General features: G+C 47.8%; 2 protein-coding genes across 3 annotated transcripts; one reads left to right on the top strand and one right to left on the bottom strand.

The window, feature by feature from the left end:
* Positions 1 to 13,599: 13,599 nt before the first annotated feature.
* On the bottom strand, positions 13,600 to 28,477 carry LOC135810088 (uncharacterized). Its single transcript, XM_065323553.1, has 8 exons — positions 28,165 to 28,477; positions 23,022 to 23,137; positions 22,162 to 22,228; positions 18,530 to 18,600; positions 17,562 to 17,667; positions 15,710 to 15,834; positions 15,140 to 15,264; positions 13,600 to 14,575 (listed from the first exon to the last, which is right to left on the bottom strand). The coding sequence occupies exons 1-8, from the start codon at positions 28,223 to 28,225 to the stop codon at positions 14,452 to 14,454; spliced, it is 795 nt and encodes a 264-aa protein (XP_065179625.1). The 5' UTR covers positions 28,226 to 28,477; the 3' UTR covers positions 13,600 to 14,451.
* Positions 28,478 to 28,798: 321 nt separating this feature from the next.
* On the top strand, positions 28,799 to 49,149 carry LOC135810085 (proline-, glutamic acid- and leucine-rich protein 1-like). Of its 2 annotated transcripts, XM_065323551.1 has the most exons (21): positions 28,799 to 29,091; positions 30,755 to 30,828; positions 31,578 to 31,683; positions 32,023 to 32,091; positions 33,110 to 33,184; positions 34,813 to 34,884; positions 35,290 to 35,349; positions 36,015 to 36,195; positions 37,587 to 37,737; positions 40,006 to 40,093; positions 40,616 to 40,710; positions 41,016 to 41,120; positions 41,550 to 41,697; positions 42,771 to 42,879; positions 43,259 to 43,314; positions 43,664 to 43,912; positions 44,284 to 44,499; positions 45,470 to 45,578; positions 45,627 to 45,637; positions 46,124 to 46,627; positions 48,069 to 49,149. In XM_065323551.1, the coding sequence occupies exons 1-21, from the start codon at positions 28,987 to 28,989 to the stop codon at positions 48,195 to 48,197; spliced, it is 2,712 nt and encodes a 903-aa protein (XP_065179623.1). In that variant the 5' UTR covers positions 28,799 to 28,986; the 3' UTR covers positions 48,198 to 49,149. The 2 variants fall into 2 exon arrangements, with proteins under 2 accessions (XP_065179623.1, XP_065179622.1); XM_065323550.1 differs by having other exon boundaries at positions 45,470 to 45,637.
* The last annotated feature ends 22,650 nt before the right edge of the window (positions 49,150 to 71,799 follow it).

Raw genomic sequence — 71,799 nt, 5'->3', positions numbered from 1 at the left:
GTACGGGCGCCTTGGAACGGACATTCTCCAATCAGCTACGGGAAGGGCAGATCTCGGACCTGAGCGAGCTGGTGAGACGGTTTTCAACGCCGGACTTCTCGTCAGCGTTGCCCTCGACCAAATCAGCCAGCCCCAATGACGAGGAGGAGATAGGCCTTGAAGTGAGCAGGGAGACTGGAGACAGGGATGACAAGTCGGAGAGTGAGCTGGAACAAGATGATGATCGCACGCCGGCGGTCAGTGCCGATGAGTCTTGCATCAGTCCGCCGGAGAGCACCCTGGAGCGCCGTCGCACTGACAACCGCAATGAGACACGTCGAGTACAGCAGCGTGCATCACCATCCGTCAGGCCTACCTCTCGGACTAGCGAGATTAGCCTGTCGGACTCGTCTGATGACAATCTCTCAATGAGTGAGGAGCGAACTATCCGTGCTTTGAAGCGACGGTTAACTAGACACAGCAAGGTAAGGCTATCATTTATCACTTTCAAGTTTTGAGCCTCGAGTCCATGCAGTAATATTCTCCAAAGAGAGTTGATGAGCTCCCTCTCCCCTCTTAAACGTACAAGTACATCTCGCATGCCTAAACATGCGATGACTATAGCCACAGATCACTGCTAGGCGTTGCATCTGCCACCCTGGTGCAATCAGGCATGGTGATGGCCTGGCACAAGCAAAACTTCTCTAGGCCGGTTGTGTTTCTCAACACAATTGTATAGGTGGTGGTAACGCAAATGTGCGGACGTTACCTACTTATCAGCAGATTGGCGACTTGCCATCATTGCTGGTCCAGTTGGAAGTCGTAAATTGTTTTCTGATGGGAAACCGCCATAACGTCCTTTACAATCTTTGTCAATAGTAAAGGTCTGTACTAAATAGCCTGGCTACATTAGAACAGAGAGTGTCTGTGTTGTCCCGTACAGAAAAAGCCGGCGTCAAAGTCGTTCTACATCTCTCAGGAACTGCGCGACACAGAGCGGTCTTACGTTGCCGATCTGGACATGCTGAATGTGGTGAGTTTGCAAGTTTGGCAAGCTGTATTTACGTCTTGTGACCGTACTCGGGCAAGATGGTACATGCCGGGTGCTGTTGGATTTGTATTTATCTCCAGGCCGGCTCCACGGGTCGTACGTTGATTACATAACACACTGATCAGCCAACACTGGTGCAGTTCAGACCTTGATTGAAGACAGCAGATTGTCACGGTAGACTATGCGGGGATTGCATGGCTAGGTGGAGAGCACCCACTGTGCTTGCTCATGCTTTCATGTTCCTGGTCTTGGCGTTTTACTAGAAATTCCGCAATGCTATTCAGACGGCCGGCGCTCTGTCTGAGGAGAAGACGAACGAGCTGTTTGAGCAGCTGGATGATCTCTATGCCTTTCACATTGAGCTGTTGGTGGAGCTGGAAAACCGCATGGCCTTTTGGTGAGTAGACTAGAGCCGTGTGGTTATGAGATGTATTGAGGTGCTGGCAGATGTTCAGCATTTGATAATGTTGGTCTGTAAGCAGTATTGCAGTATATGAGTTAGTCTCTATTACCAAGGGTTGTTACTGAAGAGTGCAGTACGGTAGCACTCATGCTGCTTTCCTGGTGCTGGCGACTGGTCTGCAAATGGTGGCTCACTCTGGATGTGTGTGTTCACATGGCAGGGTTCTAGTCAGGCGCAGTGCCCCCCCCCCCCTACTCATTTTCCGATTTTCGTGTTTTTCATGCAATTCAACGAAAATGCCGCCGAAAGTCACTATTAGATGGTTCATAAAGGCACATTTGTCTGGGGCGAAGTCGGGGATTCGCCCCATACGTTGCATTTAGCGTGGCGAGACAATATTGGAAAGTGGAAAAATGGGATACCGGGTAACTGTTTCGCATGCCCCCCTCCCCCCCCCCACTATTTTTACCTGGCTAGAACCCTGCATGGGCATGTATATTATATTATATTATGTGTGTGTGTGTGTGTGTGTTTGTGTGCGTGTGTGTGTGTGCGTGTGTGTGTGTGTGTGTGTGTGTGTGTGTGTGTGTGCATGCCTGTGCATTACATTTACATTACATGATACATGGTATGCTCCAGGGAAGGAAGATCGCCCGATCATGATCCGACACACTACGGATACATCGGCGATATCATGGCAAAGAGGATGTCTGGCATGCGTGTAAGACATAACACACACACACACGAATGCATGCGTGTAAGGCATAACACACGCATCAATACAGCACAATACAGCACACATCCTCCTCCTGATATTTGTGGCAGCTGGGGAATGAATCACCTGCTGTTCACAATAATTTGAAGAAATGATCTGAGTCTAGTCATTGCCACATAAAGCCATACTCGCATTGTTGAATGGACATACTGCACCTTGTGTAAGCTACCACAATACGTCCTGAAAATTTGCCTTGGGGGAAAAAGGTTTGCGACCACTTCTCATCTCACTAAATTCCACAATTTAGTTATTCCTCTTTTGTCATCCTGCTGAGCAATAGGTGAACACCGTGTCTCTTTCACTCTATTCCAGATCTACACACCCTACATCATGGACCAGAGCCGTCTTCTTGGACTTGTTCAGCAGTGGGCGGATGAGAACGCCAAGTTCCGAGATCTCTATAACAGCTTTGAGGTACGTATTTCCCCGAGCTCCTTGAACAATTTCATGTTCTATGGGCGGCATACCAGCTAAGTCAGTGAACAATACCTGACACTACATTTCTACAAGGAAACAAAAACAGAATCTCCATTATTTATATAAGACTGAAAAGCCGAGGTCTTGACGTGTGCGTTTGATGATGAACGCCTCTATTCAGACGCCATGCGTTGTTGTACTTCTCCACCACGTTCAGTTGCTCAGTCTAAGCCCAGGTGTCACGATTGCCAAGCAACAGCGAGTATTTCTGGATACCGCAGGGAGAGAGGGAATTTGAAACGCTTGAACGATTTGATCATCAAGTAACTGTTGAATTGACTGTAGGGGGCCTACCATAACGAACACGTGAATCAAGCAGAATCAGGGAGATGCGAGCTTCCGTGCACACGTGCTAGCATGAACAAGAGTACTGCCTAGCTAAGAGAGTGCTGAATGTATGTGTGAGGAGTGCACATCTACTCATGTAACAAGTGCATGGTATTTCTTAGACTGTTCCTGTCTATGTTCCTTATGACTTACAGGCAGAGCAGTGTCACTTGCCACTACTGGAGTTCTTCAACCGACCAATGCAGCGCATGGTTCACTACAAGCTACTGCTTGGTCGTAAGTTGACACGATAGGAATAGCGTTTATTATGGCAGCCATGATGAAGCAGAGTACTTTTTTTGGCGTGGTTCGAGTGCACGTGTCACTGTGACAATCTCCTGCGGAGGATTCCATCTGTCTCACGTTTCTTTGCAGGGTGACCATTGAGCTTCCGTGCAGGGACAACAGAAAAGAGTTGTGCATGTTCAGCTGTGTACTGCTGGTCTGCACGTGCATGACCTTGAAGAACTGGTTTGGAGTTTGGAGTGTCTGATTTCCTATCTTCTCCGTGTTGCTCCAGGCCTGATCAAGACCTATGATCCATCCCATCAGGATATAGAGAATCTAAAATGTAAGTAAGCCCGGGCTGGATAGTGTGTATGTAGATGTGTGACTAGCGAATATGTAGCAGACGGAGGGGGGGGGGGGGGGATGGCAAATCCACAACGTCCTAGCCTAGTACTTGGTCCGCCAAGTTAAAGGGGAAGTTAAGGCAAAAAATAAAATTTCACCAGTTGTAGTCTTCGGGGTGCTGAGTCGAATGGTCTTGGTCCGAGGAAGCTGAGACGCTCCCTTCCTACTTGAATCCCAATCGAACTCGCGCACTTCCACCGAAACTGGGTGACTGCGCCCTACTAGATGGGGGTTTGTATGCAAAATGTCACTAAAAGCGCCATTTCGTTCTTATAAAAGCACGGATGACCGCGACTGGCCCATATGTTATAGTCTTTTGGATGCTGAGTCGACTGGTTTTGGTCCGAAAAGGCTGCGATGCAGCGTTCCTCCTTTATTCCCAATCGAACATGGTCGAACAAGTGGTCACGTGCTCCTGCGTACGCCAGTCACCTGGTCACCGTGCCTGCAGGGTACAACTTACTAGCCTGTTTGACCTTTTTTGGGTGCAGTCCTGTCACTCGAGTTGAACTCGAGTTGAACCTTGGTGTGAAAGTTGTCGCCTGCTGGCGTGGTGACCAGGTGATTTGGGCACCCAGGAGCACGTGACCGCTTCTTCAACCATGTTCGATTGGGAATAAAGGAGGAACGCTGCATCGCAGCCTTTTAGGACCAAAACCAGTCGACTCAGCGTCCAAAAGAGTACAACATATGGGCCAATCGCGGTTATCCGTGCTTTTATAAGAACGAAATGGCGCTTTTAGTGACATTTTGCATACAAATCCCCATCTCCTAGGGCGCAGTCACCCAGTTTCGGTGGAAGTGCGCGAGTTCGATTGGGGATTCAAGTAGGAAGGGAGCGTCTCAGCTTCCTCGGACCAAGACCATTCGACTCAGCACCCCGAAGACTACAACTGGTGAAATTTTAATTTTTGCCTTAACTTCCCCTTTAACCCTTTCAGTGCCAAGGGGGTCAGAAAAATTCAAATTTTTCCGAGTTGAGCTGAACTCAAATTTTTCATAGCTCAGCTGTATATCCACGGATCTTTACAAACGATGGCTCTCTGGAAAGATATCATGGCCAGGCAGACAGCTGTGAAGAGAATATGCAGCGAAAATAGTCTTCCTCGCGAGGGCGCCTGAGCGAAGTCCGTTTTCTGCATTTTCGTAGCATCTGCACTTTCTCACGCGCGCGATCGATCGCAGTGCAGTCAAATTTCAACGCACGAAATTCGGACAAAGTTGGCCTGAAAGCCACTGAAAATATCGATGTTTTGATACTCAATACGCATGGGTTGCCGCGAAAGAAATAGAGAAACCCGCGATGCGCATACGTCATGTTTTCTACACGCGACAATTGTTTGTCCGAGCGCGCGCGCTTCAGGCTTCGCCCTGGCGATATCTATCCTCACGGACACAAAACGTTGTGATGAGTCGATAGCCAAGGTCTTCCTGAAGACTTAGAGTGGTCGTTTGTAACTCTCCTGTGTGTAGAAGTGGAGATACGAATTTATTTGTACTCACATACTCAGTCTGGGCGACTAAAGTCGCCCGTGGCACTGAGAGGGTTAAAATTGGCGCTTATCTTCTCACTTGGTTTTTCGGTGTTCAGCCTATGTGACACGGCATGGAACCACCGATTCACCATCCGAGCATAACCATTGACCATTACATCCGACGACATGGCAGCACAAACCATCACAGAAGTTGCGATCGGTTCGTTTGAGTCTTTTTGACGGAGCTGCCACCGACGAACACTTCCGTCCGCGCAAGAAAACACTGCAACCTCCGCTCGAGTCCGTAAAATAGGTCAGGGTGTTCGCATTTCAGAGCAATGGAGAATACAGTTTCTGTCTACTTCCAGCTGTCTGATGACAAGGATTGTGTACCCCGGGGAGGTATAGAAAAGCTGAAAAAGCGCTTCGCAAGCTTGAATTTCAGTGCTTGCACAGTACAGCGCCTAGTGAAGGGCTATCACGAGCAAATCGCTGACGAAGAAACTGCAGCTCATGTCGACATCTCCAGAAAGTGAGACCAATCCGGCGGACACACTTTGAAGCTCACAGAGGACAGGGCAAAGCAGCTAATCAAAATAGACACGAAGTCCTGAGTGAGGGAAACACCCGTGCAAAGGACTTTCAAGAAACTAGCCGAAAAGCCTGGTGCACGGCGTTAGGACTTAGGTGCAGTACGCACAGGTGCTACATCAAGCGGAAGCTATCACTGCGCTGCATGTAGATCTACAAGCACCACCAGCGGCTCGCGTGCGTGCGGATCAGCAAGTACGACAAGCGCAAGAGGCGATTTGAAAAAAAGGACACTGATATGGCGTTGCCTTTTTGTCTAAAACAAAGTCGCATTATTGCGACGAACGGGGATAACACTTACAGCCAACATGCGGGCAGTCTCACTCAGCTTCTCATCGGCAAGGTGACAGGCATGCACTGCCTTTGAGCGTGATTCGAGACGAGGAGAAGTGGAACAAGCTAAGAAACGTGCAGCAGCTGTCCGGATCGAACGTTTTGAGCTCTTCCTCCAGCGACGATAGTGGCGAGGAGGATGTGTAACTTGCTTGAATTTTCGACTGAGTTGCTTACTGACATGTAAATAATCATGTACATAGTGCTTTGTGATCGTGGCTTGCTTCTAATATTCGTATTTCCTTCCTGAGACAAGTGTGAAGATAAGCGCCAATTGTAGCTGGGCGGACCAAGTACCTTTCAATATTTCCCAAGAGGCTTGTCTTCGTCTTTCTGGTGTGTTGAGGGCCATACGCATATGACAGTGTTTGTGCAGGAGCTACCATGATGTTCGTGTATGCCTGTTATACCTAGATTGCTGGTTTTGATACGCTACTGACGACGTCGACGTTATTAATATGCTCAGCTTCTTTGAAAGGGATGTTCAAAAGGATGTTTGTTTTACCGTTGTTTGTGCACAGCTGCTCACCAAGCTGTCAGCGATGCTGCAGACTATACCAATCGGCAGTGCAGGATTGCTGTGAGCCATGCATGTGTTTACTGGTGTATGGAATGAATACAAGAGATGCATGTAGCTTCGGAGTAACTTAGAGACGTTTTAGATTTATACCTTGCTAGACCTTATGTGTGGAATGCAAAAGATGTAATGAGTGCGAGTTAAAGTAATGTTCATGATGTCCTTTTCCCTTTTGGCTATACTCTTGGCCTCTATCCCATTTTGACCAGAGCAGTACTGATGGTATTCTGTTTGAGGTGAGAACCTGCCATTTTCCAGAATGATGAATACGGAGTCCGGCACTTTGCCGGGGCAGAATTCTGTGTGCTGTGGCTGGCATGTTAGTGTATCTTCCTATTGAAAATTTGAAATAGCAACTGTGATTATGGTTCTTCGTGTGTGTGTACAGGAGAATGAGAAGAAACTCGAGGAGCTGCAACGCGAACTGTCCGGCATAGAGAACTTGGTGAAGAAGGGAAGGGTAAGCTGGAGAAAATACTTGGCAGTTGACATAGCTCAGGTGCATATTCGTTGCCATGGTCAACAATAATTTTATAATTTGAGTACTAGTACTCCAGCAGGATGATCACATTTTCCCAGTCTTGTAACTACATGTATCACTATCGATCACATTTGCGACCGCCCGGACACCGAACATAAGAACACTGTCAATGTAATGCTGGGGAGACTCCTACACTAATTTCATTACTCAGAGATTCTGTTATTCTTGCTTTGGAAATATTCCTTGCAGTATCTAGTGCGGGAAGGTCGCCTGCTGAAGGTGGGCAAGAATGGACCGAGACAACGGCACTTCCTGCTAGTAAGTTGATAGTCTGCAAATGTACCAGTGTGCATCAAGATACATATTAATCACAAGAGAGAGAGAGAGAGAGAGAGAGAGAGAGAGAGAGAGAGAGAGAGCTGTGTTTGCAACTGCGTGAAACTCGGAGTTGCAACACAGCTTCCCCTGTCTCTCTTGTGTGGAAGGATCTGCCCTATGGGAGTTGAGAACTCTTCGATCAGTGGAGCACGCTACTTGATTATGTGTTAATCAGCATTGTTCTGTTTCACAAGTGTAGATATCAACACGGAGGAAGGGCAGTATGAGGAATGCCAGAGCCTGTCCAGTTCACACGTTCTAACCAATACCTGTTCTTAACAAAGCACAGAACAAGGTCTGGAATGCTTGGATTTTGAGAGTAACTAGGGATGCAAAGCGTACCAAAAACCTAGCTGTTCCCTGGCAATGCTCTCGCCTGTTAACGGTGGAAGAAGTGCAGACTGCAATTTCACAAACACAATCTGGCATCTTGCGGGGATGACAAAGCCGGCATCTACTGGAGAATACGGCCAGGGAGAGTTCCATGTAGTTTTCTATCCAGCGAAAAGGAATTGATCTCTGAACCTCACAAGCTTAGGATGCTGATGTGGTTGTGAATGGCGAGAAAAGGCAAGGTTATGGCTTCCTGTTAAAACTTTTCTGTTTGTGTGTGCGGCATTAATGTGTTCTTCTCCAGTTCAATGACTTACTGTTGTACGTTACACCGCGAGCTATCGGCCTTCCCCAGGTCAAGTCAACCATCTCCTTGAAGGACTCCAGAGTGAGTGCATGTAAATGTGCACAAGACATGTGTGGCGACGGAGGGCATAGTCTGCCTTGTGCGAATTCTTGCTACTGGGCTTACCAAGCCCTGGAGTGAGGGATTGTACCGGGGTATCAGTGTCTTTGACAGTATTATACACCAACTAGGCAAACAGTGTACCTTTCGGCATCAATGTCACAACCGGTGCAAAGAGCATGAATGTTTCGTCTTATTTGAGAGCCCCGCCTGGGCCAGAATATTTGTGTGGACGAGCGTCAATACCCATGTGCCAACTCTAACGGATTGATGGTGCTACTGTTGCTGCTGCTGTTGCTGCTGCTGTTGCTGCTGCTTCTACTGCTGTTGTTGCTGCTGCCATCATTATCGTTGTCATCACCGTTGTTTTGCAATGTGTTTTGCAGGTGGAGGTATGTCAGGACGGCAATCCGTATGGCGAGAATGCCTTTGCGTTCTTCACGCGCAATAAGTCCTTCTTCCTCATCGCACGCTCAGTGAGAGAGCGGGACGTGTGGGTGGAGGTACGTGTATCTGCATATGTGGCGACACGTGGCGTGCAGTGACCGCGAGCCTTGCTGGTACAGCATGTTTGATTGTGTGTAACTGATTGCGTTGGGCATTACCAGGCGCACGCGGAGCACATGAATTGTTTGGGACCATGCAGAATCTCTCACAGGAATGGTTGTTCGGTATGAACCTTTGTTGTTTCCCTCGTGTACCCTACAGGACATCAACTCATCCATTGAAGACACGAATGGCGCGCCGGACTCGTCACGGACACCCTCTGTATCCGACTTAGGACAGATCAATGTGGTAAGGTGGCTTGTCCATGTCAGCAGTGAGCATAGTCCGTGCAGCTGCCTTTAACTCCAACAATCCTAACATGTCGACATACCAGACATGCATTATTCTCAAGACGATGTCTTCAGTTATGAGTTTGCGTATTGCATGTGCGAGTATATCTTACTGCCGATCTTGTGTTTCACCGTCAGAGGCGATGTCCTTGTGCTTCATTTGGCTCCTTTCCTTATTTTCCCTGTGGCTGTAATTTGATATTGTTGTGTGCAGTCAAGTAACGTGTCTAGCCTGCAGTCGACCGAGAACATCGTTCTGTCTGCACCACTGCTGCTACCGTTTGAAATGTACGATGAGTGCAAGCGCTGTAGAGCGGAGTTCACGTTGACTAAGCGTAGGCACCACTGTAACGGCTGTGGAGAGGTGAGTACCGTAATTTCCCCCAAATATAAGCCGCCCTCCCGTTTTCCGATCCGAGTCATATTGGTTATGATCAAGACAAGAGTTTGACTTCCGTTTCTAATTGGAAAATCCAAGGCACTATGTGTTGTGAGCAAATACCTTGCTTGCGTATCGCTGTTGGTCATCTCAGGTTCAACAGTACAGATAAATCACCGAGTCCGTGACCGTAGCACATCACGCCTTCTGCGCTGATAAGTTTCAGCATTGGTCACCATCCATCCATCCAGGACATCCGTCCATCCATCTGTCCATCCATGTATCCATCCATCCATGTATCCATCCATCCATCCATCCGGGCCATCTTTGTGTTATGTAACTGGACTATCATGAGAAGTTCACATTCAGCCGTACCTCACTGTGTGTGTCTGCAGGTAATGTGCTCCACGTGTCTGAAGCATTCGGCCGTGCACTGTGTGTGTGTGTGTGTGTCTGCAGGTAATGTGCTCCACGTGTCTGAAGCATTCGGCCGTGCTGCCGTTCTACGGCACGGTGAAGAAGCGACGCGTCTGCCGAGATTGCTACCAGAAGTTCCAAGCTTTCCGCAGTGAGTTGGATTACAACTGGCACTGGCTAGTAGAGTGTAACTGAGTTCGAAGTACATTGAAACCAGTAAAGATCACTGCAGCACTAAAGACCGCTTTATCTGGCTCCAAGGGGTGGTTGTGAGTCGTAGGTTTTACTGTACATTGAGGGACCTTCGAAATGTGGTCTCTGTTACCAGGTGGTCTCCTTATCCAGGGTCATTTCACTGGAAATAGCATCCCTTGATCCTGGTTTCAGTGGTCTTCTTGGACAGGTGGTTGCCTTATCCGAGTGGTCGCCTTGACAGGTTTTACGGTGCATGTTCTGTGATTGGCAATGTTGACCTGAGCAGTGAAGCACCACAATGTGATCTTGTGAATGTAGCAAATTCTACTTGCAATTGAATATTTTCCAGATATGGGTGGAAGATTTTACAGCCATTCGTTTAGAATATCGGACAATGGTAACTAGCACGACTAGGCAAGTAGTCAGCATGGAGTGGCTTTGCAGAGCTTACAGTACGGTCCGGGTGCATCATGCGCTCATTTCTAATCTCCACACTCTGTTGTGTTTGCTGTCTTGATCTGTTGCGCGTCCAATAGGGAGTGATAGCAAGGATTTGACGGAGACTCTCGCCTCCGTGTCGACCAGCGCTGCTTGGAAGACAAAGCCAGGCAGCAACTCGTACAGCAGTCCCACACACAGCTACGCCAGTGGCAGTGGTCACGAGGACCTGCGCTCGTTCAGCATCCACGCTCGCCTGTCCAGCGACACAACGGCCAGCCGTGGTTCGCTGGTGTCTGACGAGGGTAGCATGTGGAGCAGCGATACAGCGTCGCGTACGGGTAGCTTCAGGGGCGGTGTGCGTGTCTCCATGCCCAACGGCTTAGATGCCTACCCTGGAGAGTCGCTGACCGAGCTCAGCGAGGTAAGTCTAAATCCTCGATGGTCTTTCATAATACGTAGCACAACTGTGGACTATTAGGTTATGTTGTTTCACACTGGGTGCACCATTCGTATTTCACTACAACTTATCTGTAGACTTGCTTCTGCTGATCTGAGCAGTCAAGCAATGTGTACAACATGCCATCAACGAAGGGTAGTGTTCCAGCGGTTTTATCCGTGTTTTTTTTCAAACGCCCGGAGCTGGTGTTGGTTGCCGCATAGACCCGTGTCGTTAGTGTGCAGTGTCACGTGTAAGATGCAATTTGAACACAGATATTCTGATTATAAGATCGTGAAAATGCGGGTCACTGCTTGTCAGTCTGAAGGACGTTTCGCCGTGAAAGTCACCTACAGTACATTGTATCGGCATTTCTCTCCCGTCTGCCCTGAACAGATACCTGATGAGGTCCAGGCTGGGAATACTTCACCACCACCTCAAGCCGACACTCCCTCTCCTTTAGCAGGCGAAGGCAGTGGTGCTGGTGCTGGTGGTAGTGGTGGTGCACGTGCCAGAGCACAGACAATGGATCCACACCTGGTCAGTGCCAAGAAGAGCATGGGCATGCCGTTCAGAGGTCCGTCCATGTCACCGCTGCGGCGCAACACGTCGCTGCGTTATGACACGGCCAAGCGCATGCGTCAGCGCAACCAAGGTGTCCTGGATGATGAGCGTATGCTGTCATCAGTAGCGGTGAGTGATTGTAGCAGTATAGTGGGATGATGGGATGCCCTTTGTGGTGTGATCTTACTTTTCGGAATCTGTTAACGTTATCATCCAAGTTTGTGACTCTTTCGGGGTTTCTTTGCTTTTTTTGTTTGTTTCTGTGATTGGCCTTCCTACCGTAGTCTATTTCCCCAGTTCTATTGTAATCGTACAGGGGGAAATCCATGTCATAAGTTGGGTGTCTCTGGGATCTCCTAGTCTGTGAAATTCTGATTACTTCACTCTATAGCTGTTCTTCTGCTCTCTGTGTCTGTGTCCGTCTCTCCTTCTGTCTGTCTGTCTGTATGTATGTCTGTCTGTATGTATGTCTGTCTGTCTGTCTGTCTGTCTGTCCGTCTCTCCTTCTGTCTGTCTGTCTGTCTGTCTGTCTCGGTAAATCCAAAGCTGTGGTCTCAGCAGCACACTGGCTCTCTACCCATGGGCACGCACCACCGTACTAACAATGATACTGTGCTTTCTCGTACAGAACCACATGAGCGGACATCTGCTGTGCAAGCTACACGAAGTGGAGGGTCACCCGTGGAAGCGCTACTGGGTGGTGTGCACCAGCTTCAGCCTGTTCTTCTACAAGACCCACCACGTAAGAGAAGTGTACATGCAGCTCAGGGCAAGTACAATGTTCACCGTTTATTCGATGTTTTCTTCACCAGTCTTCTAACCTGATAGTGGAAGCCAGACGTAAGTGGTAGCCAGACAGAAATTGCTCACCAGTCCTATACTTCATTGATAACTGGCTATAACCTCATTGGAGAACCCGTGAACCCTGCAGACAAGCTGTATACAGAACTAGCGGTGCATAGCACTGTAGCATTACACGGCTGGAGTAACTGTTCTTGACCTTAACACGTAGAACTGTGTGTCTCCCGTTTGGTTCCCCCCGTGCAGGAAACCAAACCACTGCACACTATGGCTCTGCCTGACTATGAGTTCAGCGTGGTTGGACCGGTACGTATAACACTCGGTGTATGATCACGGATACTCTGAACTGTATTGATGACTCCATCACTCCTATAATATTATGAGTTGAATATGGCATGATTGCTCACACAGGCGGAAGCAAAGCTGTGCATGCTCATCGCCGTTGTCACTTACCTGGTTTGACCGGCCACTGAGTGACACCAACACTTCTCGCTTCAGGCTTTACCGATGTTGTTCCGAATCACTTAGAAGTCATTACAGTATACTGTATATGAGTTCAACAGGGGAAGACCGGGATCGGCGAGGAGTAATGGCAAACACAACTGGCTGAACTTCAACACCGTTGTAATACATGCATGCCTTTTTCTGATTGTATTTGCCGCTGTGCCTGCTGCCGTAGACTGATGGAGCTCTCTGCGAACTGCCACACAGCTTCAAGCTCAGCAATGGCAGCAGTGCCAGTTGTTTCGTCTCTGACAGCTCGCATGCGCTGGACAGGTAAGCCTAGGCAAGGAAGAGTCAAGTTCTAGACTGGTGTTATACTCTTTGAGGTACCGGTATGTCTTTCATATGGTGTCCTTGCCGCGTCATGTGTCCTGTTTGGCTGCTGCACCATTTTCGGAATGGGATTTATTATCCTGGGCATGTGAAATAGTGGTGTCCGTGCGCATCTGGAAGCTAGGTTTCCCTGCCCCGAACGCATACCCCATCATTATACTGATGTTGCTATTATATCTGTTGCTTCTGCAGGTGGACGGAGGTCATCACGAGCTGTCGTGCCGGGCCCAGCCGAGGGTCGACGTACCACATTATTAACGCATAAACGAACCCCCGCTATCTTCTTTGCCTTTCAAATTTGGAAACCTTTTTTTTCTTTTTCAAACGTTCACAGGTCTATTGTTAACCGTTTATTTTCCTCTTCCTGGACATAGGGTGAATGGCAATTTTGAGTAATTTAAATTATAAACGATCTTCTAGCTATCACTGCTGAGGCGCATTCTGAATTCAGGCCTTGGCGTACTCCCCGAAGACTCTGCGACACCACGCCAGGGTGGTGCATCCAGAACGCTGCGTTTCAGAGCATTATATTGATCTACATGTATTTCTTGAAGAAAATACACTGTCTTTTTAAAGACAAATAGTGATAGTCTGGGTCTTTGACGCAGCCGTCTTAAAGTGCACACAGTTTACTAAGACAATACAAAAATAACCCCGAAACGAATGCAAGCAGAGCGCTGAGTAAGGACGGTACATGAGTAGAGCGGACAGGATGACACTGGGGTGTGGCAGTATGGCACAGATTGCATGACACTGGGTTTGGCAGTATGGCACAGATTGCATGACACTGGGTTGTGGTCTTGTGGATTTAGTGTGGCGGCTTTCTGTTAAAAACGGATAAATCGGTAAAAAATAGACCAAACCTAAGCGCAGGTTGTTGACCTGCAGAAGATGAGCAGCGGAAGATGAGCAGCGGAGTTACATGAAAAGTAAGCTGAGGCGGTTTCATGAGTGTACCGTTAGTACCTGGCAGGTTTGGCTGGTTAGGGTGCAAGTCAAGGTCAGTGTAGCATGGCATAACTCGGTATGGGCAGCTTGTTTCACCTGGGATTCAAGAGGCCACAAATCAGCGGCTCGGTTAGCACAGCATGCCAGAGAGGAACTGGTGATAGTCACGATGATGTCATACTCCGTACTGTTCATGCTAAGCTAGAGATGCCTGCACAGCACAGTGCCAGCGGCATGGCTTGTCTACATGATGGCATGTGTATGGCTGCGTTGGCGGCGGCATATGATCGGTTTCTTACTGTTTCTGTTTGTGAGCATGACGATAGCAGGCTGTGGTTGATTCTCTCCGGTAGTCTTTCATTCGCTCACTCTCCGCTCTCAGCTGGCCATGTACCACTGAGTCTCGAATGCCTGGTAGACATGCTGCAGATGCTGGAATCGGTTACATTGCTCCGGTAGGTTGAGTGACACGGACTCCAGTGACGTGCATAGTTTGGTCAACCTGTAAGGCATTCAGGAGTGCACGCGCATACACACAGCACCACACAACACACATGAGATAAGAACAACAAGCTATGCCCGTGTAGGTGTGCTATACAAACAGGGCAAGTTGGGTTATCACGAGCTGAGCAAAGCCAGCATTTCTGGAAGCACTAGCGGCTATACAACAATGAGTATTTGACGTGTTTCGTTTTGATTTAATAGCAAATGTGCTTGCCACTCACATGACATTATTTTTTTAAAGTCTATACAAGATGAACACAGTCACAACAGGGTGAATTGCTTCTGATTTGGCCTCCCAACAGTCATCTGCAATGTCCACAAGACTCGCAGCCATCATAACAGTTCTCATCAAAACCCAGTTGCACGCGAATCGTGATACTGTAGTGTTTACTGATGCGAGAAACGACGCAACACGTCGACCGTCACCCCCTTGGTGGTCCAGCGAAAACCCAGTGTCAAGAGACCACCGTCGGTTTTCAATGACGGCTAGGCATACTATGGCGTTGTGCTATCCCCTAGTACTAGTATTTCAACATGCTTTCCACCTGTACCTACTACGTACCAAGTAGCCAGCTTTTCAGGCATTCGTCCGCAACCGGAACTGCATGCTGTCTTCAGGTTGTCAAAGTTAGCCTCGAGGGACGATCTGATTGCCGCCATGTCCGGTCCTAGCTGCTTGATTAGAGTCTTCAGTGGCAGACAAAACAGAACACACAAGAGAAGAAGTGATCAGAAATGCTTTGCATCACTGTTGTATTAATCTCCAGCAGTCACATATGATGTCATTAGTGACAGATAAGCACTGGCAGGCTGTCCAACCGTCCTGCTTTGAGCAGGACAGTCCTGCTGTGGACCAAAACATGTGTGTATATTTACATTGGAGACAATCGCCTTTGTATACGTTATAGTGTGGGGTGAGTCCTGCTTGGGAATGGTGGCAAGGTTGGACAGACTGCACTGCTGCCCGAGTTTTCACCACCACCGCCGCTGCTGCTGCTGCTGTCGCCACCACCACCACCACCACCACCACCACCACCACCAGCAGCAGCAGCAGCAGCAGCAGCAGCAGCAGCAGCAGCAGCAGCAGCAGCAGCACAACCACACAGTGTTTCATGCGCATCAATCTACTTACATAGAGAATGACAACTTGGTGAGCAAGGTACTTCTGATTCTGTGACTGCCCCAGCGCAACTTCTTGGGCGATCATAGACGACATAGAGTGTAGTTGATGCAACATGTTCACCTCTGTCAGGTAGTCTGATCAATCAACCACACACACACACACAGGCACAATAACAGCAGCAGCAGCAGGCACAGCAGCCACAGCAGCCACAGCAGCAATAACGATATTACACTGAACCTTCATTTTTAGAGACAAAACATCAAGTTACGGTCCATGAACTCTGTTTCCATTCCCTCTCTGGCAAAGACCACTTACTAACTTGACTTAGCCATTATTCAGTGCCATCGGTCAAGTATGTTTGATGAATTGATACTAAGAGTCCAAAACTGCTTAGCCCATCATTTTCTGCCAGGATGCCACCACCTCCATTGAGCAGTGTTTGGTATGCCCAGTCTTAAAAGGGAAGTTAAGGCTAAAATCAAAATTTCACCAGTTGTAGTCTTCGGGGTGCTGAGTCGAATGGTCTTGGTCCGAGAAAGCTGAGATGCTCCCTTCCTACTTTAATCCCAATCGAACTTGCGCACTTCCACCGAAACTGGGTGACTGCACCCTACTAGATGGGGATTTGTATGCAAAATGTCACTAAAAGCGCCATGTCGTTCTTATAAAAGCACGGGTGACCGCGATTGGCCCATATGTTGTAGTCTTTTGGACGCTGAGTCGACTGGCTTTGGTCCGAAAAGGCTGCGATGCAGCGTTCCTCCTTTATTCCCAATCGAACATGGTTGAAGAAGCGGTCACGTGCTCCTGGGTGCCCAAATCACCTGGTCACCACGCCAGCAGGCGACAACTTTCACACCAAGGTTCAACTCGAGTTCAACTCGAGTGACAGGACTGCACCCAAAAAAGGTCAAACAGGCTAGTAAGTTGTACCCTGCAGGCACGGTGACCAGGTGACTGGTGTACGCAGGAGCACGTGACCGCTTGTTCAACCATGTTCGATTGGGAATAAAGGAGGAACGCTGCATCGCAGCCTTTTCAGACCAAAACCAGTCGACTCAGCGTCCGAAAGACTACAACATATGGGCCAATCGCGGTCATCCGTGCTTTTATAAGAACGACATGGCGCTTTTAGTGACATTTTGCATACAAATCCCCATCTAGTAGGGCGCAGTCACCCAGTTTCGGTGGAAGTGTGCGAGTTCGATTGGGATTAAAGTAGGAAGGGAGCGTCTCAGCTTCCTCGGACCACGACCATTCGACCCAGCACCCCGAAGACTACAACTGGTGAAATTTTGATTTAGCCTTAACTTCCCCTTGGGATTAAAGTAGGAAGGGAGCGTCTCAGCTTCCTCGGACCACGACCATTCGATCCAGCACCCCGAAGACTACAACTGGTGAAATTTTGATTTAGCCTTAACTTCCCCTTTAAGACGTGTTTATAAACGTACTCATATAGTCAAAGTACAATGCATCATCGCAATGGGGACACAGTGCAGTACTGATGTCATTGACCGAAAGGAATTTTGAAACAACGATAACAACAACACCAACAACAACAACAACGACGACGACGATGACCACAACAACACCACCACCACCACCACCACCACCACCACCACCACCACCACCAACAACAACAGATGTATCTCAAGAATTCAACTGGGCAGGAAGAAACCCTCTTTTACTGGAGTACGGTACGCTGTGGTGAAGGAGACAACCAGAGCTCAAGGACCAATGTCACGCTTTGCCGGAAGAGCAGTACAAAGTTGCATAGTTCTCCAGACCGGATTGGCCAGACCTCACACACGTACACACACACATGTGTGCGCACACACACACACACACATCACATACTTACAGTCCAGCCTGGATGTGTACAAACGGCCAGGTTCCTTGCATGAGTTCTGCACAAAAGATAGGGCATTGGGCATAATATCTGCCAGCTCCATCTCCGAGATGAAGTCCTGCGGTAGGCAAAGAGCACCACACAGTCACACAAACCCGTCACCTCACTGAATATATGTACATAAATGTCCCAGGAGCACTTTTGTTTACATTACCAGAAGTGCAGCATCCCAAGTAACGTCCGGTTAGAGTTAAGGTTCAGGTTAGCATGCATGAAAATGATTGAGAGAGAGTGAGAGTGAGAGAGAGAGAGAGAGAGAGAGAGAGAGAGGAGAGAGAAAGAGAGAGAGAGAGAGAGAGAGAGAGAGAGAGAGAGGAGAGAGAGAGAGAGAGATAGATACCGTATTTCCGCGCATATAAAGCCATGGCGTTATAGGTGAAACATTGCTGTTTTGGACCAAATGTTTGGAGAAAATAGCCTCGGTTTTAACGCCATGGCGCTAAAAGTGAGAGACGCGTACATGCAAAAAAATCGGCAGAGTATGAACTTCGAGTACTCGTACGGTGCTGTTGCACGTTCATGTCGAGCATCCATGTACTTTCAATTTTCCCTGAAAATTTCAAATTGTGAACCTATTGTGTACAAGGTGGCATACAAACTTGTGTGAAGGTTTGGTGGCGGTATGGCATGTGACAGTAGGGATGGGTACATGCAGAGAGAATTACCGTGACTGTAGGTTCACTGAAAGAATTGAACTCACCTTTAACGCCAGATGCAACTTCCTCCACATTGAATTTTGTTCACTTATAACGCCATGGCTTTATAAGTGAGGGTGGCCTTATATTCGGATATAATGCCAGGGCTTTATATGCGCGGAAATACGGTAGATGATATAGATAGATAGAGAGAGGGGGGGGGGGGGGGGGGGGAGAGAGAGAGAGAGAGAGAGAGAGAGGGGGGGGGGGGGGGGCTGAGCTCACCTGGAGTGGAAGTGGTGCTGGTAAGTTCAACTCTTCCACCATTTCATCCAGCTGCTTGCTGAGTTCCTGTGCTACAACACACACACACACAAACAAAAGTCACAAGAAAACACAATCATGCAAATCTTTTGCTGCTCATACTGCTGCTAAACCTTGCCAAGATAATACCTATAGTACAGCACTGCACATCACAACTTCCGCTGACTTCAGTTTTCGGTAAAAAATTCGGCACCGAAGTTACCGAAGATAAAATACCACCGAACATTTCTGCTTTTACAGAATATCATAGCTACAGTCTCTTTGCAGGAAAATGCTTTCAATTCTACGCAATGCGCACACTTTTTTTAGATACTTTCAGGGTAGCCCCCCCCCCCCCCCCCCCCCCCAGCCGTTTTTGGCTGATCAGTACTAAAGTAGATTGGCACCCTCCTACCACAGTCCAAGTGTTGGGACGGGGTCTTTGCATGCTCAGCAGAGTGGAGGCAAGTACAAAGCTGTTAGTCCGCCTGAGAGTCTCCTCTCACAGGCATCACGATTAACGCCCCAGGCAGGACAGGGCAATGATGACGAGCTTCAAAGGATTTCTAAGATGCCGAAGGAAATTCGTAACGAGCAGACGGCCAGTAAGGATACTCTCAATCGTTTCATGGATGATGTGCTGACAAGGATGGAGAAGGTCATGGAGAGTATGACGGGATGAAGAAAACCCTGTCATCCTTCGAACAAAGATTTGCCGCACTCGAAGGCATTCCCGTACCTGTACCCACAGCGTCAGTACCAGCTCCACCTGACTTTCCCGCTCTGATTTTCAAGAGGAAGCTGAGCGACTACACCGGAAGCAGTATGCTATCGTATGCGGAATCCCCAAGGTGGATAGTGAAAAACTAGAAGAAAAAACTTTCAAGGTGTGAGAAAGAACAGTACTGGACCAGATAAAGAAATTCTTTGCAGATAATAAACGGCCTTGAATACGTACCAGACTCCCAATTTGCATACCGTCGCAACCACTCTTGCGAAGACTGCTTGGCTCTAGCTGTGAACCGATGGCTTTCTGCACTGGATAGTAACGAATACTGCAGTGTCATCTTCGTTGACATGAGTAAGGCCTTCGACAGAGTGGCACACTCCGCCCTCATTGAGAGTCCACATGACACCGGTGTCAGGGATGTTGCCTTGTGTTGGTTTGCTAGCTACCTGTCTGACAGAATGCAAACTGTTAGAGTTGGCCAGGAACTCGGACAGTCACGCCCGTGCTCCCAAGGAGTGCCCCAAGGCTCCGTTCTGGGCCCAGTCTTGTTTTGCATATACATCCGCGACATTACACCCTGTCGTCGGTTTAGCCAAGACCAGCAATACGCCGATGACATTGCATTCTATGTCCGGCATAGTGACTGTAACACTGTGCCGGAGGCCCTCAATGCAGACCTTGCTGCTTTGGATAGCTATCTTACAGGGAAGGGACTGGTTTTTAACCCTGATAAGACACAATTTCTGCTACTACGTCGCCCAACTTACTAGTCCCTTACCCATCACTGTGTCCATATCATGCCATAAAATCCACTCTCTATCCTGCGCACACAGCCAAATACTTAGGCCTCATAGTGGATGAGCACTTGTCATTTGATTCGGTGCTCAAGTAGATAGAGTTTGCATTGTCGTCAAGCAGAAGGTCGGAGCCTACAAGCATGCCAGGCAGAACCTGAACCACAAAGCGTGTCGTCTTTTCTATCTATCCGTTATTCAATCCAACATTGAGTATGCTAGCTCTGCGTACATTAACTGTCTATCTCACCGTTCATACAACCAGCTGATAACACCCAGCCGTACTTGTCCTTAAAATAATGTTTGCCCTTGACGGAAGAACTCCCACTGAGACACTGTACGCTTACACCAATATCTACACGCTAGAGCAACGCTTAAAATTCAAGCAATATGTCTTTGTCTTTCGCTGTCTGAATGGTTCATCTAGCGCACTTCTCAGCCTCCTATTCACTGCCTGCTGCATTGGACCATACACTGGTGCCCCACAAACCGCGGCCAAGCGACAGCTGCTCTTGTCTTGCCTGCTTGCCAATCCCGGTATTGTTTTGCATTCCATTGCGCACCTTGGTCCTGACAGGTGGAATGTGCTGCCTCCATCTTGTCGCCTGCTGTGTTTCGCGCTCTCACAACGTCACATTTAGGGTTCCCAGTAAAAACTAAAAGGGCAACAATAGAGAGGTTCCGCATAGCGTAATTACGTTAGTAAAAAAACGTACTTCGAGGTAGTCAATATATGGAAAGTCTTACGTACACTGCATGTGGATCTGTGTTCTGCAATACGGAGTTTTCAAATCACGTAGCTGCCCTTGGCAACTCCGAACGCGGCAGTGTACGACCGGGTTGACCTGGGGAGTGAGTCATAAATTCGAACCCCAATCCACTTACGGTGCACCTCCTTTATCAGAGCCCTATCTACGTACTCTATGTAGACAACTTTCCGTACGTGGAGTACAAACTCGCGAATTCACGGGTTTTTCCCGCCCACTAACGTATTAAAAAAGTCGCTCAATATTGCGGAACCTCTCTAAGGGGCCGTCCGGGGTTACCGATTGTTTTTACAAAACGAAAAGTTTTAGTATTTTTCAGCCCCCACCCACCCACCCACCTTTTCTGCAGGTAAAACGAATTCCAATAAAATATTGATGTCAATTTTCGACACCCAGAAGTAACTGGGCATTCTCCATCAGCATTCAATAATTATTTTCAAAACGAAACTCCATCAAACCCACCCACCCACAAACGAAAACATTTCGTTTTGAAAATATGATTGGTAACCTTGGACGGCCCCTAATGCCTGTCGGGAAATCCCTAACAAAATAAGAAAGAAAGTGTTGTCTCAGCAATGGTTGGTGTTACTCCTCGTCGAGGTGTTATCCCTTTATGGACAATTGCATGACTTTCGATCATAATTGCCGTATTTCCGCAAATAAAAGGCCGTCTTCGTATACTACGCCTTCCTCGAATACAAGGCCGGGGCAGGGGGCGATTGAAAAAATACAAGACCGTCTCCGATTAGAAGACCGGGCCTACTAAATGTGTGCTCAAACTTGTGTTAAAATAGAAGACCGTGCTCAAACAGTGGGAAAAAATAGAAGACCGTGCTCAAACTGTGTAGAAGAAAATGGAAGAACGGGGGTAAAACTGTGTGGCGAAAAATAGAAGACCGGGGTCAAACTGGGTTGAAGGAATAAAAGACCGTCCTCAAATATAAGGCCGGGCTAGGACGAGTTTGAAAAAATAGTAGACCGGCCTACTATTTGCGGAAATACGGTATATGATCGAAACTTGAAGCGGGGATTTCAGCTGGTGATCTTCTTCGTTTTTCGATTTTTTTCAATAGGCCCACAGCTGAGATGCATGCGGATCGAATGAGCACAAAATCTACGTACGTCACAAATAAAAAAAGTTCGCGGAAATTCCCACTAAACATTGCACCCTCAACAATGCATTTCGCTCTCAATGGAACTAAAAAAATTCAACACTTCATTTTGGCAACTTTTATTGATCCGAATTCAGTCTGAAACCATACTTTAGCAGCAATTATCATAGCAGCATCTGTGAGATATTCATTGAGACCATAATATTATTACCTTGGCTTAGGTGAGAGCCCATTGATAGGCGGCTGGCTTTGTCTACATTCTTCTGTGCCTTGGAAAGCTGAGGATACAGCACATACAAAGTCACAGGCACACAGCCATCATACATAGTTGCAGGGAAATCGGTGGTGGGCAGGATGCCACTAAAAGACTGGACCAATGAATATCACAATTCTCTCTCTCTCCCTCTCTCCTCTCTCTCTCTCTCTCTCTCTCTCTCTCTCTCTCTCTCTCTCTCTCTCTCTCTCTCTCTCTCTCTCTCTCTCTCTCTCTCTCTCTCTCTCTCTCTCTCTCTCTCTCTCTCTCTCTCTCTCTCTCTCTCTCTCTCTCTCTCTCTCTTTGCTGCTGATCGTGATAGGTATAGGCAGCTTGTTTATCAGTGTAGTTTGTTTTTTCTCTGTTCTTTTGATGCTGCTGCCTTATGATACACATGGCACCCCTACGACCAGAATGTTTATGGGTTATACATACAATACATACATACATACATACATACATACATACAATATTACACAGCAATGAATCAAACAAGTCTCATTCCGCTGTAACTCCGAGTTTCGTGTCAGAACACTTCATCAGACAGCATATGACCAAGACTAACAATCACTAGAATAATATATATACGGAGAAGGGGAGAAGGCAAAAGGCGATGGAGGTACATTTCAGTAGCGCGAGGAAAAGGGATGACAAAATCAGCGTGATTATAAGAGGAAAAAGATGTTGAGAGTACATACATACTACAGTACATACATACTTTACACTGCGGCCAATATCTTAGTGCCGGTGAACTGGTTTTATACATGGGGCCGATACCTAACGGGATAAAAGAAGAAGATAAAAGATCATAGTCATACCTGTATGTGCTTGCGGAGAACAATATCCAAAAGGCTCAACCGGGAAAAGAACTCCGCCAGGAAGAAGTCCGAAAGCACGGCGGATGCCCGCAGCGAGTCATCTAGGCAAACATCCACTATCACCCGCAGCACAATGACAGCAAGAGAAGCAACACAATATACAGCAGCACAGTACAGCACAGCACAGGAGGATTGAAAGGGGTTTATGCATAAAACATGGCCGCCACCTTCCTGAGGGGTAACTTGTCCCATATTTGTCAGGTACAGCCAGTTGTAGTACATTTGTGGGTATGACCGTACACAGTTTATGACTCTTTGATGCAGGATTGGTATCACCTTGACCTTTGACCTTTGACGCCCATCGCCGGAGGCGATGATAGCAATGCTACGGCAGAAGCCATAGCAACTTGTGCTGGGATTACACCATTCAACAGCTTGCAAGGCTGAAGAATTGACCGTCACTATTCAGCCTGGTCTACACCATACAGCTATTTGGAGTGACATTTTCTGGCCAGTGAATCCCTATTTTTGGTCTTTTTCATTTTTTTTTTTTCCCCGCACACACATCACACCACATACTCCGGCATGCACTGGCTGTTGGTAACCACCCAGGAGAATGAAAGAAAAGTAGTGCTGAAACGATTATATCGATTACTCGTTACTTACTCGATAGGAAATAGATCGAACGGTTATTTCGATTTTATCGGCTAAACGAGTAGAATTAATGGTACTTACGCTCGGTACGGGATTTCCCCCCTTTTGGGGGTCGCACAAAGCGTGCATGCATCGAAAGTGTTGCGAGTAGCCTACGACACGAATAATAATATTATGTACATGACTGTACACTTGCTACATTGATGTACGTGTAAAGTACAAGCGCGATCTGAGAAACATCGACGCGATCATCGTCGCCGTCTTTTGAGCTGACTACTTTTCTTACATACAGCATGCAGGACGGGCAGGCTCAGTATGTGTCTACACTAGCTGCAGCGGCTGGAGTTCCCTCCACGTGCGAGTAGTCGTAGTCTTGAGCTAAAGACAGTAAAGTGGTCTTCAGTTTCATGTTTCCGTTCTGTCGACTGTTCCCGACCCAGTTTGCTCGACGACGAGCTAGGCCTGGCGTCTGGGCCTACTTTGAGCATAGACAGGAAAAGCAACTAGTTACTTGTTGGTGTGCCTCAAGTCAGCTCATCTGTCGAAATCCGCCGATCTGCACTCCTGGCCGGCTTCTCTGACTTCATCGTCGGAGTCAGCGAAGTCACAGGCGAAGGGCACCATCTGAGCTCTTGGGTTGCAACCAGTGAGTTGCCTCTGTCTTGTCTGTATTCGTCTGGTCAGTCCGAACAGCTGACGGACTTGTGGCGGGATCACATACTGACCAACCACCAGAATCTCAATCCCTTGACAAGACATGCAGAATCCCTGGATTTTTCTCAAAATCCCTGGATGGCACAAAAACAAGTGAAAAAGGGCTTTTCCCGCCAAAAAAAGTTCAACTCTGCAGATCTGCGTACGGCACAGTTCGACCCTGCATCGCAGTTCGATCAGTCGGCGCCTGCATAGCGCCTGTCAGTGCAGATCTTGTGCCAGTTGTTGTCAGGTCTTGAAAGTGCCGTGCACAGTTCGAAGTGCGAGTGCGCACCGTACATATTTTTGGAAAAAACCGGGACATTCGAGGCGAATCCATGGAGTTTTCAGGAAAATCCTGTATCAGACGAAACTGTGACTTTTCCGGGAGTTTGCTTGAAATCCCCGGGACCCCGGGAGTAGTGTTGATTTCCCGGGATTTTCCCGGGAAAACCGGGAGGGTTGGCCAGTATGGGATCATCGGATCTATGCGCCCGCTTTTCGTCATTGGCGATGTTGGACTCGTGATTTTTTTTGAAATTCACAGAATGTACATGTACAGATGAAGTTACAATAATAATCGTTTAGCCGATAAGCCGATCGTTATGGTATCAGCTAAGCCACTAAGGAAAAAACGTAATCGTTTCAGCACTAAAGAAAAGTCAGGAAGAGTCTGAGAAAGAGAAGAAAGACGTGTGTGACCATAATCGTCGGGAATCGAACCCGCAATCTATCGATTGGAAATCGCTGCACATACCACTGCACCATATGGGACACACTCACAGTGTGTACCGTTCAGTGGACTTGCCCCACAAGATCAAATGGCGGGAGTATTATTGGAAGAGAGTTGGTAACTCCCATTTAAAGTTGGAATTATGACAGACACAGCTACTTCAAGAAGTTGTCTACAGGATTGGGTCTTTTCACAAAAAGTTATCGCTTTAGGTAAACAGTTTCCTCTGAGACAAAAATGCGATAATACTCATAAAAAGGACACACTTCAGGCTCATTACAAACATCTTGAAAGTTTTTCCCTCCAATTTCGTGATCTGCTGAGGAAGGTTGTTGATGGTATGTTGGATTTCACGTGTGAATTTGAGGAGTCAGATCGTCTACCTTTTCTTGATGTGCTCGTTGAGAAGTCAATTGATGGTGGTGTTGTCACGTCGGTCTATCGCAAGCCTACGTTCACTGGCTTGTACATTGTTTGGGATTCGTTTTGCGCGACACTGTATAAGATCAATTTGTTGCGTAATTTGGTGGATCGTGCACGTCGCCTTTGTTCGTCTTCAAGGTTGGAGCAGGAGTTGGAGAAGTTACGTGCGCTTTTTCGTCTCAATGGATACCCCGAGTCTGTTATTGTGAAGTATGTAACTGAGACCAGTCCAAAGAAGAATGCTGAAGTTTCCACTAATCCAGTATACCTATGTTTACCGTGGAAGGGCGAGTCAGTATCACGTATGGTTCAGCGTCGGGTTAAGTCTGCCGTGGAGTCCAATTACCATAATGTTCATATTCGCTTCATCTACTCCACGGTGCGTGCGTTCACGGTGAGGAAGGACGTCCTACCTACAGGCCAATTATCCAAGTTGATTTATCACTTCGAGTGTCGGCAATGTGAGAGCCGATATGTAGGTAGGACTCTTCAACATCTGGACGCACGCATCCGACAACACGCACCGCTACACCTTATTCCACAACACGCACGATCCACTCGACCACGGAGGGGACGTCCAGCAAAGAATCATCCTGGTACAGGATGGTCCAACGCAGCGGCATCAACACCAAGCAACGTCACCTCACAATTAACTAGACCACCAGAAAAACAACCGGACAAGACACCTATGTGCGTGGCAGTGACAGGAACCGCATCAACCAGAAGAATGACAAGATCGGCAACGGCGGCGATGGCGGCGACTAAAGCACAGACAGAGGCAACGGCTAGGGTCCACTCGACTAGCCATGTGAAATCGGATGTGTCCACCGCACATGCTGATTGTTCTGATGTTAGTTCTGATAAGTATGAGTCGTCCATTGCTAGTCATTTGTTTGAGCATCCTGATTGTCGTGCTGTGTATTCGGATGATTGTTTTTCGATTGTGTCACGTGTACGCAGTGCTAGATTGCTGAATGTTTTGGAAGCTGTATACATCCACACAAGGAAACCCAACCTTTGCAAGCAGAAACAAATCAAATTCACACTTAGGCTGTTAGGTAGGTCGTCAAAACCTCGTTAGTTACATGTATGTCCAGTGGTTGTCTCTTGTTGTCGCACTACATGTCGCGCTTACTGAGTTTTCTCGCATTTGCACCTTTGTGTCATTATTGCAATTTTCGCTGTTTACTTTAGCTATCTTCTTTCTTTCTTTCTTTCTTTTTGCGCTGTTTTACCACCTTCTTACTGTATTTAATCCACTGTTCCTGTTCCTTTTCCCTTGCCTGTATTTCACCTGATGAGAAGGCTTGAAAGTATACTTGTGAAGACAAAAACTTTCAAGATGTTTGTAATGAGCCTGAAGTGTGTCCTTTTTATGAGAGTTATCGCTTTATAAGCTTATTTAAAACAGATCGTCAGCTGGCATCATCAACATCATTGTGTTAGCAATGCTTCTTCTTTTTTTGCCTTCTGACCGATGTACAATGTACAGTACATGCACACTAGATGGAGTTGACTTGTTGACCTTCGTACCAATGACATTAAAATACACTGCCGTGGAAGCAAGTCGGGGTAGCTTGAGACAGTGCCCGACACATATGGGTGCAGAGTCTCACATGTTTACCTGATCATCACTTTCAGTGAAAAGTTGTACACATTTCTCAAAATCACAAGCAGACTGTTTTCTTTGCCTTTTCTGTATGTTAGAGTCCTAAGGGGGCATCAAAATAGCCCTATGGAAGTTATTTTCTGGCGGGGATTGAAAATTTCAGCCACCCATCAAGTTTACTTCAGAGTGAAGCTTATTTCAGAGAATAGCTTTTCAAGGACGCGGTACCGTGCCCGTCAGCAGCGCTCACCCTAAGATTGCGCATTGAAAAGTATACGAAATGTGACAGGTTCGTCTCCACCAGCACTCGGAGCGAAATCGAAGCTTGTTCTTTTTTTGCCCAAGCCGTGGAAGGGCTTCCTGGACAGTTGAGCTCCTCTGACTCAACACTAGCACATAGCATGAAGTTGAGTGCCATCCTATATTATAGTGCTTCTTTCACCTCCATGCGTCCATTCACGTACAAACTGAATGTGACATGGGCTTCGCCTGTTCACCAGCGATTCAAAAATTTCTCACACATGATCCCAAAAAGTGACCATTAGTCCGTCCCTGAAAAAGCTCTATACAGCATCGGTTGAATTTCATCCTCACTGGTGCTTGATTCAGCAGGCACACGCTGTCTGTTTGCGGTCAATTCTACCCGTTTGTGCGCGGCCTTGTACTTGCGGCCACCACAGCATGGATGTTACAGAGCTTCATGAAAACTCTCTGTAACCTGAACAAGACGAGCAAAAACACAATTTCCTGCTTGCTTTTTTCCTACAGGTACAGTCGACTCCACTTATAACGAACTCGCATATAGTGAATTTCGTGATATAGGGAACCGTTGTCCATGTCCCGGGTTGAGCCCACAATGTAAGTGCGTTTCTGTTATAACGAACTTCGGCTATAAAGAATTAATTCATATTATTCTCCTCCACAATGGTGTTCGTCGTATCAGGAATCGACTGTATTCATGATTTTGAATTCTACCTCACACTGTACTTGTATAGTGGATGCACGAATTCCCCTAATTCCTGGAAGCTAACCTTGAAAGCTTGGATCATAACTTTGAGGGACGCACAGCGGAGCGGATGCAGCTAACGCCATGACACAGCTGCTGAGATTGGAGCTGCGCAATATCTCCCAAGCACTCCTCGGCTTTTCTCTAGAATCGAAGATGTTGCATGCGTATTTTCAGCGGTGCGATGTTCCCAAAAAAAGTAGCAGGTCCCAACTGAATTGAAATGACTACGAGTATTCAGTATAGCAGTAGTCTACACTGCACTCGACTCAACAATGAGCGAGACATAAGCCGATGATAAGTACTAGTAATCATTATCATAATGCTCATTTGAATTGACATCAATTTTATCAATCTTTTCTTTATAAAAATATTGAAAATAATATTATTGTAAACAGATAGATACGATAGCGCAGATCAGGTGATGGGGCCGGCCGGGGCACATGGCACAGGCCGGGGTAGATCTAGCTACCCCGGGTTGACGTGACGGGGTCGTGCTGGAGTGCGATCACGAGCCTGCAGCACACGCAAAATCCATGATCTTCCGCGGCCAAATCCATGCAGCAGTGCGTGCGTGTGTGCGTGGGTGGGTACGTACCGGGTGTTGGATCGAACGACACACGAGCCGAAGGACACGATCATGCAGTAGACCGAGCTGTTCAGTGTTGGTTTGCGTGAATGGTGAAAGAAGAAAGGAAAATGAATCAAGATTTATGGAGTAGTTTCATCTCGAATTTTTTAGCCGTTCTTCCTTTGGAGTTTGGTATTACTGCTTTGCGCTGCTGAGAGAGAACAACCAGCACATCGAGTAACTTAGTATTGACGTTTTCTTTGCTTGTAGTTAGAGATGAATGAGCTATCAGCAGTTGCAGCCAGTGTGACTCAGTTTCGAAACCCAGCAGAGCTCGCCAATGCATGGAAAGGTGCAGACGAGAGAGGTGCTCGAAGTCTTGTACGTATTGTTGTAATTAATGATTATAGTTATGAGTATAGTTTGTTGATAGGAACACAACCAACCCACAGCCAACGGACACCGATTCGTTTTGACAGAAACGTTTTTTTTGAAGAATTCATCAGTGACTGCTTCTGGTAGATGATAGAGAGAATGAACAAAGCAGCTCATGGTAGCAGAAAATAAAGCTACTACAGGTGTGAAAAGCAGTAGCAATGCAGGAGGGTAGTACTAGTACAGTCGTCGCCAAAATAATCCGGCCAATGCCGATACGATGGATTCAGTGGTATGGCAGTCCTTCGCGTAGATGTACGCGTTCACCGGCGGTGCTTCACGTCGGTGCATGGCGTGGACCATTCGTGTCGCGCATGCATGCATTTACTGTAGCAGCGCAGCATGCACTGAACAGTCTGCAGTTGAGCACTGCACAGTGACTGAGTGAGTGTATGCAGGCCGGCAGCGGGGCATGATCAGTGCATGTGCCGTCCACTAGTAGTGGTAGTGTATGTGGCCCATGCACAGATGGCATAGCGTTGGCTGGATTTGTTTGGCGACGACTGTAGACCTAGTAGCAATGTACCTTTTAGTAGCAATACAGGATGCAGCGTAATGGTGCAAAGAACAGCATGTGTGTCACGAAACACACTGCACACTGCATGTACAGTCCTGCTCAATGAAATCCAGTCGCGTCACTCAAGCAGTGCGCCTTGAGTCATTTCGCAGCCCAGTGTTCGCAGGTCTAGGGCTGCGCGAAGCCCGGCGCGTGCTTGAGTGACACGACTGGATTTCATTGGGCAACACTGTAGCATAGGTTCACACAGTGACGCTACGAAGAGGAGCAAGGTGTGACTTGAGCAAATACAGCAGGACAATATTCTGTTTCTACCTGGAGAGGTTGGACTGCTGGGTGTGAAAATCAACAGCTTCTAGCTCCTTCAAATGACGATCAGAACGACCACATGACGCAATGGAAAGGAAATCATCAGAATAAATATCAACACATTTGGGATTGTTTGTCATTTTTGGACTACGGGGCCGAGAAACGAACAAAATCACAAAACGACACAAAAGTACGAACATACGTCTTTCCCTTAAACCAGTGAATAAGAATACAGTCGAGAGAACTTCACCTTTAGCCGCTGGTATCGCTCCGAAGTTCTTGCCAGCTGATCACAAGCCACCACCTCCTCAATACGTTCGGTACTGAACACTTTAACCTTGGTCGCTCGTCGTCGAAAATTCCTGGGTGCAACACCATACCGTAAGCACTCGCAGAGAACGCGGGTATTGCCAGAGAGCTCAGGGAGTAGTTTGCTAGACCCCCCGCCTTGCTACTGCTTTTCACACCTGTAGTAGCTTTATTTTCTGCTACCATGAGCTGCTTTGTTCATTCTCAATCATCTACCAGAAGTAGTCACTGATGGATGAAGCTTCTGTCAGTCACTGATGAATTCTGGAGAAAAAACGTGTCTGTCGAAACGAATCGGTGTCCGTTGGTTGTGGATTGGTTGTGTTTCTATCAATAATTGTCATGTTGTCTCCGACTAGAATATTCGAGTATAGTTTGAATTTGGTTTTTTGAAAATTTCTGTCATTCGACTTTATATTTGCGCTTTTGGCTTCTACTTATACCGGTATTCATCTTTTCTCACGTATTTCTCAGAGTGGACAACGCTCTATTGAAGACGTTGAGAAAGAAGCTCTCCAGCTATTGCGTGGGGATGATATTGCAAAGCGGTGAGTGAGCCACGTGGCGATGAGTGTGGAGGTACTTCAAGTAGTGTTTAATGGACTATGGAATGGACATATCAGGATGCAACAGACCTGTGATGTATGGTCGACTTGTATGGCAGCCTGTAATATACGCTGATTTATTGTGTACAGGCGTGCATAGATTGACCCCTCCCCCACACACACCACGCACGCGCGCGCGCGCACACACACACACGCACATGCACCCGTGTGCTTACACACATACACACACACGCACATCTGCAGAGGTCTTTGTACAGCAGAGGAATCCTATCCATGGAGGTTATGCAGTTACGTGAAGTGAGGAGATGCTGGGACTCTTTGCCCACCTGTAGGGTGCCAACCTACAAGCAAGAGTACCTAGCTTCCTAGAATGTACATGTACAACTTCCCATAAAACTCCTGCCGTACAGAAATCTGATGACGTGACTCAAGTTTGCTCCCTGCACCAGTTCACGTCCCAGTGTTTGCAGGTCTGTAGGCTGCACAGTGCCCGGCGTGGTATTCACTCGCTTGATCGTATTCCGTTGAGCGGCACTGAACTTCTGCCTAGCAAGTGGCAGTCTTGTCTAAGGAGACTTACTAGTAGTTGTTCAAGACCACATGTATACTCTGTAGCTTATCATTCTCAATGCTAGATCTTGTGGGGCAGATTTCCTCCATTTCTATTCTCACTGTCACTGAAAGTGGCACCTCTTAGTTTTGCATATTTCGTCTTGTTTTCTTTGCCTTAGATCCAGTGGAGTGGTCTTGATTGCATCAATAGCTAAAGTCAGTACAGGTTCACACTTCAAAGAGCGATGCGATGTCTGGATTCAACAATGTGTGTCCAACCTTGACGTAAGCTGTGACATACTCTGTGTGTGTGTGTGTGTGTGTGTGTGTGTGTGTGTGTGTGTGTGTGTGTGCGTGTGCGTGTGTGCATGTGTTTGTATGTGTGCCTGTGTGTATGTGTGTGGGTGTTTGTGTGTGCATGTGTGTGTGTGTGTGTGTGTGTGTGCCTGTGTGTATGTGGGTGTGTGGGTGTGTGTATGTGGGTGTGTGTATGTGGGTGTGTGGGTGGGGGGTGAGAGTAGTAGTAATGTCTCGCATGATTACTTATTTACCATCAGTGCCTCCCATACAGTGATTTATGGCTTGCCTGTCTGTGTTCTATCTTTCATCTCTTTTCCTTTTCAGAAAAGTGGTCCCGAAGCTCAAAAAGGAATAGCAGAGCTTCTTTGTCAGCTTCTCTCTCGAAGTTCTGAGGTAGGTATTTTGGAAGTCAGTTTATGGACCAACGCATATGGCCGATTGGTTTGCAGGCCTGCCTGCGAATCATGAGGTCCCGAGTTCGAGACCCGCGCTGGTAGCAGGGAGCGTGTAAAGACTTTTTACGTGAGTAAAGACTTTTTATGCGTGGTGAACTGCGCCGACACCCACGGTCAACTGGGTACTCACAGCTCGGAGTGAGGGTAACAAGGATGCAGTTTACAGGGTTATGGGCCGTTACACGCCCGATTGGTTGAGAGACTCACCTACTCTCCCCTGACTCACTTGTGAGGTCTGCATTCGCCACTCAGGTGTGCAAGGCATAGGCATAGTGGTGGCCTGCGGAAGCGAAGGCTAGTTTGTGTGTTTCTGAACATTCAAGCGATGCCAACGCGAATCCCGCGAATTATTATTATTATTATTATTATGGTGCTTCTTTCTGTTTTCAGTGCTTCGTTCTGTTTTCAGTGCTTCGTGGAAAATCCGTTGAACATGTATTGCTGTGTGCAGTGCTTTGAGGATAAGATGATGAAAATGTGTATTTACTCTGTGTGTGTGTGTGTGTGTGTGTGTGTGTGTGTGTATGTGGCGTGTGTGTGTGTGTGTGTGTGTTTGTATATGCATTCATGCGTGCGTATGTATGTACCGTAAAGTACCGTTGATCCGCCTCCTGTCGAATTTCTGCCTGTGAAGCGACTTCTGTGTTTACAATGAAGTACGGTGTTGAACCGACGCTTGCGTTACGATTATAGTTATAGTTCTTGTACTCTTTGGCGCAAATCACACCATCATTCAGCCTGTGTACGTTTCATCACAATTTGTCCTGCCAATATGCTGTATAAATTGACATTGTTGTGCTTCGTCACAGTATCACCATGTACTGATTTGAGAAGTAATAGTACAAAAGGCCGCATCAGATTTACAACTGGCTCCGTCTCTTCGTGTGCTAATATGTATACGTGTGTGTGTATTCTTTTGCTATTGCGTACATTGGTTTCTTTTTCTTTTTTGGCAGTTTCGGGAGCTAACACAGCTTGTAGACAAGTTCATTTCTCCGATCGTCGACAAACTTTTGAGAGCAACACCCGAGGTAAGATGGCTGCACTAACATATCCACAATACTGGTGCAGGTCTACCCTGGTTAGTATGACATAGGTTACAAGACACACCTCATTAGAAGACATTCAAGACAACGATCACAAATCCCCTGACGCCCGCCTGAAGCGCGTACTTTCAAGTCCGGATAGTAGATAAAACTGGTTATGAGGAAAACATGTTGAAACCCCCGGGGTTGTCTACTAATGAGGGTAGACATGCCAGTAGTTGAAGTGGTTTACAGGCGAATAATGTAAGAGAGGCACCCTACATGTAGTTCTGCAACGGAGTTATTAGACGGGCCTAATACCAATGCTTGGTGGAAGGGGCCAGCGGACATGGAGAGGTTGATCGAGGCATGCCACACAGACTATCACAGCTTTACCGCACCATTTCATCTGACTTTGAAGTTAGCGATTGGTAATGTCGCCTGTCTTGGTTCGTTCCCTATCGCAAGAATTTTGGGTGTTGGAGATGTGCTAGTAATCACTTCCAGACTTCCCGTTGGCTGATGCCTATAGTAGACTGATTGCAGTGTCCTATAAGTCAACAAATAGTCAGCGCATTTTTATTTTCGGCTATTTTCGGCCTGGTCATGTTTGGCCGAGAATTTGTTTCGCAAGGTTCAGTGTGACAGTGTATACATGCGGTAGCAGTACGAGGTGAATAGCAATTTCTGGACATGAAAATAAAATAGAGGCCCACTGGCTGTGTGTTTTACATTTTTCATATCTATTTGTATCTATTGTATGGCCTAATCCTTCATCTTTCCAAATATGTGACAATTGCTCATGCTGTGATCACAGAGACTTTATAGCAGGATGTTTTCGACAGGCCAATTTTTTGGCCTAAATTTCAGTGTATGGAATTCTGGACATGAAAGTAAAATAGCGTCAATAGGCATCCTATACTGCACCATTTTTGTTATTTTTTCTATTGGTGGACTGCAGTTGGCCTCTTCACACTTCCAGCCAACAGGTCCAAGACTATACAGCATCTGAAGTGGAGTGCACATGGGGAAGCCAACGATTCGTCCATTACTTCTTATTTTACTCAAAATTCAAAATTCTCATGCGACATAGTACCACAAAACTCGTTGAAATGCCTCCCACGAAAAGGCTATCAACAAGGCACCGACACGAGGAGAAACTACAACAGCCCAGCTGTCAACTACAACAAGAAAAAACTTCATCAACCTGACTGACTTGACTCTACACGCGACGAAAAATTATTTTACTCGAAATGTCCAGAAATGTCCAATGTCCAGAAATAGCAATTCACCTCGTACAGACCGAAAATTTGATGCGGCCGAAATGGGTTTTAGCCCTGGGAGGCGGAAATTTGAATGGGCCGAAAATTTGTAGTCATACAGTAGATGAAAAAGGGGGTGGTAACATCCTGCTGCAGGCACACATGCACACACACGCACATAGATACACACACGCACATACATACACGCACGCACACACACACACACACATACGCACGCATGAGCGTGCGTAGACATTATGCCCACTGTTAGTATGCCTGCATGTTTAGCATTGTAGTACACTGTAGCTTGTTACCTGAAGCATGATAACTCACATTGGATTGGATGCTCTTGATTCGCTGTGCTTGCTGCAGTGGCGAGTGAAGGCGTTGGAATGCCTAAACACCTGCATACAATGCTACCCAGCGTTGTGCCTATCAAGCAAGGTATGTTGTGCATATGCTCAAGCAGACATCTGTCTATTTCCACAATGATCTAGTATCTAGAAGTAGAGACTTCAGCAATTGTAGTAGGCAAAGTTGGTCACTTCTGAATGGAGCTCCACTTCCTGCCGTATAACGTGACACTTGACTGACGCACAGCTGCCATCCGAAGCACACGAGGAGGATATTGAACTGTCCAATCCACTCAGCAAACTTGCAAGAAAGCACTGCATGTGATTTCTGCCACTTAGCATTTTGGCAACATTTTTGCAAAAGCTCCAATGCATCACTTTATGTATTAGGTCTTGCTTGCAAGCCTATGCATCATTTATTGGGTTATGTTCTCTTGCTGTTGTCCATGTGCTGTTGTGCTTTTCTGCACTCTCTTGTTGGTTCCCCTGTCTACAGGAGAAGATCATCAATGCTCTCTTTCCGATGTTGGATATCGGAGATGAAGCAACACAGAATGTAAGCAACTGCACATCTAGACTTTCCTTTGCCTTGTGCAAGATTCTGTGTCGCTCTATGTCAGCTTTCTCTGTACAGTCTGTAGCTGAAACCGTGTTCACCGTATGCGGACAACTCGGCCTCCAGCGAACCATGAATTTTTTAGTTTTAATTTTATCAGGGCTGCCACACTTTGAGGGAGAAACATCTGACGGGCGTCCGTGGGTGTCCCCCGGAGAATTCTTTTAGGAAAATGGCTTGCTGTTGGGGCCCCAGAACACATTTTTAACTGTCCACGCACATGCAAGCACGCGTGCATTTTACAGCTACATGTACATGTACAATGACTGGCCAAACGCGACCTGGAAGCACCTAATGGCCGACTGGACTAGAAAGCGCTCAAAATAAAATAATTGGTTGTCCCTCTTTGGGAACAAAATCGGTCGGTTTGCCCGAAAGGCGATCAAAAATCAGACGATTTCAGAAAAATCGGAGCAAGTGGCAGCCCTGTTTTATTTTTTTATCATCTTGATGTTGTCATTTCCGCTGCTGCTGCTGCTGCTGCTGCTGCTGCTGCTGCTGCTGTTATGTGGTGGTGTGCTGTGGTGGTGTGCTGTGGTGGTGTGCTGTGGTGCTATGGTGGGTATGTTGATGTTGATGTTGTGACTGTGTTTTGTTGATGCTAGATTGTTGCCCAGTGTATGGCATCGGCACCTAGCATTGGCAGTGACGGTGGCAATGCTGCCACGCGGCACACAGAGGTGTGGATGCTCTGGTGCAACATGCTCCTGGCTACACTCAACGATTCCCTGGACAAGCTGGTGTCTGCAATGGAAGAGAAACAAGTGCAGACTCCACTGATAGGAAGTACGTAGATCTCCTTCTTGAAGACGGCTGATAACATTTTGCAATTTTTCATTGTGTCCATGGGCATGGTGATGCTGGCAAGGTTTGAACAAAAGATCTTGCCCTCGAGGGCCCCTCGCTTTGCTGGCCATGCTCATGAACATAGAAATATACGTGATGTGTACATTGGTACTTGAAGTACGGGGCAAAAGTTCTCAAGCTGTCAAGAATATGAAGCCTCCACTGGGTGGCTGTACGCTCAGCTGACTGAGAAATTCCGCATCTCCTATCATGGTGCAATGCTTCTGTTGTGCATATTTTGTACGTATCACGTACATTTCTATTGTGCCCACATTTTAGTAGCAAGTGAGTGGACGATAAATATGGTGGTAAAGACACACCTGGCAATATGGCGGTAAACACACGCCTGCCCACACACGCTCTCTAGGCTGCAAAGTTCTGGCACAGAGCTCTCCTTCTCACCACGACCACCATCAGTTCGCGCCTGGCGCCTGGTCGATGCATGGCTGGCGGTATCTGGCATAGCAGGCTGGTACATCAAGTTGCGCATGGCACATAGATGATGACACAGCAACGACATAGCTCGATTGCGACGTACGTTTCGTCCCCGCTGGACTCATCAGGCAATCTTCTTCTTGGATGTCTTCATACGGAACTTAACTCGGGAGAATGAAATTGAAGACCCCCCCCCGCCAAATTGCCAGGTGTGTCTTTACCACCATATTTATCAACCATAAGTACAGCTGCAGTGGTGTCTTCAATTTCATTCTCCCAAGTGAGTGGACTATAAAACTAATACACTGTAAACTGGGAAACCTTTGCGATCTGGATTAATTCCCGACTTTTGCAATGGGTGTGAAATCGTTAAAGTAGGCCGGCGCAAAACGTAGAACTGTAGTAGTAAATCTAATGAAATTGATTCCAATTTGTTATCATTTCCAGGTGCAAATTCATTGGTCTCTGCGTGCAAATTGCGAACTAAAACCGGCACAAACATTTCCTGGATTACAGTAGCTTTCCTGGAGAACAAGTACTGTTAACAGAGAAACCTTTATTAGGTAGAGAGGACGGCTTGTGCAACTCCACACGTTGCGGGTTTTTTTTACGATCAGTATTGCAGTTTTTAAATCAACGAACCTTCCTTTCTCTCTCTCTCTATCTATCTCTCTCTCGATTTATCTCTCTCTCTCTCTCTCTCTCTCCCTCTCGCTCTCTCCCTCACCTCTTTTTAGAAGCATTGCCTCACGGCACAGAGCTTTACTTGCAATATGTTTATGTTTATATGATTGCATCAGGAGTTCCCCTTGACAGACCATTGCCTCTCCGTTAAATATAAGGTTAACACTTGTGTGTCTTGATGTTATCATTCCTTGGCTATGTTCTTTCTATAGCATTTACGATGGGCCCTGGCACTGGTGGTCAAAATTCAGAGCCGCCGGAGAAGTTTCCACTCGAGGAGCCTCCGGAGAATGAGCCTAATCGCTCCGCCTTGCTGCTGACTCGATGCCAGTCGCTGTGCGCCTGCCTGAAGTATCTACTGCAGTACGTTGTTTGTGTGTGTGTGTGTGTGTGTGTGTGTGTGTGTGTGTGTGTGTGTGTGTGTGTGTGTGTGTGTGTGTGTGTGTGTGACCAGTTCCGATTACATCATTGTGTGTGTGTGTGTGACCAGTTCCGATTACATCATTGTGTGTGTGTGTGTGACCAGTTCCGATTACATCATTGTATGTGTACATGTGTACGTCCAGCCGCATTCGTGCCACTTCCGGGGCGTCAAGGGCTGTGGAAGTTGAGGGCGCCAGCTTTTCCACACACGTTGGGTCGGGTTTCAGTGAGCACAACTGTAATACAAAGTCTGACAGGGATTTAAGTAATCATTTAACAGTTTTGAACGCACTGATGTATGTTTGTTACTTGTGGATGCCAGTAGCACAAAATTAATCCAATGTGCGATGTGTGTCGCCTTTTGGACGGCAGTTCAGCTTCAAATCACTATTTTCCAAATATTTACCCATCCACGTGGACGGATAACGTCACAATGATGTTGCGTACGTTGTTTATACATTTGTGCATATTGAACCTTGCCCACCGCAGCATAATGTACGTCTCAGCTTTAAATCGAATCGTTGCAGGCTGCCAGTCTTGATATTCTGTCTATGGTTGAGGTTTGTGACGCTACATGTATGCACAGTGTATAATTATATGCATATGCGCTTGCATCCGCACATGCTCACTCATGCAGAAACTCCATGAAGACTGGCAAATAGGAGTCAGTGGTTTTCGTGTTCGGTAGCTGATTTACGTGTCTGCTTGGGTGTGTATGTGTATGTGTGTGTGTGTGTGTGTGTGTGTGTGACGACCTGGAGTTTGCAGATGATGCAGCACTACTTGCACCATCCCGTGAGTCAGCTCAACTGGCTTTGGAGCTGTTCAGCAACGTTGCTTCTTCCTTCGGCTTGACTCTGAGTACAGCGAAGACCAAGTTCATGGCCGTTGGTGCAAATTTATCATGTGCTGACCGCCTTCCGCTCTTTGTTGGTCCGGAGGAGATCGAAAGTGTCAAATCCTTTGTGTATCTTGGCTCTGTGATAACTGCTGACACCCGCTCATCTGCAGATGTGGCCAGAAGACTCGGTAAGGCAGCGGCAGCTTTCGACCTTATGCGCCGTGTCTTTCTTGACCGAAACCTTTCCATCGCCACCAAGCGCTATCTTTACGATGTTTGCGTTCTGTCCACATTGCTCTATGCCTGTGAGTGCTGGACTCCGCTGAAGAGAGACATGGTTGCCATCAACAACTTCCACCACCGCTCCCTCAGGTTCATTCTGGGTGTATCCCGGCTCGATCAACAGCTGCAGCATGTCAACAACCAGGAGCTGCGAAGACGCTGGGGTGATATGGCACTGCCATCTGATACCGTCAGACACCGCCGTCTGCAGTGGCTTGGGCATGTCGCCAGAATGCCAGATAACCGGCTTCCGAAGCTGATACTGTTTAGCTTCTTCTCAGATCCACGCCCAGCCTGTGGGCCACGACTGCGATGGAAAGACCTCGTCGCACGTGATCTTCGTTTCGGTGGCATAGTGAATTGGCTCACTTTGGCTCAGGATCGCCCAGCATGGCGCGAGGCAATTGCAAAGACTCCGGATGATCTCGTGGAGTGTAACAACAACAAAGTCACCTGCAAGGTTTGCAACCGATCATTCACTGCTCGTGGGATTCACCGTCACAAGTGCTCAGCTGTACGGTCCTTACCTGTTGCCCAGCAGCCTGGGGCCCGTCACTGTGGAGTTTGTGACCGCTGGTTTCAAAGCGCTGGCGGTTTTGCAGTTCATCGTTGTGTGGAGCGTCAGACATCGGACGAAATACCAGCTGTTTCAACGAGATGCAGCCTGAATTTGGACTGCTGCCAGCACCATTGCTCGATCTGTGATCGCTGCATGAAGAGTCAGGCTGGTTTTAACCGCCATAATTGTACTCGAGGCAAACGACTGCGAAAGGACCAGAGGACTAATCTGCCCATTCAATGCAGCCTATGTAACGAACGATTCTCCCGCCCGCAGGACCTCACCCGCCACCGAAGACAGAAACACTAGCTATGTGTAGAACGGTCCCCTTTCACCTCAATTATTCTCCTTGTTTCTTTTTTCTCGCTGTTGTCTCCCGCTTCTGGGAGCGACGTGGCCATTTTGTGGCAGTTGTACATAGTAGTAGTGTGTGTGTGTGTGTGTGTGTGTGTGTGTGTGTGTGCGTGCGTGTGTGGTGCATGCGTCTCTGTGTGCATGCGTGCATTTGTTTCCGCATGTACCACAGGACTGCGTATCCTGTAGCCGTATCTTTCCCTCTGCAGGCAATACTGGCTGTGATCTGCCGTATACTGGCTCTCAGCAATCGGCAACTGGTAAATTTGTTTGTGTAGCATCTTGTGCATGCATAGGAAGCCGAGCAGTGTTCAATGGCCATTGTGTTCGCACTACAACTAGTCAGCTCTTCACGCCTACACTGTACTGTGATACTATTACCGTACATGTAGTAGTCACAGTCACTGTGAGTCTGTGCATGTTGTGGTATTTGCATTATCTTGGCGCGCACGAAGACAAATCACAGAACTACTATTGATTACCAGTTGATAGAAAAAATATGTATTTTAGTTATTTTTTTTCATTGCTATCAGGTTCGGCCTCATTTCCTCTGTGCTGCGCTGATGAGTCCACAAAGGACGAAACAGTTCTGTCCGCAGATTGAGTATTTTAGTTATTACAAAGCCAGCGGAGCGGACTCAACACTATAATGTGGAGCACTATAACACACAAGGCACAAAGGACTCTACAAACTCTATGAACCTGCTTTGTGCTTTTTTGTTTATTATAGTTATTAGAAATGTAGTAGTGAACCTTTGGTGTTGCTGTGCTGTATTGTGCAGGTCACACATCCGTCAGTGGAATGTGTACTGGTGTTCAGCGCGTTGCCAGTCTTCTACACAAGTTCTTTGGAGTTGCTTACAGCTGTCACTTGCAGGTGGGCCTCCTGGTGTGGAGAGCAGTGTCTGTGTTCATGCGTGCGTGCGTGTGTCCTCCTCATCCTCTCTCTCTCTCTCTCTCTCTCTCTCTCTCTCTCTCTCTCTCTCTCTCTCTCTCTCTCTCTCTCTCTCTCTCTCTCTCTCTCTCTCTCTCTCTCTCTCTCTCTCTCTCTCGTGTAACCCTTTAGGCCAGTTCGTGGACAGTACAGGACAGATATGTGTGTGTGTTGCATGTGTTTTATGCGTGCGTGTATGTATGTATGTGTGTGTATGGTGTACTGTTGGTGTGATGTGATGTGTTCAGCTGCAAGCAAATGCTGCTACCACAGAGCTGGCTCATCAATCAGCTGCTACTTCAGGCGTATGGCTGGAGTGGTGGTGAGGCTTCCAACCATGCCACACCATACAGGTGAGTGCAGACACGCCCCTACCCACACAGCCATCTCCATCCAGCAGGGTTTCCAATGCAATCACAGCCAAAGAACATATTATCATTGGGATTGTGTAGCTGGGTCGGGACTTATCGGCCGGAAGACAGCCACTTCAGGACTTATCGGCATAGGTGCTTTCACTATCATGTTTTCTAGGGTGCAGTGCATTGTGTGTTGTCTGTGACATTCACGCATGTCTAATCAACTGGGTTCTGCATTTCTAGAGTATGACTATTGTAGTAGTATGGTGATGCTACATGTATTGTTGTCTCTTGATTATGTGTTGCCATCTTGTGCCGTGTCCTGCTCTCCTGTGTTGCCTTGTGTGCTGTGCGAAGGTCACGCATTTTTTTTGTCTTGTGCGGGAACTTAATTCCATGATGCGTTGTGTTCTGTTGTGCGCGCAGCTGTGTGCGTATTGCGCTGCATCGCCAGGTGGAAGCCTGGATGTGGGTCATTGGCAGCGACATTGACAAGGGATCGGCGTTGCACTTCGTCAAGCATGCCATGAGCGATGCCAAACCACTGCGCAAGGAGGACAAGATTAATGAGGATGTAAGAAGACACATGTGTCTGATAGAAAGAGAAAAGACCGAAAGGAACTACAAGTTACGCTCTACAGTGCTGTCGGGTAGCGCCCAAGAACGGAGCGCCCAAGAACAGCCAGGCTAGAATTTCATCAAGCACTGCATACCAATGTATACACGGTGACTCAACCGTGCATAGACTGTAGTACATGAAAATAGGAACGGTCTAGGCTACGAGGCTGCCCCCAGTTCTTCGGTGACCGACAGTACTGTACTGTGCACTAACACCACCAGTTACTGGACAATCAGCTGATGCGATAACATTGCGCGACACTGACCAACGGTACTGACACTCTACAACTATAACTTAGTCCATTTCAAAACTATAGACGCGTACCTAGGCAAAAGCCGTTATGCCAGCATCTATACCACATAAAATCTGTGATCACTTTGTGCATAAATAGTCCAAATTGGGCGTCTGTTATCCAATCGTTTAGAAACTATATGAGAGTACTTGTGGAGCGGACCTGAGCAATATTCCGAAAACTATTCTCAAAAAGGTCCAGCCAAATTTGAAATATTTCAAAAACCCTACGCGTCTATAGTTTTGAAATGGACTGTAACTAACTAACTGCATGTAGTTCCTTGGTCCTTTCTCTTGCCTTAAAGTTAAATTCTTCCTTGGCCCTCCATCCGAGTCATCTTTACACATGTGTCTGCGAGAGTATTGTCATTATTTTGTCAATTGGATCAGTTGTATCAACCAAGCACAGGGAACACATTTTATTGCTTGGGATTTACATCATATCTTCACAAGTGAGTAGCTAGAAATCATCTCGAGTTACATGCTCTTCTAGCACCGATTCCTACAAAAATCTCACGTATGGGTTCGTCTTGCACCAGTAGAGCTGGAGTTGCTCTGTATCAGGCCTCACCTCGAGCTTCAGTTGGTTCTTCAGCGTGCGCGCACACACACACACACGCGCGCGCGCGCGCAGGTGTACAGTGCGGCTGCTGCATTCCTTTCTTCTTCCTACCAATAGTTGCCATGGCGTTGCTGCGTCTTCATCAACCTTCCCTCTGTTACCTTGTGCCTCACAGTTCGCGTTAAAATCAGCCAAAAGGGAGAAGACCGCTGAGATCTCGGCAGCAGACCCGAATGATATTGATATCTGTGCCAATGCCGAGTTGACTATTAGTGCGCTCAGAGGTTAGTAATCTCTCCCTAGCTCCTGTTTCTGATGTTTTCTTAGTGTTTCTGTTGCATTTCTTCTCTCTCTTTCTTTGTCTCTCTTTTTGTCTCTCTCTCTCTCTCTCTCTCTCTCTCTCTCTCTCTCTCTCTCTCTCTCTCTCTCTCTCTCTCTCTCTCTCTCTCTCTCTCTCTCTCTCTCTCTCTCACACACACACACACACACACACACACACACACACACACACACACACACACACACACACACACACACACACGCACGCACACACACACACACACACACACACACTCTCTCTCTCTCTCTCTCTCTCTCTCTCTCTCTCTTTTCGCTCTCTCACTCTATGGCATACGGCGTATGTGTTTCCTGTTGTTTCTGCAGCTCTGTCCGCTATTCTCTCTGCTGCTGGGTCAGTACTGCCAACAGAGTGCCATACGGTGAGGCCAGAGTGTTTGCTACAGTGTTTTCTTCATGTCGTTCTTGCTGTCATTCCTTGTGAAATTTGGGGCTGTGATTAGCGTGTCCAACCAACTGTGACCAACTTCTGCTGCTGCAGTGGTGTCAATTTTCTTTTCTCTTGTGCAGTATAGACGGGATTCTCATGTGTGTGTGTTTCGATGTCATTCTCATGTGTGTGTGTGTGTGTGTGTGTGTGTGTGTGTGTGTGTGTGTGTGTGTGTGTGTGTGTGTGTGTGTGTGTGTGTTTGCGTGTGTGTATATGTGTGTGTGCTTGCGTGTGTGTGTGTGTTTGTGCGTCGTGTCCTGTCATACATAAACACCGTGCAGAGCGTACGTCTGTTCCTGATTCCCGTGCTGCTGGAGATCAACAATGCCCATCGGCCCAGCAGTGGCATGCCAGCGCCGAAGGGCTGGTGGACAGCTGGCGGTGCACCAGTGCCCTACGGACGCGCTGATTGCCGCAAGGAGATTTACAACGCACTGCTCAGCTGTGTGCTTGCGGAGAAACCGGGTGCAGAGGCTATGCACCATGCTATCCACATGTTCACTGATGGTGCTCGCGATCCTAACATGGAGGTAATTGTGCAGGTTTACTGTGCATGCGACTTGTGCACTTTTCTTCATTTCCTTGTGTGTAATGTTTGCCGTATATGTCGCCATCATTGGGCAATGAGCCACCATGTTTCTGCTGGTACTAGTATCTGATTTTGCCCTGTGGATGTTTATCAGATGCCTCCTGTATGTGTCATAACACAGTGGAAACGTGGACGTGCCATTCACTGGGTTCTCTCCCCTTTTTGGCTGTGTCAGCATCTCCATCTTTGTTAGAATAACACTGAATGCTCTTCTCACAGAACGTCTCTGGCCAGGCGGGGAAGTCTGTCTATGTTCGACGCACCTGTGTTGTGATTTCGTTGCCCGCCGCTACTCTTTACGTGTGTTTGCAGGTCAGTATGACGTGCCGACAAGCAATCTCCGTGTGCAACGTAATCGTGCGCTCGCAGCACTCATCTGCCTCCGGCGGTGGCGGTGCATCAGCAAGCGCCACGGCAAGCGATACGGCAGCCAACGCTGCCAGAAGAGGTGATGCCGAGGGCACAGTGGGTACACCTGGTGCTGGCTTGCCCAGGAATATTGGCCAGCTACCGCCAGCATCAGCACGGGTAAGCAGCTCTCGGGGCAACCTTTGAGTACACACACACACACACACACACACACACACACACGGGGCAACCTTTGAGTACACACACACACACGGGGCAAACTTTGAGTACACGCACACACGGGGCAACCTTTGAGTACACACACACACACACACACACACACACACACACACACACACACACACACACACACACACACACACACGTACAGCATGCGTGTACAATACTACAGTCAGACCTCGCTTAACTCCACACATCCGTTTTCCACAAAAAAATATCCGGATAGGCGAGGGAATTGGATAATCGAGCACACATACTGCATGTATGCATGGCATCTGCTGTAAATCGGTAACCAACAATTTTCTTCCGGATAAAAGAGGACCGGATAAGCGAGGTCTGACTGTGCATGATTTACTCCTGCACCTCACGTCAGGGTGCGTGGCGAAGAAATGCTGCAGGAACACGTGTAGGCCACGGGGCAGCCCCCGTCATGGGATGGCACTCACGTTTAACAAGACAGGTTGTGTATGAACGGGGTCTTCTAGCCACTGCAATCTGCTTGGTAGCTTTCCTTGTTGTCCCTTAATTGCGTAAAAATTCCAAAGGCACCTTAATCAAGGCTTCTGAGGAGTGCTTGGCTGCAAGAAACTTTAAGGTAGAGACGGTTTTAATAATTGCTTCTCTGCTTACTCAGGTGTAGCATATTATAATATGATCCCAGATCAAACTCTGGACAAGAAATGACGCAGAAGCAAGTGCGGTCGATACAAGGCACGAAGCTGAAGGAAGTGCCTGACCGACTCAAGTGATCCTGGTGTTGAGAAAAGGAAGTTGCAACAAGATCGGTCTGTGTTAGACAAAACGCATGGAATGGTGTGTGTTAACGGACGATGCACCACCTGACAGAATGTTGTACTAGGCCTGAACGGGAGACAGGCCGTAACGGATCACTTCTTGTGTCTCTGTTCAGTTGCTGATACAGCAGAGTGTAGCAGCCCAGCAGATGCAGCTCCAGGAAACCATTCGTCAGCGCAGGAATACGCCCGGTGGCAACATGACCAGCTCTGGTTCTATGGCAGCACAGACGCCGCCACAGCAGCAGCTCTCGAAGCCACATGTGGTGGCAGATCTGTCTCAAGTATGTCTCACCTGTGTTGACAGTTGACACGTGTCTGTATGCATCTGAATGTGCCTGTGTGGGTATGCCCGCGCACACACCACACATGTGCCTGTGTGGGTATGCCCGCACGCACGCCACGCACGTGGCTGTATGTATGCACGCACGCCATGCAAGTGCTGGCGTGATAACGTTCTTCTTCCAAGAACGGCGTCAGTGATTGATCCAGCTCGACCGAAGACCACCATGAAGTGGGGTTAGCCTGTAGCACCATCCAGCTGCCTATACCTATGTCCCAGGACTTCTGTTGAGACTGCGGCTGAGATGTTCACGGTTCACCGGTGACAGTACTTGCCATCATCTGCGAACGAACGTTGTTTTGTGTGCGTGCATGTGTGTGTGTGTGTGTGTGTGTGTGTTTGTGTGTTTGTGTGTGTGTGTGTGTGTGTGTGTGTGTGTGTGTGTGTGTGTGTGTGCGCGCACCCATCATGTTTCTCCTCTGTATAGGCACAGTCTTCAACTATCCACGGCCGGAGGATGAAGAACAGGAAAGGATCGGCGGCATCAAGTGCTTCACCGTCGGAGGATCCTGGCGAGACGATCGTCACACCATCCAGTATTGCAGCAGCTGCAGAGCCAGAAGCAATGCAAGTCGATAGTGGCGAATCAATAACACTCACAGAACAACAATCTGAACCTTGTACACCAACAGTCCGTCCTTTGAAAGAAGCCAGCGAAGGCCAAGCCTCCTCGACAGACTCAGCGTCACCAAGAACTGCTGGAAAACGCCGTGCCCAAGATGTGGTGTCAGAGGAGGAGAAGGAGAAGGAGGGTGCATCTTCCATGGCCAGTGCTTCACAACATGCTGCAGACAGCCCAGCTGCTGGAGAGGAAGACCCTCCTGCTGCCAAGAAGCGACGAGTCACTGCCTCAAAGAGCTCCGAAACCGAAGAAGCAGCTACAGCACCCAGCCAGGAGACTGTGGGAGAAAGCAGTCCTCAGTCTTCAAAGGTACAGTCTGACAGTGTAAAGTACTCTGGACATAGCATGTCATGGGAGATAGAATAATACCGTACTTCCCTGAATATAAGTTGCACCTTTTCACACTATACTCCAGGGCCAACAAAGGGGATGCGGCTTGCAATCGTGCATGACTTACTACTGAAGTCAATACGATATGACAAGGACCAGAAAATGGGAATGCGACTTACAATCGAGTGAGACTTACAATCGGGGAAGTACGGTAGTACTTTTGTCTGCCGACCCAAAATGCTTCTGTACCAGCATTTGGCCTTGGACACACTGTGTCATGGCTATGAAGTACAGATGTTACTACCCTTGAAAGTATACTACAGGTGGAATCCTGATAATTCGAATATGGCTTAATTCGAACATGCCGCTTAATTAGAAGTTTTTCCAGGACCGATTTCTGTCAATACGATTCCCACATAAATGTTTCTGATAATTCGAACCTCGAACCGGACATGTCCGATTAGTTCGAAGTTCCACGGATTCCACTTACATAGAAAATGTGTGGGATTTGTGCTGATAATTCGAAGTTAGCAAAGTGTAATTCGAAGTTCACTGTACACTGTACTGATCAGTTCAGTTTTCATGAGCAGGCTGCGCTGGTCAGTTCAGTATTGGTGAAATCTGTGTCTAAGGTCCATAGCGCAACTCTGCGTGACCAGGGGAGCATTTTGACATACATATTGTGTTGTGGGTTCACGTTTGGATAATTAGAATGTCCGGATAATTAGACGTTTTTCTGGCATTTGGAGGTTCGAATTATCAGGATTCCACCTGTACTACATGTACATTATCTCCGTGCAGACACTCTGATGATGACATCACACTCCTCACTTTGATGTGCACGCTATGGGCTGAACAGTCTTCCCCGTATCAAAGAGGAATCCTGTCTTACCAGAAAGGTTTCCACTGCACCAAGGGCGTCCGGTGATGACGGACTTTACTGTGTTCGGTTGTCAAGAACTGAGTTCATTTGTCGTACTCCGCACATCCTGCGTGTAGTGATGGCAAGCGTGACGTCATCAGAGTCCTTTTAGCCGATTCAACCCCAGCCCCGTTCGAAATGCATTTCCTACCTGATGCTGAGCGAAATCCTTTCGGATTCTGGCTCTGGATTCTGGATTCCGTCTCAGAGTGACGTTGGCCAACAGTGGACCTCAGTCCCGGTCCTTGAATGGATTGTTCTGTTTTAAAATATAGCATTCCACTTGCAGTGGGTGTGAAAGAAAAACATGTTTTTTTCGCAGTTCGCACACTGCCGGTATCTGATTTTCTCAAGGATAGAGAAGCAGACAGATGTTCAGTAGCTTTGCGGAGCCAATTTTATTGTGTAAAGCTCTAATGGTTCTTGTCCAATATTGACACTATGCCTGTTAGTATTCTAACGGAAACTGTTCTGGTATTGTTGCTGCGGACATTTCAGGAGGAAAAAGAAACGTCGACCGCTGGCTCCAGCAAGAGCGGGGAATCCAAGGAGGAGAAAGGCGGTGACGTTTCCGGCATGCTGCAGTCGTTTGTGGATAGCGGCCCAGACAGCGACTCTAATACATGAAGTAACGCGCAGAATGCCGCTGCCGACGCACGGTGAGGAGCATTGGTGATTATCTCAGCTCTTGAGCTATCTCAGCTCTGGGTGCCGCTCAAGTCTAGTCGGTCCGGCCCCTATACTGATCTAACCCCACCCCAACAACCCAAACTTCGAAGAATCTCAATGTGCATTTATTTTCAGTACTTGCGGTGAGCCTCTTCCACATGTAAACATCCCACATGCAGTGCAGCACTGACCATGCCTGTATGCTTATATACCCACTACAACTACTACCACTGGAGTAAACGTCCACCATCTCAAGTTAGTGTATTTTGCTACTTCAGGAGGAATATGAACAGGCCGCCACTATGATGCCTAACCCCCATTGCTAATGCTATTCCTTTCTTGCTCTGCATTCTCTCCGGGAGTGTTTGCGTTGTAACGGCTCATCATCAGTGCATCGTATGCATACGTGTCGCGTTGCATTCCTTGCCGCTTACCTGAAATGCCTCTACCCCAGCCTGCACATTGCCACGTCTAGAATACTATTCTCAACTAGACTCGAGTGCATCAGATCTTAGTCCATGCAACGCATATTCCATTCGCTTGCACTGCTTTCTCTGATAAGAGAGCTGATGTTCCAACGCCTGAGCTTGGTGCACGATGCGTGTTGTCACATTGCGGCCGCCTTCTCTGCTTTGTCTTGTCACATAGAGCTGTTGTGTAGGTCTTGCCTTTTACCACTTGCTTTGTATGGCTTGTAGGCAGCATATCTAGTTTGTACTGTGGCTATGATTCATTAGTATTACTTCCTTTTTCAATTAGCTCGTAGGCGTTTTTAGCTGTTTTTTCATTTTTAGCTCGGTTCCGTCCTCTGAGCAGGAGCTCAGGACAGGCACACCATAGCCTCTCTAACTGTGCATTGAATTTGTGTTTTGCTTTGTATGAATAATGATGCCAGGTTAATAATCGCATAGCTCCGCTCGTGGTCTCTCTCTCTCTCTGTCCGTTTGCATGAGGGAAATAAGCCTGGGCTTATTCAACCCTACAATATAGGCTTACAATGCGCTCGCCTTGATCCATTCACCAGTCATGTTAGAGAGCGTGTTTACATGGTGCAGCTCGCCCCAAGCTGAACTAGCCCTACCCGTGATTATGACCCCCGAGCTATACAACCCCGGGGCTTGTTTTCTCATGTAAACTGTCAAGAAAATAAGTGAGTTTTTCCGTATTTTTCGATTTTGCCTCGTAAACCTGAGAGGATATGAGGCAGTAGAAGTGTGAGTATACTTGATTCAAATTTCATCTTTCACGAACATGTGCCACTGCGTTCATGTGCGATTTGAAAACAAACTGCACACAGAACTCACAGCCACCCACCTGAAGGCTGAACTCAGCCCCGTACACTCGGTAGACTAGTGCTTGAGAACGTGTAACCATGAAGTGCTTTTAGTGTGCGTGTGTGTGTGTATGCATTTTTTTTATTTTTTTTTTACAATGATCACAGCTCACAGGCAAAGACAAAAAATTGCATAGTGGGAGCATAGTGATGGTGAGGCTTTTTGCCCTCAGCCGACCTGAGGTCTCGACGTCATGGGGACATAAAACGCACCAAAAAAAGAAGAAAAATGAAAGGAGTGACAGGTACATGATACGAAATGTTAGGAGGAGAGACAGTACATTAGAAGGAGGGGAATGATAAGACAGACAGTGCTAGGAGGAGAAGGAGAGAAAAGAAGAACAGACGTTATTGGGAATAGTATGTGGAGCGGAATTTGGAAGTCATGGGGTGAGGCAGATATGATGCTGATGATCAGAGATGGTCATGTGCCCACGACCAGTCGTTGGTCTTCAAATAGCGGTTGGCTGCAACTTTGAAGTGTTGCAAGTTCTTGGTGCAGAAAGGACCAGAGAAGACTCCGGCGGGCAGCTGGTTCCAGACGGGGACAACTGCGTGAGGGTAGGCTCGACACAGGTTGTTTCGGGAACGGACTGGAAGTTCATTGGCCAGTTGGTGTGCGTGAGCATTACATCTCTGGAATGTACTATGGGTGGAGTGGACTGTTCGGTGTTGGGGCTGCTGGGGTGGCAGCATCCTCTGTAGAAGGGGATGCGCATCCGGACAATGCATCTTGTACAGGAGGCAAAGCATGTGTGTGTGTGTGTGTGTGTGTGTGTGTGTGTGTGTGTGTGTGTGTGTGTGTGTGTGTGTGTGTGTGTGTGTGTGTGTATGCATGTAAGTGCGTGCGTGCTTGTGTATAAGAAGACCACCTGTACACAGGGCCACACTTTTGAGCTATGGGCTTCGACAGGTTTCACTGGATGTTCTTATGAGAAAGTGGCCCAGGTACAGGTACAGGTACAGGTACAGGTACAGGTACAGGTACAGGTACAGGTACAGGTACAGGTACAGGTACAGGTGGATAGGCATAGCAGCCCAGGTGGGTATAGGCATAGCAGCCCAGGTGGGTATAGGCATAGCAGCCCAGGTGGGTATAGGCATAGCAGCCCAGGTGGGTATAGGCATAGCAGCCCAGGTGGGTATAGGCATAGCAGCCCAGGTGTGTATAGGCATAGCAGCCCAGGTGGGTATAGGCATAGCAGCCCAGGTGGGTATAGGCATAGCAGCCCAGGTGGGTATAGGCATAGCAGCCCAGGTGGGTATAGGCATAGCAGCCCAGGTGGGTATAGGCATAGCAGCCCAGGTGGGTATAGGCATAGCAGCCCAGGTGGGTATAGGCATAGCAGCCCAGGTGGGTATAGGCATAGCAGCCCAGGTGGGTATAGGCATAGCAGCCCAGGTGGGTATAGGCATAGCAGCCCAGGTGGGTATAGGCATAGCAGCCCAGGTGGGTATAGGCATAGCAGCCCAGGTGGGTATAGGCATAGCAGCCCAGGTGGGTATAGGCATAGCAGCCCAGGTGGGTATAGGCATAGCAGCCCAGGTGGGTATAGGCATAGCAGCCCAGGTGGGTATAGGCATAGCAGCCCAGGTGGGTATAGGCATAGCAGCCCAGGTACAGGTATAGGCATAGCAGCCCAGGTACAGGTATAGGCATAGCAGCCCAGGTACAGGTATAGGCATAGCAGCCCAGGTGGGTATAGGCATAGCAGCCCAGGTGGGTATAGGCATAGCAGCCCAGGTGGGTATAGGCATAGCAGCCCAGGTGGGTATAGGCATAGCAGCCCAGGTGGGTATAGGCATAGCAGCCCAGGTGGGTATAGGCATAGCAGCCCAGGTGGGTATAGGCATAGCAGCCCAGGTGGGTATAGGCATAGCAGCCCAGGTGGGTATAGGCATAGCAGCCCAGGTACAGGTATAGGCATAGCAGCCCAGGTACAGGTATAGGCATAGCAGCCCAGGTGGGTATAGGCATAGCAGCCCAGGTACAGGTATAGGCATAGCAGCCCAGGTACAGGTATAGGCATAGCAGCCCAGGTGGGTATAGGCATAGCAGCCCAGGTGGGTATAGGCATAGCAGCCCAGGTGGGTATAGGCATAGCAGCCCAGGTGGGTATAGGCATAGCAGCCCAGGTGGGTATAGGCATAGCAGCCCAGGTGGGTATAGGCATAGCAGCCCAGGTGGGTATAGGCATAGCAGCCCAGGTGGGTATAGGCATAGCAGCCCAGGTGGGTATAGGCATAGCAACCCAGGTGGGTATAGGCATAGCAGCCCAGGTGGGTATAGGCATAGCAGCCCAGGTGGGTATAGGCATAGCAGCCCAGGTGGGTATAGGCATAGCAGCCCAGGTGGGTATAGGCATAGCAGCCCAGGTGGGTATAGGCATAGCAGCCCAGGTGGGTATAGGCATAGCAGCCCAGGTGGGTATAGGCATAGCAGCCCAGGTGGGTATAGGCATAGCAGCCCAGGTGGGTATAGGCATAGCAGCCCAGGTGGGTATAGGCATAGCAGCCCAGGTGGGTATAGGCATAGCAGCCCAGGTACAGGTATAGGCATAGCAGCCCAGGTACAGGTATAGGCATAGCAGCCCAGGTGGGTATAGGCATAGCAGCCCAGGTGGGTATAGGCATAGCAGCCCAGGTGGGTATAGGCATAGCAGCCCAGGTGGGTATAGGCATAGCAGCCCAGGTGGGTATAGGCATAGCAGCCCAGGTGGGTATAGGCATAGCAGCCCAGGTGGGTATAGGCATAGCAGCCCAGGTGGGTATAGGCATAGCAGCCCAGGTGGGTATAGGCATAGCAGCCCAGGTACAGGTATAGGCATAGCAGCCCAGGTACAGGTATAGGCATAGCAGCCCAGGTACAGGTATAGGCATAGCAGCCCAGGTGGGTATAGGCATAGCAGCCCAGGTGGGTATAGGCATAGCAGCCCAGGTGGGTATAGGCATAGCAGCCCAGGTGGGTATAGGCATAGCAGCCCAGGTGGGTATAGGCATAGCAGCCCAGGTGGGTATAGGCATAGCAGCCCAGGTGGGTATAGGCATAGCAGCCCAGGTGGGTATAGGCATAGCAGCCCAGGTGGGTATAGGCATAGCAGCCCAGGTGGGTATAGGCATAGCAGCCCAGGTGGGTATAGGCATAGCAGCCCAGGTGGGTATAGGCATAGCAGCCCAGGTACAGGTATAGGCATAGCAGCCCAGGTACAGGTATAGGCATAGCAGCCCAGGTGGGTATAGGCATAGCAGCCCAGGTACAGGTATAGGCATAGCAGCCCAGGTACAGGTATAGGCATAGCAGCCCAGGTGGGTATAGGCATAGCAGCCCAGGTGGGTATAGGCATAGCAGCCCAGGTGGGTATAGGCATAGCAGCCCAGGTGGGTATAGGCATAGCAGCCCAGGTGGGTATAGGCATAGCAGCCCAGGTGGGTATAGGCATAGCAGCCCAGGTGGGTATAGGCATAGCAGCCCAGGTGGGTATAGGCATAGCAGCCCAGGTGGGTATAGGCATAGCAGCCCAGGTGGGTATAGGCATAGCAGCCCAGGTGGGTATAGGCATAGCAGCCCAGGTACAGGTATAGGCATAGCAGCCCAGGTACAGGTATAGGCATAGCAGCCCAGGTACAGGTATAGGCATAGCAGCCCAGGTGGGTATAGGCATAGCAGCCCAGGTGGGTATAGGCATAGCAGCCCAGGTGGGTATAGGCATAGCAGCCCAGGTGGGTATAGGCATAGCAGCCCAGGTGGGTATAGGCATAGCAGCCCAGGTGGGTATAGGCATAGCAGCCCAGGTGGGTATAGGCATAGCAGCCCAGGTGGGTATAGGCATAGCAGCCCAGGTGGGTATAGGCATAGCAGCCCAGGTGGGTATAGGCATAGCAGCCCAGGTGGGTATAGGCATAGCAGCCCAGGTGGGTATAGGCATAGCAGCCCAGGTGGGTATAGGCATAGCAGCCCAGGTGGGTATAGGCATAGCATTGCACTCGGAATGCATCAACCGATCAAGTTCGCGATGTGCTGGGATAGCGTACTCCAGGCAGGTAAGGGTGCTGAAACGATCAGCAGGCAAATACGGCAGCACGCAGAAGCCAGACTTAGGGGGGGGGGGGGGGGGGAGGTAAACATTGTCGAGAAGCATCTAGTAGTAGTTCTTCGGAGAAGGTCAGTATGCAACCGCGGCGGGCAAGACCAGAGTAACACTCAGTAGTGAACACGCATGCTGTAGGAATATTCTCAAGTTCTTTTTTTACACGTAATTTCAACACAATAGATATGCCTTCAAAAAGGGATGAAGCGGCAGCTTGCCCATTGCACCTAGCTGGTCATCAGCGGGCATTCGACTGAGAACGGCGGTGCGACACAGGGACTTGAGGCTCTCGGCGCCTGACCCAGCAAAGGTACACATGGACAAGGATACACGCCGTTGCTCTTCACTCAGGTTGGCATGGTCGCAGGTGTGACCGTCGTGTAGGAGACCGTCCGCCCAGGGTATCTCCTGGAGAGTTTCCAGCCAAGGCACATCACTACAGGTTAGGAGGTACTGCACCAGCTCGTCATCAGCATCTCCCTTGGCTGTGCAGTAGCGCATCACCACCGGAAGCAGACACGGAGCGCTCCACGCGGATCCAATCAGCAAAGCACTCCCTGCCGCTTCTGCTTTCCCGGCCCTCTGCAGTACACACTTCTCCAAACACCGGGGACAAATGAAGCTTGCCGCACCCGTCAGGAAGTTTTTGTCCAGGTCATACATTGGCTGTGGTATACTCATGAAACGGATCGGGTAGCCTTTCTTGCTCTCCTCTGTTCCCACTTTACAGACCTTCTCGACGGCCCGATAGAGGAAGCTGAAGTGGCGGTGACTCCATCCGTTAGCACTGGCGCCCATTGTCAGCAGGGTAGGTAAAAGATCTCTGCTGGCACTGGGCTTGTCCAACGTGCAGATCCTCAGCAGGAAGTACTGTACCAGCACAGCTCGACACAGCAAGTCCTCATCCGTGGGGCAAGGCACCGATAGAAATTGCCTCGATTTCTCTCTGCGAATAAACTCTGATAGGAGCTCGTCAGCATTGATGCTCCTGTCGTTCCAGCGTAGCGCACCTGGGCGCAGGCATACCTCCAATGCCTCCTCACTGCCGAACAGAGCCACGCGAATGGCTTCCATAAAAGGAATCGGATTCCTGCCGTCGGCGTGGAGAGCTTGCAACACGCGGTGGTTGCCCATGGCGATCTGCCATGGCGACACTGTGACCAGCCGTCCACGCATCACGATACAGGAGAGAATGAGAGCCCCTGCCTCAACCAGTGCAGACACTATCATGTGCTCACCCAAGGCTGCAGCCAACCATAGTGGCGAAACGCATACGAAGGCATCACTAGCTAGATGCCCAGAGTATCTGCAACCTTTGGGTCGTTCAAGTACACCATTTGGGTCAACACGACCTGCACTAAGTAGAGTTTTCACGTTCTCACACTGACCCGCCTCAATCGAACGCATGAGCAGTCTGGCACGCTGCAGAGGGCGCACGGCCGCTCCATTCCTGGATCTGTTCACGTCCTCTGTCGATCCGCCTCCACTAGCTTGCTTGGCATGAAGTGCAGCTTGTTGGTTGACTTCATCTGCCACCTTCTGCAATTCCTTGTAGATGCCACGAGTCAGCGCTGGTGCTGCCATTGCGGGTTCGACTGGGCAGGTGACTGGCTCACAGTCACTGCGTGCAGGAACTAACTAATTACTTATAATATTTATTATTATTATCTACCAGCACTTCTACCTTGAGCTCCGAAATGCTGACAGAAATCGGAAAATGTTGGTTCAGTCCAGCTACCTTTTGTTCTCCTGTCTTCTCCTCAAGCACGGCGATGCTAGTCAGTGCTGGATTGCCGCTTGATCTGCTAGAACCTATGTAGAAACGAACCTGCAGTTGGTCAGTTGGTCAAGGCACTGCGGGTAGTAGCAAGCTCAGTCAGTAGTGACTGCTAGTGGAAGGCCGCTACTACTAGCATGCTAGCAGGGACGATTTGTCGGTATGACTATGACAGTATGAGCCAATAACGGTTGCGCCCTCACCATGTCTACATGACGACAGAATTGTTGTTCCGCTTCATTTCGGTCATTTTGGCCATTTTTCTTTCCCTTCTCCAAATCAGAGTGCTCTCCCGGGGTCCCATCGCACGCGTAATGACGGACTGCCAAGCGCAGTCTAGCCCTCCTAGCCTCATTCATGACCACTGCCTCCGTCCTGCTCCTGAACTAAACTACTTGCACAGTAACAAGTAATAACGTAGTTAGCTACAATCATGGTAGAAGTAACGGTGTAAGTACATTGTAGGTAACAGTGTAAAACAGATCTTGAGTGATTGATAAGACACTGTTCCTTTCATTCATGGGCATGGTAGATCTACGTCGTGGCAAAATTTATTATACTTTATAGTATTATCATGATTATACTGCAACGACTGACATACATTATGTATTACATTATGTAATACATACGTATACAGGTACTAGGTACACGGTACGCGGTGTGAGTGCTCCCTAGATTTTTATCACATTCATCATGACGTGGTTGAGAAGGGACAACCATGCTAAAATCATGCAGGGCGTTCGTGTTCATCAACAGACTGTTCGAACAATTTTTTAAAGAGATTGTAGTTGAAGTGTCTTAGAACGGTTTCTCGATCATTTTTAGAGTTTTCAGTGGAATTGTCATGGCGATAATCATGATAATGACGTCCTGTCAGATCAACCATCTCGGCGTACATGTAGCTATTCCAAACTCTTCGGAACTGATCCACTTCTCCCATCGGATGAGGTTGTGGAGTTTCATTTTTCTGAAGAGGCCGAGTTTGGAATACAGTAGCTACATGTACATGTACATGTAGCTACTGTACATGTACGTCGAGATTGTCGATCTGATCGGACGTCATTATGGCCATGACAATTCCACCGAAAAACTCCAAAACGACAGAAACCGTTCTACTGGGACACTTCAACTAATCTCTTTTAAAAATTTGTTCGAACCGTTGATGAAGACAAATCGAACGCCTCCTAAGCTGTGTACATGTCCATGTACATGTATGTATAAACCAGTACTGATCCCGTTTAGGGGTAAGGGGATTATGCTCGGAAAATGGCCAGATTATGCTCTAGCGGATGCTCGATAGGCCTTGGCGGATAATGCCGGAATGCTCGAGAAAACAGCCAATTATGCTTTTAGACATGTACATGTATGCTTCACGAAAAAGACCTAAAGAACAGATAATCGTCATGAAAAAAGGACTCAGACCATTGTCAGGATGTGGACTGGGAGCTTTGTCGAAGTACCAGGCAATAATATGCAAGAGGAATACCAAATTCACAAGCAAATGCTGAACTTTTGGGAGATGTCCTACATGTACATGTAATGTATAGTGGCTGCTAAAATATTATTCCAAATCAACAAGAAGCGCTATGTATGGTCCTTCAATAGCAGGTGTGTATATAACAGCCTCATCGGGCATCTGCCCTTGTTTTTCGGATGCCATTTATGCTCCTTCTCAAAAAGGACCTGATCATGCCATACATTATGCCTTCAATTATTGAAGGTATAATTGGAGGCATAATGCTTCTTCTCAAAAAAGGACCTGGTTGTGCCAAAAAAATATGCCGACATAATCCGATTACCCCTCATCCTGTTTGAACTAGCTCTGCCTCTCGGTATTGAGCACTCTCTTGGACAGCCTGGAACCTCTCTGTTTTACTACCACAATCATGTATGATGTAGATCTACCACTCCTTGCACCGTGTTGTTACAATGTACAAGTATATAAATACCTGTACTGAGACGGTTGAGAGCGGTAGCCTTTTTTGGAGCTCCCGGAAAGTACCCCCTTTTTTTCGTGATTCCCTGGGCCTTTGGCCCTCGGAATACTTTTTGCCTTGTATCCAGTATGGCTGACAAGTCCACTGACAAAGTGGACATTGCTATTCTCATCGACTCAGAGCTGAGGGACCTCATCCGACACCGTGGTCTGGACGTCCCGCGGAAAGCCACGAGGACCGAACTTGTTGCTGCACTGAGGGCATCGCAGGACGCCACCTACAATGGTGTAAGTCTCTCTGGTAGCGATCATGCTGTTTCGAGCCTGTGCTCAGCCCTGTCAGACCTCACAGATGTAGTAAGGGAGTTGAAGGCGGGAATAACCGCCATGAAGGGAATGGAGGACAAATTCCACGAGACGAATAGAGAAGTCGTGGATTTGAAAAAGAACGTACAGGAGTTGAGAGTTGATCTTATCCCATGGTACGGTACTATAGGCCTGTTTCAGCCAATCAGGAGCCTTGCTGACCGGGAAATAATAGCCAATACAATCCCGCGCGGGATGATATTCATTATTAACTGGGTTCACTTTTACCGTACCTACTACGGTGCACCCTGCATTGGCATGCCCCCACCCTCTCTCGATTCGATGCAATGCATCTTGCCACTGGAGTCCTTTGGATCAGAACCCAGTGACAAAATGCACTACACAGAACCGTGAGAGGGTGGGAGCATGCCAATGCAGAGTGCACCGTCGGTACAGTAAAAGTGAACGGAGAGAACTTACCTCCGCGACTACGTCCAAAACCAGATTCCACACAAACAAACAACGAACTCCAATCACTATTCAACTCAACACTACGACACAAAGGAGACTTCGAAGTGCATCAGTTCTCATTCACTCTTTGTAAACTCGAAAACTACACAAAGTATCACCATCCGAGTGAAAATTACTACATGTAATTGCAAGGAGAGATACCGCAACAACTCGAAAAGTACAAGACGTGAAAGTGAGAGGAAAAATCTTGTACAGAATATTCAACAGTGTGAAAGAAGAAGAGCTCAGCAATCCATGTGTGATGTAGATAAGATATGGATGCAAGATGCGACCCGCAGTGATTATCATGACATCGTATCCAGCACGATTACCACAAGAACAATCTAAAACGTAGATGCTGCTACAAATCCAGTATGCCTATAATATAACAAGATCAACGTTCTTCTGATTGCATAGTGGCCGATAGTGATACAATCAAGAGTCTTGATACAACGAAATGCACTTTGCTCACTGGTGCCTATGTCCGACGATATGTACAATGTGGTTACTGCCTGCACGGACAGTGTTCAGCAAGGATCCCAAACCGTTGAAAGTTCCACGCCGATCCAATGACAAGGAAGTCAGCACCAGCATCCACAATGACGTTGTATCTCGCCGTGACTTGAAGTATGGCCCTTACTTTGAACCAAATGACTATGTTTCATAACAGTGCAATCTTCGTCAATTCTCTAGTCCAACTACTAAAATGCAACTTGTCTCCCGAGCTCCATCGCTCTCAAACCTTGACTGGATTGAAAAGAAAGGCAGCATCTTGTTTTTGGTATAGCTGTACCTTGGTAATTGTATTCAGAACGGAGTTGCGTCGATCCCCAAAATGCGTAGATGTACCTGGGATAAGTAGATAATCAAGCGAGGTACAGAGGGCTTGATGGCTGATCAAAGCCCAAGGGTCCAGCCCGAGGGCCGTAGGCCCAAGGGCTGGGCCCGAGGGCTTTGATCAGTCATCAAGCCCGACTGTACCTCGCTTGAATATGCTTCAGACGATCCCCAACATTTTTTTTGATTTTGAATCAAACTCGCTTCATTCTTTGGGTGATCTCGAGTGTGGACAATGTCGGCCTTTCGTTTGGGATTTCAGAGCAGCCTGAAGTCTAAAGTGCATGTCGTTTTCGTCCCGTTCGTAAGTTTCACACAGAGATTACAGCAAAGGGAAAGTAATGTAAAACCTGTTTCGTGAGAAATTTCTCAGGAATCCGTGTCAAGAGCCAGACGTGGCTGAAGAGTCACGGAAGTATTTTCACTTCCACCATACACGCCTTGCTCACGCTGCATACTGCTGAGAGTTCTGCGGTGCTGGAGCTAGATTTCCAACTCCACAAGTTGAGAGCCACCGCATCCCCGACCACCACCCCTATCGGTTTCTTGTTCTTATAGCCAGATCACCTTGAAAAGACTGAGATTGGGCATGATCAGGGCTTTGATGGTTTTGTCGTACAGTTGCCAATGGCAGCGGGCTTTGATGGTTTTCTCGTACAGGTTATCAATGACAGCGGGCTTTGATGGAATATCAAAGCCCGCTCTCCGAGGCTGCTGATTGGTCGTAACCTAGCAATGGGCACGTGGGTCGTTTGAAGTAGGATATTGACCCGCGTACTCGGGTGTTACCGTACCCTCATATCATCCCTCCTGCTACGCAGTCGGGATCAGGGAGTAGTACAATACCATTATGGTATTGTACTACTCCCTGGTCGGGATGATATTCGGGAGGTAACACCCTCGTACTTGGGTAATATCCTATACTTGTTGCCGTACAGACCGAGCTAGCCGTCCTAAAAAAAAGCGGGGAGGCTGCCTTGCATGCTACGGGAGGCACGCACCTTGCAAAAGGTCAAACACATGCACATACGCCACTTGATGAAACGGGGACAAGCACGGGCTATGGTGCGCAATCCTATGCTGCTACCCTGCAATCTTCCGGACCCCCCTCTAGCTCTAGTGTACACCCACGTCGTACAAGCCCTAACCCAGCCCAGCCAGTCCCACAGAAAACCAGAGTGGTATCATATTACCACAAGCCGCCCAAACAACCCTCTGGCACGTCTGACCGTCTCGTTGCAGGTCGCCGTGTGAAATGCAGTTCAATCCATGTGGGAAACATTGATCCCAGCTGCTCAGCTGACGCTATCGCGAAATGGTGTCAGAAGAAGCAAGTGGAAGTTATCAAGTGCTCCATTTCCGCAACAAAGTACTTCGGACTTTCGTACGCACACCTGGTGGTTCCTGAAACGTACACGGCGAAAGTGTTGGACAAGGAGTTCTGGCCCGAGGATTTCACTGTGCGGAAGTGGTATTGGGAGACTGATCGAGTCGCCCACGGTTCCAATCAGTAAACATGTCTCCTCTAAATCCACTCGCACCACCGTTCACCCCCAGATCACATCCTCCACCACCAATATCTCTACCCAGTCATCATACTAATCATAACATCAATATCGGTCATTTAAATGTGCGTAGCCTCAGACATAAACTCCATGAAATTCAATCACTCATCTCCGACCATTCCCTGGATGTTCTCGCTATTACTGAAACCTGGCTTGACAATACAGTAGCTGACTCAGAACTAGCTATTGACGGGTACACGCTGTTCCGGCGCGACCGAGAGTGTCCACGAAGCTGCCCTTGCCTTAGTGGTCTTTCAGTCCCCTGCCGCAAGGCGGGAGGCGTCTGTGTGTACACCAGCACTAGACTTGGCTTTACCCGGCACTTGCTACAAAGCTCAAATAATTTTGAAATGCTCTGGCTTACATCTCGCCGGCGACGCAATGCTGCTCCCTTCCATCTTGGTTGCCTCTACAGACCCCCGAATTCCCCAGCATCGTTTTGGACTTCCCTGGCGCAGGAACTGACAGAACTCCAGGGTAACTCGTTGGTGCTAATGGGTGACCTGAACGTGGATTCTCTCCAACCTACATCCCAGCTCTACTCGTCTCTCCTTACCAACTTTCTTTTGCCCTTTAACTTTCTAAACTGTATTCACGACCCAACTCGTGTTTGTCCGAAGTCGTCATCGTCAATCGACTACATTCTAAGTAATACAGATGCTGTCTCAGGCGGTATTGTTCATGACTTTGAGCACTCCGATCACTGTTTGGTATGTGCAACCTTGACCACCCCCGATCCCTACTCTTTCCCGACTGACTGCAACCAGCGCCTGCCCAGTCGGGACTTTTCCAACACCGATATCAAGCAATTGGAGACCCTCTTAGAGTCCGCAAACCTCTGTACTTTCTCTCTCTCTTCCAGCGTGAATAGTATGGTTGACGAATGGACAAGTAAAGTTGACTCAGTGCTGGATTTGGTAGCGCCATATAAACCGCCTAAGCATTACCGACATGCTCCTCGTCGAAAGTGCCCCTTTGTTACGTCAGAGCTACAAGCACTAATTCGGAGGCGCAAAGCGGCCTTTCGCACGTGGCGCAAGGGAGGTTCCACAGACACCAAGCGTTACAACAGCTTTCAGCGCCTTCGCACCCAATGTAACAATCTCTATCGTCGTCTGCGGAACCAGCACTATCAGAGAATTTGTGCCGAATACAGAAAATCTCCGCGTCGCTTATGGGCTACAATCAACTATGTGACAAAGCGTAAACCAAAGTCGTCTCCCATTCTTGCACCTAACCTGAATGACCACTTCCATGCTATAGTCCACGACCCCACAAGCACGTACGACCTGCCGTCTGGACCGGTCCTTGAAGATGCATTGACCTCTTTCGATCGGGTCAGTACTACAGAGGTAGAGCGTGCTCTTCGCTCCCTTATACCGTGCAAGGCACCGGGTCCAGATGGCCTTCTGCCTGGTTTCCTCAAGGCCATGGCGTCCTCCTTGGCGCCTTCTTTGGCACAAATCTTCAGCGCGTCTCTTAGCAGTGGAGTGTTTCCTTCTGCCTTTAAGCGAGCCAACATCAGCCCGATCCCAAAATCCGCTCAGACCGACGTCTACAACGCAACGAGCTACCGCCCAGTTTCGCTGACGTCGATCCTGTCCAAAGTGTTGGAATCTGTGGTAATGTCGCAACTATTCTGTCACCTGGACTCGACTGCATTCCTACATGATCACCAATTTGGGTTCCGCCCAAATCGCTCCGTCCATCAACTGCTCTCTTTGGCAACTAATGACTGGTGTCTTGCTCGGGACCAGAGCCTGACCTCTGCTGTCGCGTTTGTTGACCTTAGTAAAGCGTTCGATCGTGTGCAGCATCAGCAGCTACTCTTGGCTTTGCACGAGATTGGTATCAGCGGATCAGCACTCTCATGGTTTAAATCCTACCTTTCTGGCAGAGCCCAGCGGGTCCTCAGGTGCGGTGAGGTCTCTCCATTTCTACCTGTCACTCGTGGGGTCCCGCAAGGCAGTGTCTTGGGCCCAACTCTGTTTAACATCTATGTTCGCCGCCTTCCTGCAACTGCTGACACATCCGGGACGAAATTGCTCGCTTTTGCGGACGACAAAACGGTGTACGCATCCTGTCCGACGGCAAAGGAGGCTGCAGATTTAGTTTCCCACACGTTATCAGCACTCGCTACTGATCTTCAGCAACTTGGCCTGACTATCAATGAGAATAAGACTGTTGTAATGTTCATCGCTCCCAAGCGCTCGCCGGTCTGTCCCACGCCCACTATCTGTATCGATGGTAAAGTGCTGACAGAAGTGTCCAGTGCTCGCTGTCTGGGGGTTGTAATTGACAACAAGCTCTCGTTCACACCTCATTGTGATAAGCTTGTTGCCAAGGTGTCACGCAAAATTGGTGCTCTACGGCGTTCTTTTCGTCAACTGTCCCCGTGCGCTTGTCGCCTTTATGTGCTATGCGTAATTCAATCTGATCTAGAATTTGCATTTCAATCGTTCTTACCCTGCTTATCTGCAAAAGACCGTGGGCGCCTATTTGCTGTTCACCGTCGTGCGATCCGAGCTGCCTGTGGTGCCCATTACTGTGCTGACGTGGACCCCCTTTACCACTCTCTTAAGCTATGTCCTCTGGACCACCGTTTCTTACAGTTATTCATTAAATTTATCTTTCAGTGTAAAGTAGCTCACCCGGTTGCCAGTTTAGATTCTCTATTTTGTAGGCACAGTACACCTGCTTACACCACTCGCGGCTCTTCTGCAAATAATCTTTCGTTATGCCGATATAAGACTGCATGCGGGTATCGCTCATTGTCTAGTAGGATTGCTTTACTTTGGAATGCTCTGCCCTTCGAAATGAAGTCTTGCAATACGTCTTCTGCATTTAACGCCCATCTTGCCTGCCTTCTTAATGACGGGCCACAATGTACCCGGTTAAAACAGCTCCTTTTTGAAAATGTTTTCGATGAGTGATGTGTCGCTTTGTTTTGCTCTAATTGGTGCTTTTCTCCAATGTCATGCAGTCGTATTTATTCAGCTTTTATTTCTTGTGTACTTGCATACTGGTATTAGTTTAGTCCCACAACCTGCGATAAAATGATCCGCTGTAGCACCTACTCCACTTTTATGTTTATGTATCTATGTCATTCGGATCTTCCCAAGTTGTACAATGTACTGTTGAGATACCGAATTCAAATAAATCAATACCATACCATACCATATAGATGTACATGTACATGTAATGTAGTCTCATGCCGCTATGGCTTCGCGAATCTTTCTGGGTTTCTGAGGCTGAAAATATCATTTTAATCTCTATTCCAGGATTTACCCCCCCCCCCCCCCCCGATTACCGAAAGGCCAACGGCCATGATTGGGAATGGGTCATTCGCGTGGTGAAGACGATAACGTTCACTCACGCAGGGCTTTTCCTTGCCACCTCATTTATGTCAAGTAAATACTACTATTATTATGGCAAATAAGAGTACCAACTGTAGCCATGCTTTATTACCATGCTTGACTACAATAGTAACAAAATTTAGTATTAATTATAGTAGAAAGGAAAAGGACATTATGGAAACGAGTTAAGAGTAACTCTCCACCACTGTAACTAGATACTATTATACAGTCAGAAAGTGCAACAACTAGGCACAAAACTGACAGAGTACTGAGACATTCGACATTCATATGTCCTTTTCCTTTCTACTTTCATTATTGGCTCAATATCCGAGTTTCAAATATTAATTATAGTAGTATCTACATCTACTTGACAGAAAAGTCTCTCCTTTTCCTGAAAACGCCACAGGAAGGATATCAGAATGCCAAACGGTGTGTTGTCGCGGAGGATCTTTGACCTCGGACGATGCACTCACGACGTGCATGAAAATGTAGCGGAAGGAAGAATACTTGGATCATAAGCACCGCCTTGTCCACTCTGCTGCAAGAGGGCTGCCTAGTCTTCCACACCTGCCGGTCTGCAGTCGAATGCGCACTAGCCCTTTCCCAAAGATGCCATGATTTTTCGCAACTTAGGTTTTTCGCAACTGTGCCAAAACAAGTGCTAACATGTTAGTTGCTGAAATCGCATCCATATTCTCAGAAAAAGCTCAAACGTTGCTGACATCGCAACTTAAGGTGGCAGACTACCCAAAAATTCGCTGAAAAATCGAATTTGTAAATTCATATTGAGTGCTACGTCAGTTGAAAGAGCATGAATAGCTGCAAATTCTCTGAAAATTGTATCCCGATCTGACCGGCCGTTCAAGAGTTATGGCCGAAAATGTGCCCTTGCAAGGAAAGATTTTTTTGTTGCACGCTGTCATTTGTTGGCAGCACTGTATTTGAATGTGAGCAGACCGTGCGCAACTTGTCGTATCATGGAAACACGTGAAAGTGTGCAGAATTTTGCTCCAAGTCCAAAAAATCAGGTTTTTGAGCCACGTATTGGGCTGCATGGCGGCGGGCGAAGCCCGCCGCCGTGCAGCAGGACTTTTGCCAGCACCCACGTGACGTTGCAGATATGTGGCTTGATTATTGTAGTTGACTTTGGCAAGTTTGAGTCGTGTCAAGAAGTCAGGTAGGATTCAGTACTAGGCAGTAGTGAAACGTGAGTGGTAGTCTTTGCCGGTTTCTGAGGGTATCCTGAATTTGGTGTGCAGCGCTGTGGAAATGGCTTGCTGTGGAGGTCCCAGCACTGGATGTTGTATCAAAGGTACGACCTCGTAGCACGTGCTAAACCTAAAAAAATTCAAAAATTGACTTGGGTCTGTGGGAGTGTGTGAGAGAACGCCCACTCGTTCCGTTGTGACAGATTCCAGGGCCTCGTTGAGGGGCCCTACACCATCACCCATGGCTGCTTCTGGACTTGTTCTAGGTTTGGGTCCCGCGCACGAACAGAATGAGCACGAAAACGTGAAAAAATTGTAAATGCATTTGTTTGGCTCCTGGGTGGCTCGCACACCGTGGCACTTTGCCGGAAATTTGAGTTTTTCCGGCCTGGAAAGCCTGTCAGTGAGGCGCAAGAACTTGTAAATCATGTCCTGAGGGCCAGCATAGTGGCAGGAGTGTGTGGTCAAAATTTCACTCAAATCCATTGAGAAACACCAAAGTTACGGTCAATTGAATGCCATATGAAATTTTTGGGTAGGCTGCCCCCTTAAGGTGGCGATCTACCTTCAGGGGTCAACATTTTGTGAAATTTTCAACTTGCTCTGATTTCGTCCAATGTGGTGTCAAATTGCTCGTATAGATCCCAGACATCATCTGTGAAAATTTGAGTGAGATTGCTTTATCCATATGGCTGCTATGAGCTTGCAAAGACCGAATGTAACATATCTTTGACTCGCACAATTGCAACTTTTTGGGGAAATCGTAGAAATCGGTCTTTTCACGGTAAATCCTTGTGGATTTTGTTCAAATTTTCTGTGCTTGTCAGAAATATCACTGCTGACTCATGCCATACCAATACGCACATATTACGTCATCATGGACACAGTGCGCATGCGCAAATCAATAATTCGATAATTTGTGAAGAATTCAAACAATTGTGTGTTTGGAAAGTCTATTGGAGACGTCTCACGTCGTCGCCTGTCACCAAGATCGGGTGGAATGAGTACTGTCCGTCGTCTTCGATGTCCGAAGCAGCCAATCTGACTGCCAGAAGCTCTCGATATCCATCTATCCGCGGAAAATATCCCAGACGTTGACGACGCTATTCAAATTTATTGGCAAAAAAATTGCCAAGCGAAGACGTATTTCAACTTCATCTCCAACTCTGACTACTCTGACGATGACGATGTCAACAACAGTTCTAGCTATTGTGGTGATTAGTTTGTCTCTCTCTCTTTCGGCGTCAGGCAGTGAGTGCAAAATATAGCCTACTGGAGTTAGTCTGTGAAATATTGAGTGATTTCTGCTATTTCTGGTCAAATCAGTATGCTGTCAGCTGTACCAGTCCACATCCCATCGTAGATCTACTAAGCGAGCAGGCAAACCCAGATATTTGCCTTGGCATTGTATGTGGTGAGAAGAGAAGTCCATTCACTTCTGAGAAATTCAATTTCAAATTGGAAGTCCACAGGCCTGTATTTAGTATGCGCCGAATTCATCACCGCCAGTGACGCTTTGCATAGTTTTCAATATTCTACCGCCCATTTATACTAAGACCTGTGGCGGCAACGCGATCCTATTCAACCTGTGGTCGTGTTCTCCGAGATGAGTTCAGAAGCAGACATGTGAAATGCTACGCTGGACCTGAGGCAGTTTACCAAAGTGGCAGTGCTGCAACCGCATGCGATCACCGTCATGTGTGACGGAAACGGCATGGCTGCACCCTGGATATGCCTCATTCATCAGCATCTTTATTGCCATACCCATGGAGAGAGGCCACCAGTGAAGGCTGGGTTTCCGACTCGATTTTGCCTGCAATGCTCATGATTGAACAAGCCCTTAGAGAAGAAATGAAGACTCTAGCTGAATATTGAAACCAGATAGCATCGCGTTTCTGCTCGGCACCGCACTAAGTAACACCATTGTGATACAACCAGGAAGAGTTGGGAACGTGTGGGAAGTGACAAAGAAGTCAAGGAAGAAGTAAAGAAGACTGAAGAAGAGCATCACTAATCATCAAGGAGACCAAAATGAGATCACCTACGAGCCAGATGGCTTCTGATGTGAAGATTTGTAGGCAGGTACAATGTAGGCTGGAATTGGATAGACCTTTTTTGTGTGTTTTTGGTAACTTTTTAGCCTATCCCGCATTTTTCTACCACGATTGCGGCAAAGTGGTAGGTGCTATACCCCTAAACCTATACATTTCTGAGCTCTGTGATACATCAGCTAGTTCGTGAATGTCTTCGTTTAGCCATTCATCATTGCTTGTTCTCACATTGGTTGTGGACCCGATCATGACTTTTTTTGCGGATGCGCGCGTCAAAACGCTTTGTTGTGACATGGTGATCTAAAGGACTTTGCAACTGTTTCTTGATATTCAATACCTAGAATTATATGTTAGGAACGCTGTAGCAATTGGTTATTTTCTACCTGATGGATGCATATTTCAATTTTGCGGTTAAGAGGTGCGGGTGCGGCCAATTATCGTGATTCGGCAATAACAATGGACATGAGCGGAGTCTGTCCTCTATTTGTGCTGCTCCTTGTCCTTTGGTACATAATGAATGTCTCCAGAAAATTTGACATAATTCTAAAGAGAATTGGCTGAGATGTTTGTATTTTACGGTGGACTATCCGCGAAGGTAGATCGCCACCTTAAAATGAGAGAGTTCTTGTGCCTACACTGTCAATGCGGCCAAAAATAACCAAACAAGAAGCGGAAATTGCAGAAGTGCAGCGACAGAAAACTCTTTACCCCTTTCTGCTATGAACTACAACTAACTTTACACAATGCAGTAGTCTGTTGCACGCATCCTCCATCATTTCAGTGCACGCAAAAGAGAATGCACATAACACAGCTGCCGTAGATCTACTGGTTCTGCGAAAAGAGTCTGAAGGAGTATCCAGTTGTCCAACGTGTAGTCTGTGACTTGCCCCGTTGACACCTTGTCATATCTATAGGGCCAAGGCTGCCGAAAAGTTGCGAATTAAGTTAGTTCTTCTTAAACTATCACCTAGCCGTTAGAAAATTAATGTTAGCAGCTTGTGATTGGATTTCTCACCTGCCATTTTCTTGTAACCCCTGGCACTGTGTTGCTGGAGAGGTTAGCAGCTTGTGATTGGATTTCTCACCTGCCATTTTCTTGTAACCCCTGGCACTGTGTTGCTGGAGAGGTTAGGGAGCATCTCATAAGTTCGCACTTTTTTTGTAAACGTAACGCATTTCGAATAGACTTTACCCCCCTACCTCCCCCCTCTATTTGAAAGTCTTATCGCACATTTTCCGTGTGGATCAAAGTCATGTACATGTACGGGTACTGTGCATGTCCATGCCATGCATGTCCATGCCATGCATGTCCATGCACATGTATGCCATGGTATGCACATGAATGTCAAAGTGAATGGCATACAGTACTGCATCTATGATCTACTGAGTACAAGAAATGACATGTACACGCACATAAACAGAGTTCCTCCACAACCACTGACTGTGTATTGTAAAAGCTGGCCAGGTACACAGTTTGATGATGCTGATGTGACACTTGACACCTCTGAGTAGCCTGCATGCATGCAGTGCAAGGCTGATCTCCAAACACAGGCACATAGATCTACACCTAGTAGTGTACCTAAACACACTCATTTGCTGAAGCGATCTAGCACATGCATGCATGCACAGTATGTACACATCCAGGAAATATGCGAACTGTCATTTTTCTATTCGAAAAGGGCGTTACCCCCCTACCCCCGTTTCGAAATGCGTTACGTTTAGAAAAAAATGCGAACTTATGAGATGCTCCCTTAGCAGCTTGTGATTGGATTTCTCACCTGCCATTTTCTTGGAACCCCTGGCACTGTGTTGCTGTAGAATTGTAACTTCTCATTCTCACACTTTGCCCGTAATCTTGCGCCCATGTTTTGTAGTATAAATCTGACATCTCCACCTGATATCATCCTATTCAATATCACCTTCTCTGATGAGCCTTATGAAGGCGAAACAGCTGTCAGGAGGAATTTCAGTATCTACCTGCAACCCTTCCTTGTATGGCTGTTGGTGTGTGTAATGGCTACCGATGGTAGCAGTGAGTCGGCTGTGAGAGCGCATGGAGGAGAGGAGAGGAAGAGTTCTTTACATTATATTGGCCGAATAGTACCGTTCACCATTTAAAATTAAGTTAGTTGTTCGCGAAAATGAAGAAAGTTGCGAAAGTTGCGATTTCTTTCGGCATGAATCTCAACCCGGCCAAGTGTGCCGTGCTGCACGTCAGGAGAGGAAAACCAGATGAAGGATGCTCTATCCAGGTTGGCGATGAGACCATTGCAGAGTCACTACTACTCAATGAAACATACAAGTACCTTGGAGTAGTGCAAGCAGCCATGATACCGCACCCGCAGCTCAAGACACAACTCACCGCAGAATACAAAAGAGATTACATTTTGCTTCTTAACAGTGGATTGAATGCGAGAAACATGATCAAGGCCATCAATACGTATGCTCTGCCGGTTATGACATACAATTATGGAATCGTAAATTGGACCGAGGCTGAAATAAAGACCACAGATCGAGCGACAAGATCAGCCTTGACTGCGTCTGGATTTCACCACCCCAAAGCCTCAGGCAACAGGCTCTACATGAGGAGTGGAGATGGAGGCCGGGGCTTGGTCTCTTGTGAGGATGTGCACGGCCGGAGCATGTGTGGCCTGGCCCGCTACATGAGTACCAGCGCAATAGACAGAATAAGCCTGCTTTATCAGTATCATCAACAAAGGCACAATCTTCCTCAGCCTACTCAAGCTCAACTGACGAGGGGTGAATTCCCCGAAACACTGTGTATTGAGCAGGGAGTGGTGCTTTCTTGCAGGTTTGCCGAGTGGACGGTTCAATGGACTTCTCGTGTGCTCTGGATGGCAGTCGTGAGTCAGTCAAGTGAGAATTCAAGTCGGCAGGAAAACCGCGAGCTCCCATGTAGGGAGCAACACTCTCTTCCCCTACTAGTACTAGGTAGGTACATTTTTATTTGAATTCGCAGAACCAAACGGGCGGTGTCGCCCAATTACATGGAAGCGAATGGAAACAGTAAAATATTGTAGGAAATAGCCTAACATGATAGCAGGGTGTATCGCCGAAGTCGCACCAACCTCTTCTTCACATGACTATCAATGCAGAAATAATGTGCCAGAATCAGTGTACTGTCTGTGTAGCTAGTGAGAGTCTGTGTATGGCACTTTTCTTACTTGACACGTGACCGTATCATAGGAGTTGTCCAATCACCACCTTTCCCGCCGCGGGCATGATTGAGCCATCATGCCATTGCCCGCTGCCCTTGGCAACACTGACGTCACTTCAGGTATGATTGACAATCATGCCCGTGGTCAAGTGGCAACGGGATGCAGCCAATAATATGACGAGGCGCGGGTTTTGAAGAAAGAAGCTAGTGTAAGTACAATCATGTAGAAAGGAATGTCAGTTGCTGAGAGGCAGTTTTTGTGATTCGTACTGGCTGTGAGGATGGAGCCTTCTTCCAAGAGATTTCTACCCGTTTCGGAAGAACATGTTGACTCCGTGATTAGCGCTCGATTTCCGAGAAAGTTCCAAGAATTCCACGAACTCTTAGTTCAAGGACTTTTAGGTGGCAGATGCTTTCCGTGGTAGAACTACATGTACGTACCATAAAAAGTCTTGAGAGGACTCGAGCAAAGCTGAACTCAGAGAATTCCTCGCGGCTCCCTACGTAGGTGCTCATCGTCAGGACGAGCAGTGTTATCAACGTAAACAGTCTACTGGGCGTCTCAGAGCGGTTCAGAAAGCTGCACGATGAGCCCTGAAGACGTGAAGTAATATTATTATAGGAGCAGCTGAACGCGAAACATTGTGCTGGGTTAGGCTCCTGCACCATGTCTTGCGTTAGCTCTAGACTCTATGATGCTGTTGTACATGCTGGAAAGAGACCGGCTATGTTTCTTCCTTGCAGCTTGTACTGTTGTAGATCTATACATTTACCACTATGCATAATTATGTGGAACTACATGTACATGTACATGTAGTTGTAGTTTTTACTTGCTGCGTGTTTCTGGCAGTGATTTTGAACGGAGTACTGTCGGGGTACTGGCGGGTACACTAGCTCTGGGCTGTGTATTTACACACACAGCTATTTATGACATTAGACTGTATTTACAGACATTTATCTCCTTTCTTCCTGTTGTTTTTAAACTACTGGCCGCCATATTGCCAGGAGCGTGCTTGCCACCAAAATTATGAATAAAGTAACTAAGATTACTTACTTAGTTTCAGGATGTACGTGTAGCTCTGGGCGTACGTTATTTAGATGAAAATGTTCTCTCGTGTCTTCTTGACTCTTGTTACTTCTTGTGTTCTGGCTGTAACCAGTGCAGAGTGACCTTTCACGGAACTGACTGTGCATGCTAGTCTTTGACTCTGCTACGTCGTTCCGTGTGTGTGGCGTGTTGTTGTTGTTGTTGTTGTTGTTTATTTATTCGTGTGCATGGCCATATGGGTCAAGTAAGAAATCCAATCACACCGTGACGATCTCACACTCGTACTCTTGCTTGATTCCATACATCAATGTCTACGGAAGTGTCCTCGCAGTGAGTGCGTTCGATTATGCGCGCGTATCGATTCATG

The sequence above is a fragment of the Sycon ciliatum genome, chromosome 2 (assembly GCF_964019385.1).
Source record: "Sycon ciliatum chromosome 2, ocSycCili1.1, whole genome shotgun sequence".
NCBI classification, from domain to species: Eukaryota; Metazoa; Porifera; class Calcarea; order Leucosolenida; family Sycettidae; genus Sycon; species Sycon ciliatum.
Note: the sequence above shows the minus strand (reverse complement) of the source record. Positions and strands in the feature narration are given on the sequence as shown.

Excerpts from the sequence above, each read along its gene's own strand:
- LOC135810088 (XM_065323553.1), bottom strand. The coding sequence starts at position 28,225 with ATGGCGTTAGCTGCATCCGCTCCGCTGTGCGTCCCTCAAAGTTATGAT. Across the intron at positions 18,601-22,161 it reads GGGCTCTCACCTAAGCCAAG|CACAGGAACTCAGCAAGCAG; the intron begins GTAATAATATTA and ends TGTGTGTTGTAG. Across the intron at positions 14,576-15,139 it reads CCTGAAAAGCTGGCTACTTG|GTTGACCAAACTATGCACGT; the intron begins GTACGTAGTAGG and ends AATGCCTTACAG.
- LOC135810085 (XM_065323550.1), top strand. The coding sequence starts at position 28,987 with ATGAATGAGCTATCAGCAGTTGCAGCCAGTGTGACTCAGTTTCGAAAC. Across the intron at positions 40,094-40,615 it reads CTCTCAGCAATCGGCAACTG|GTCACACATCCGTCAGTGGA; the intron begins GTAAATTTGTTT and ends TGTATTGTGCAG. Across the intron at positions 43,913-44,283 it reads CTCGCGATCCTAACATGGAG|GTCAGTATGACGTGCCGACA; the intron begins GTAATTGTGCAG and ends GTGTGTTTGCAG.